Below are 72089 nucleotides of genomic sequence, written 5' to 3'. Positions count from 1 at the left end.
GAGCTGGTATTGGCATTTGCCTGCTCCACTATATTGGGACTCAGGATCTCCTGCTGGTTTGCTGAGGTGGGGCTTGCTTCTTATACTGGATTACATTCACTTTTTACCCAAGTGAGACTGGCCTTTCTTGCCAATCTTTCAAATTTCTTGGACTTAAAGATTGCTTCCCCCTGTCTTTTTGCTGGGTTTGCTGTTTCAGGATTTGCTTTACGGTGCTGTTTTATGGTTGGCTGGAGGCAAATATGGGAGAGTTTTGGCGATTTACTGCTTACTGTGCCATCTTGGCTCTGCAAGTCTCAGAATTTTGGTTATTTTAGAGCTTACCTAAAAAGTGCCATCACTGCCAGAGCTGCTGGAATGCTGCCTTGGCTTTCTTATGCTGCTGATGCTCAGGTTCCTTCTCTGGGCTTTGGTTTTCTGATTCTCAGTCTGACAGATTTATGATCTCATTCGTGGGTCTACTCTCTCTTCTGATTTAAATCAAAACCCTCCCTTCCTGTATAATTTGTGTCAATGTCCTCCCTGCCTCCCACCAATCTACGTGCTGCCTCCTTCTAAATTGTATACAGGGAAGGGGTTTGTTATTTAATTGGTAGGTGTATATATATATATATATATATATATATATATATATAGGAATAGGTAGTAGTATACTATAGGTAGTATAACCAAGAATACTGGCATATTTATTTACTGGTTTTTTTTGCTTCTTTGCTTTTGGAAGCAAAGGAAGGGTCGTGTAGAACAATAGATTTGTTTTGCCCATTTGGCAACTTAGAGGAGTTGGTCATCTGTTAGTTCTACTATGGCTGTATACCTTATGACCTGTGGTGGGCCTGGATTCAGATTCTGACTCTGACACTTAGTAAATGCATGACAATAGTAAAATTACATGAATTCTCTGAGCTTTCATTTCTTCATCTATAAAACTGGAATAATTAATATCTGCATGATTTCTCTCAAGATTGTCATGAGGCTCAAATGTAGCAATAGCATGTTGAATGCGTAGTAACCATGAAGTCCTATATAAAGGTCAACTATTTTTTATTATTGCTAATCTTTGTGACATCTCCAAATTATCTCTTTACAACTGTTTCATACCCACAACTTAATTCAAGTAACCTTGTCTTCTAGAAAGTAGAGAAGTAGAGAGGTAGAGGAGAAAGCTATTTGCAGACGTAAAAGTTGAACAAGATGAATTTTTTTCTAATTTTTAGTGAGAACTTTTTCATTAATCTTGATAGTTGATATTTACTAAGGGATGCTTTTCAGCCTCTAAGAACTTGGCCTATAAGGGGAAGCTATTGAAAGCTACCTCCAATCTATCTCTCTTGGAGAGGGGCAATGAAAATCTAGACTCTAAAGCATTTTGATATTCTCAAAGAAAAATACCATCATTTCAGCAGGTGGCATTGATTCCAAATCCTGCTCTGCTGTGAATCAAAGCTCCAAATGAATTAGAGCAAAAAGGAACTTAAAAGGCATTGAGTTCGTTGCCCTAGTGAAAGAACTAAGGCGAAGGGAGACGTATGATTTTGGCCAAGGTCACACAGGGAGTAAGTGACAAAGGCAGAATTGACCTCAGGCCCTGATTCCAAAGTGGATATTCATTCCACTTCAATACACTGTCTCTCATACAAATCTTTTGGCCTCATACAAGTCCTTAAACCTCTCCATGCTTTAGATTTCTTAGACAGAAAATGAGAATAATATCTGTTTTCTCTACCTGACAAGAACTGTAAGGGTAGAAGGAGATAGGAGATGAAGAGAAAATGTCAAAAAAGTAAGAAAGGTAACTTAATTAGTGGGATGATTAATTTGGAAACAGGGTCTAGTTTAGAGTTATTTGTTTGAACTCAACCCTGAGCCTTCAGAACTGTACACTGGAGAGATTTCTTCTAAACCTTCTAAAGTTCTTTTTTTACAGGGGGGCTTTTTTAATTTTAAAAGCATAATTAGTAAGGGCAGATAGGAACTCAGCCAGGAGAGGCAGCTCAGAAGCAGCTATAAGATCGCTCACCTTTATTCTGTAAACAACTCACCCACTTCAGGCTACAGGATGAGGAAGACATATTTAAGGCAACACTCCAGACCCCTTGTGTGCTTCAACGTGCCTTTTCTCACAGTGAAACCTTCTCTATTCTCCCTCATTGTGGTGTTCTGGTTACCTAGGCCCTGTTTGCTCAGGCTTATTTAATTCGTTGATTTTTTTTCCTGGTTGACTTTTTAAACACGCAGACTTTCCTGTTTCAAATTAATCCCCCCAAATGTTGCTTTATCAACCCATTTGTTGTTGCAGTCGCTGGCTGATTACAGATGTACATCAATTTTTCAGTCTTTTTAAAGGGCCAATCACTATGGTAACCATATTACAGAAAATTGCTTTGTCTCCTTAAAATACCCTTCAGAAAAAGGTCATTTGGCATTAACATTTTCTGACTAGAGCCAGAAATGTAAGCAGCATCAAGAATATTGTCACCACACGCTGTATTCCCGTGTGGCTTTTTAAACCATGTACATTTCAAGAAACTATCAAAACAGGCCACAATATTAAGACTAGAAAGGGTTTTACTATTATAACATGTATGTGGATATGTATTTGAAAATAGAGAGGTTGATTCAGGTTCCTGTGGTTCGACTATCGATGAGAGGCTGCGTTGACTCTATTACTATATTAGTCCATTTTCCTTTCCCCATGGGATTTGAGTCAGAGGGGAGTAACACAGTTGCTAATGGTATTATTGTCTTGCTCTGTACCACTGAGCCCCATCCAGTGGAGGAATCATGGGTGGGTACGTGAATTCTCAACTGGAATGGTCAAGAGCCGGCACTTGAGGTGTTTGAAGTAAGGAGGTACATACTGGGTCAACCAAATCTCAGTTCAAAGGGTACATCCAGGTAAGAAAGGGAGAAGCCAGTCAAGCCTATAGATGGTCCTCTGGTCCGGGAGCCTAAGCAAGATAAGAAGCATGGAAAGGAACCTGAAGCAATTGTAAAGAGTCTATCACAATATATTATGCTCAGTTAGCTTTTTAAGGTAGGAGGCAAGGAACCAGAACCATCTCAGCAATCTTCTTGATGAGCCTCCAGCCATCAGTGACTGGTCAGCCTGCCTCTTTGCTCTCCCAAAGGTAAGGATAGCTGTCTTAGATGGATAGGCCAATAGATAAAACATTTATTAAGCCTTTCATTTATACCAGTGCTATGCTTAGCATTGTTAGCACCATAAAATAGGTCATTTGAAAAATGATTCTGGCAAATAGAATCATAAAATTTTAGATCTGGTAAAAGACCTTGGAAGTCATATGACTTTTCCAGTATTTCATAGTTAGTAGCAGATCCAGGATTAAAATCCAGGTCCCTAGATGCTTATTCCAATTCTCTTTCTACTATACCACACTATATACCATCAGATATAGGATGGTCCTGTATTTTCTGAGCCAAAAACTGGGACACATTTTTTGAGCAATAATTTATTTTTTTCTGATTGGGACATTTTTACAGATTTTTAATTACTACTCCAAGTAATATTTTGTAGACTTTTTAAACTAAAACTTTCCTAACCCTTCATCAGAGCACATTAAAAAAAATATGTGGAACAAGCATCACTAAATGTGCCTTTAATTCAAATGTAGGGTGGAGACCTTGGGATACCGAGAGGCTGCTGCTGGGGAAACTCTCATTGGCAGGAAGGAAGGAGGGTGAGCTTGGACTAGGAAGAAGTATTTTTAAAATGCTGCTATGGGAGAAGGAAGCTGCAGTTTCTGGCACAATGGATGGTGTTCTGGGCTTTGGGTCAGGAATATTTGTTCATATCCAGCCTCAGATACTTACTAGCTAGGTAAGTCACTTAGCCGCAGATTCCTCAACTGTAAAATGGGAATCGTAATTATGCCTGCCTCTCAGGGTTATTGTGAGGATCAAGAGATGACATTGGCTAAAAACATCCCCACACACAGGTCAGTGCCTGGTACATGGTAGGTGCTACGTACACTTATTCTCTTTCTTTCCCCCTTCTCCTTCTCCGCACCAAGTTGTTTGCTACTTGAACTGATCATTCTGACTAACTGGGTGCTAAACTCAGTTGTTTCTGTGCTGCTGAAGGAGTGGACATGTTGTCAGTGTCTTTTTGGTGCCCTGAGGCAAAGTCCCAGTGGTTCCTCCCTGGTTGTGATTTTTGGTAGTCATTGCTTTTGCCATGTCTTCCGCAGGGAAACACCTTGTTGCATACGTCAGATGCCTTGCAGCTTTCTTGTGTATGATACAGGTTAGTATAAGCAACATAAAATCATATGATATAGAAGTAGAAGAGACCTGAATAATCATCTAGCCCAAGTCTCCTTATTATAAAGAGATGAGGAAACAGAGACCCAGAGATCTCTTTAGCTGGTGAGGTTTCATTGTTTTGTTTTTTTATAAAAATTTTAATTTAATTTTTAATTTATGGAATAAAACAAGCATTTCAAAACATAGTATAATAAAAAAGATGATTGCCCATGAAACTGCAAATCTATCACTTAGAACTTGCTATTGTAAATACTTAATAAAGTTATCATGTAAATTTCTTTTTTCCTTCATTTTCTTCCCCCCTGCTCTAGACATGGCTATCATTAGACACAAATATATATATATATGTATATATGCATATTATATATGTATTTTTGTATATATGTAAAATTATTTATTTATCAGTTCTTTCTCTGGATGCAGATAGTATCTTCCTTCATATGTCCTTTGTAGTTAGTGTGGGTATTTATAATAATCAAGATGCCTTAATAATTGATCTTTTGTGACATTTTGTTTTAATGTTTATTGATCTGATGTATTATCTGAAATGATGGAATTTTTAGGATAATTTCCATGGCATATATAGACTATAGGACAGAGCACTTGAAATGGGGACAATCCTGGAGATCCAGAATGTAGACACTGCCATAACTGTGGCTTACTTAAGATACTACATTCTCTTCTGTTGAATCCAAAGGGTGTGGGGTAGAGAGGGGAAAACAAACCAACTAGCCTGCTCTAGGAGAAACATGAGAATCTAGTATTAGGGATGGACATACATACCACCCCTCTCCCCTATTTTTGATCCAGGATGTTGCTATATTATTTGATTTATTGTTGTCAGCTCAATTCTGTCCAACTTAACAGACATTTATTGAGCACCTACTATATACAAAGCACTGTATTAGGTGCTGTAAGGTATGAAATTATTTTCCAGTCATGGAGACAGGCAGCATGGAGCCACATTCGCTGCTCTTGCCAAATAGACTGTTTGCACCCTTGCCATAATCCACAAATGATTCTCAGATTCTACCTAAAAGTGGCACTCAGAAGAAAGACTTGTATTTTTGAAAGGTTAAAAGAGGGCATGGTTGAAGCAATTACTGATGACTGCAATCCTATAAAACAGCTCAATTATGTTAGCAGGTGTACAGTCTTGATCCGATGAGACAAGGTATGAATTAGGATCACAGAAAAATAGATTTGGAGTTGGAAGGAATCTCAGAAATTACCTAGTCAGCCTCATCATTTTACAGATCAGGAAACCGAGGGCAAACGAGGTTATCTAACTTGCCCAAGGTCACAAAGTTTATAAGTAGCAGTCAGAATTTGAGCTCAGATCCAAATCTTTTCCAGTATAGTACAATGCCACTGAATCAAATCCCTTCTTTAATTCTTAGTTCTTAACTGCGTTCACTCAAGGCACTTGAACTGCTTCTGTGAATTCCATGAGCAGAAGGACCACAGTGCTGCTTATTGCTTAATAACTAGGTCCCTGCACTCATACTGGAACCTTGTAGTTATGCTGCGTTAGGTACCTTGACCTTAAATGGGTTCTTCACTGTTTTCTCTTGGAAAAGATTTGGATGCAAAGTGAAATGAGCAGAGTCAGGAAAACACTCTATACAGTATCAGCAATATTGTGTGGTGATCAGCTATGAGTAACTCAACTTTTCTCAGTAACACAAAGGGAAATGCTATCCATATCCAGATAAAGAACTGATGGACTTTGGGTGCAGATCGAAGTATATTTTTTCACTTACTTTATTGTTTCTCATGTTTTTTTTCCTTTTGATCTATTTTTTCTTCCACAACTGTGATGAATATGGAAATATGTTTTACATGATAGCATGTGTAGAAACTATATCAAACTGTCTACTGTTTTCCGAAGAGACGAGGGAGAAAAATTTGGAACTCAAAATCTTGTCAAAATGAATGTTGAAATTTTTCTTGATATGTAATTGTGGGAAAAAATAAAATACGATTTAAAGGGGGAAAAAAGAAAGATTTGGAGTGAGAGCTTTGAAGGTAAGGAACCATTCCTGAAAAGGAGGTGGCACACATGTAAATATTTTCAGCATACAAAGTAATATGGAAAGAGGACGGGGTTGAGGAGCAGGGGGAAGCACTAGCAGCTGAGGGAATAAGGAAAGTCAACAAGCATTTAGTATTATATGATATAGGCAGTCCATTGATGTGCTGGGGATACAAATAGAAGCAAAACAAAGATAGTCCCTGACCTGAGGTATCTTACATTCAAAGAGGAAGCTGAAAAGATGGTTGGAGATAACCATGGGGAAATATGGTGGAGAAACAAGAAAAGTAGAGGAGGAGTGAACATGGCTGACTATCTTTAAAATAGAGGCTACCAGAGGAAACGACTAATCAGAAGAAAGGGCCATAGGAGCAGAGGGATCTACCTATGGGAGAAGACTGAAGAGGAAGAGGGACCTTCTAAGATGAGGAGACTTTTGTACCATGTTGGAAAAGGCAGTTTCTGGGGGTAGAATGATGCTGAGATATAGTGGAGAAAGTATGGAAAGTCAGGCTCATAGCCCCAAGATGAATGAAGGAGTGGAGAAGAGGGCAAGTGATTTGAACTCTGAAGGATATTAGAGATTCTAAGAAGTAGAGAGAGCAGGGTGTATGTTCTCGGTCTAGGGGACAGGTTGAGCAAAGGCACAGAGATGGTAGATGGTATGTCCTTGGTGAAGAACCGTAAATCAGTTTGACTGGAATGCTGAGTGAGTGGAAGGAAGAGAGGTGAAATTCTAATGAGAACTTGGGAGTTTTTCCTCTTCCTCTCCCCTGTGGGTCTCACAACTGCTCCTAAATGTACTATTTCTTAAATCCCTGCTTTTCTAAACTGTATGTCTAGGTCAGAGGTTTCCAAATTTATTTCGCCTACCACCCTCTTTAAAAAAAATTACTTTTAATCCTTTAACAATTATTTTGAAGTTTGTGTCATTTCAAAAAATATATAAAATATTTTTTAAAATGATGCATCTTAAATTTAACAATTTATTTAAGTTTGTGGGGTTTTTCTTGCATTGAAATTTTGATGATAATATATTGTGTCATATAACTGTATAGCATTATATTATAAAAAACTTATTACATGCACATATTACTGCTGATGCATGTGGGTCTTCCTGACAATGCATGATGTGCTTGCCTGCCAACACTTGCTTGTTAAAACCGGTCAGCAGACCTGACCACTGATGGGTTATAATTTGCATTTTGTGTGTTCATTTGGAAAATAATGTAATCATGATGACTTGAAGGCTGTTACACAACAGATAAAACATGTATGAACAGTTTTTAGAAATTCTCCTTTTTCTTCTTTCCTTATGCTTTCATTGTCCCCTTATTTTTATTCAATGCTTCCCCCTCCCCAGCTGCACCCAAGTCTACCACCACCCTCCTGGATCATTCCAGCACCCCTCAGGGGGGGCAGTATTTCTGACTCTAGGAGTCTATGGTAGGTTGCCATCTCCTGCCCAGGGTTGTGCTGGAATCAGCTAGAATTGGCTCATGAGAGCAAATTTTAAAATTTTCAATGTGAACATTTTCTCTCCAGAAACCAGCAAATGCTACAAATTAGGGCTTGATTTTTTTTTTTTTGCTTGTCTAGGTTTAACAATGTGATGAAAAAAACATTAATAATTTAAATTAAACTTAAAAGTGTGTCAGGTGTATATCTTTTCTCCAGGAAAACTGGTTGTTGCATTTTCCCCAGCACACTGCTTCCTTGCTTGCCCCATCAGCACTAGCTGGACTCTTAATCCCATCATTCAGTCTTGCCTTACTCCCAGACCAACCCACCCTATGCCTGCTCCTCTATTGTTATTGTGGTCCAGACTTTCTGTGACCCCATTTGAGGTTTTCTTGGCAAAGACACTGGAAAGGTTTGCCATTTCCTTCTCCAGCTCATTGTACAGATGAGAAAACTGAGGCAAACAGGGTTAAGTGACTTGCTCAGGGTTACACAGTTGGTAAGTGTCCAAAGCCACATTTGAACTCATGAAGATGAGGCTTCCTGACTCCAGACCTGACATTCTATCCTAACTGCCACCCCTCTACTGGTAGAGACTTTTGTTCTTTTTTAAATAATTTCATCAGTTTCTACTTTTTGCCACTTAATTGCTTCATTTTATACTATCCTCATTACTGCTTTTAAACTTCTTCTCTCCTCAAGCCCTTAGCTCTGTCTTTCCCCTCAGCTCTTAGCAGATGAGCTGATCCCTTATTTTTTTTGTGAGAATATTCAGGATTATTCAATGGAACTCCTTCCTTGATTCAAAACTCCTCTATCTTTGCAGGTGGTGAGGGGGTGCAATGGGTGGAGTCCTGGGGTCTGGAGTCAGAGAGATCTTTGTTGAAATGGGTAAGTTACTAAACCTCAGTTTCTTCAACTGTAAAATGGGGATAATAATAGCACCTACCTCTCAGGTTTGTTGTGAGGATCAAATGAGATAGAAATTGTAAAGAGTTTAGCAGGAGGCCTGGCACATAATTAATGGTATATAAATGCTTGTCTCTCTCCACCCTAACCCCCACCTCATTCTTCCTTAACATTTTTTTGGAGAGGAAAAAGGAGTTCTACTGAAAAGAATAAATGAGAAAATATATCTCACTCATTTCTTTGCAGAGGTGGGGAACTCTGAGCTTTAAACATTGTTGCAGTGTTAGGCTCAGTTGATATGTTTGTTAGTTTTGCTGAGCTATTTTTTTTCTCTTTTTAATTTTTTTAACCACTGTTCCAAAGATTTTTATTTCAAAATCATTGGAAGAAATCAAATTTTATCATTATTTTTTCTCTTTTTAAATATTCTCTGTCCTAAAGAATGGTTCTAGGTAGGAGAAAAAGGGTACATCTTGAAGTAAAAGTTCTATAAAACAATATTAATGCTATTTTTAAAAGTAAAATTTAAAAGTGGATCTCCTTTGGGCAAACATTAATCTTTCCTTTATCTGCCTTGCCAGAAATTGTGCTCACATTCTCTTGTGTTCCATGACCACATGAGGTGTAAGAAAAAGCTTCTGGACCATTCACTCCACCTTGCTTAAATTCCTATTATCCTGAACTTTCCTGAATTGTTGCTATCCTGGCTTTAGGCCAAAACCTTTTCCTCTTCTGCCCAGTTCCTGTCCTTCGGGTTCCATTCATTCCTTAAGTGCTTAAATTCACCAGTATGTTACGCAGAATTATTTCTCAAAGGTCACTGATGACTTTAATTTATTAAATTTATATTTATACTAACTTTTGTTTTCCATCTCATCCTAATTTCTCAATATATCCCTCTCCCAGAAAGCTATACATAATAAAAAAGAATAAAAATTACAAAAAAATACAGCAAGCTTCAGCCAAGTTCAACATTATACCCAATGTTCCACACCTGAGGGAGGGCCATTATCCTTTCTCTTCTGTAGGACCAAACTTGTTTGTTATAATTTCCCAAGATTCACTTTTGATTTTGTGGTTCTTGTTCTTTTTGTTGACTTTGTTGGTGTCACCGTATATATTGTTTTCTCGCTTCTTCTTACTTCACTTTGTACCAGTTCGTAAGTCCCTCCATGCTTTTCTGTAGTTATCATTTCTTATAGTGTAGTATAGTAATGACCAGATCCAATCGTTCCCCTCTCAGTATCTTTGCTCTGCCAACCATTTTTGATACTAATCTACCCTTCTCTTTTGCCTCCTCTCTTGGCTTTTGTGACATTGTATTCTCCTGGTTTTCTCTATTCTCTCCTAATGGATCCTTCTAAAATCTCCTTACAGATGGGACCCTTTTCTTTCACCTGTGCCCTGAACATAGGGAATGCTAAAGTTTCTGTCTGCCTTCGATGTTTTTTTCTCTCTCTACATTCTGTCTCTCTCTTTATGATCTCATTTACTTCCAAAGCTCTGTCTTTAACTCTGAGTCCTCTCCTTACATTCTCAAATGTCCTATTGGACATTTCCATCTGAAGGTTCCACAGGGACCTCAAAACTCAACACATCTATTAAAATAGTGAATACTAGTATTATCTTCAGTCACTTAGTGAAGGAGCATTTTATTAAACTTAGTGTGTGGTAAGTACTAAGGAGATAATGAAAGACAAAGCAAAACAAAATGAAACAAAACTTCACTGTCTCACAAAACCTTAGAACCCAAACCCATGTGTAAAATGGTAAAAACTTAGGTCATTTTTGAAATCTTGTCAATTGCATCATTCTCTCAATATTACCTCCTTCCCATTCCTACTGCCATCCCTTTGTCCCAAACCCTTTACTTTCTGGCTGTACCATTATAATAATCTTTTGACAGATCTACCAGCCCTCAATCTCTTCTCTCTGTGATCTATCTATACTTACTGGCCAATTGTTATTCCTGATGTACGGTTTATCCCATTACTCAAAAATCTTAAATGGCTCCTCAGTGCCTTCTAAATAAATATTATACTTCCAAGTCTGTTATTTAAAACTCTCCTTTCAAGGCTTATCTCATGCTGCCCTATGTTCTAGCTGACTTGAATTATTTAAAATACAATTTTAAAAAAAGATTGCTTATAGGCAATCCTTAGCAAACCTTAGCAGTTCAACCTCTTATTTTTGCAGGTAAGAAAGCTACTACATCTCATAAAAGTTAAATACTTATAGAAGGCCATAAATGTACTAAATTGCAGAGATAAGATTTGAACCCAGGTCTTTTGACAATAAATCCAGTACCCTTTTCATTGTAATATGCAATTATCTGAACACATGATCCTAGGATGAACACCATCCTACCTCCAAACCTTTCCATGAGTTCCTCCTGTAATCTCCATTTGGAGGAAACTCCCAGGTCAGGCATGCTCATTACTTCTCCCCAGGTTCCACTCCTAACTCTCTGGACTATTAGGTATTTAATAAATGCATGTTGACTTGTTGATTTAACTTGTTGGTTTTACTTACTAGTGCATTGTTGCTAAAAGTGTGAACTGGTCCAAATTGGACCAAAGAGGAAAGCAAATTGCAACTGTGCCTAGAAAGTTCCTGTGCATACTCTTTTAACAAGCCATACCACTACTATGTCTATTTCCCCAGGAAGTCAAAGAAAGAGGAGAAGGATCTACATGTACAAAATACGTATAAAAGCCCTTTACATGGTTGCCAAAAATTGAAAACTAAGGTGTTCTCCTATTAGAGAAATAGCTAAGCAAATTATAGGATATGAATGTAATGGGATATTACTGTGCTACTAGCAATGAAGAAATGGATAATTATGGAGGAAATGGAAGATCTCTGTGAACTGATGCAGAGTGAAGTGAGCAGAACTAGGAGAACAATTTCTGTGATAAGATCATAGATAGGAGCAACCCTGAAAGGCTTTAGAATTCCTATCAACATAATGATAAGCCCCAAGACCAAAAGAGTGAAGATGTAACGTGACACTCATCTCCTGCCAGAGAGGTGATGTAAATTAAAGTGCTGAAAGAAAGATATATTTTTTTGCCATAGCTAAAATGTGAGAATTTGTTTTATCTCTAAAATTATAGAGATGTGCACGGAGGAATTTTTGTTTTGTTTTGTTTTCTTCAGCTTTGCTTATTGGTGGATGGATGTCAAAGAGGGAGGGACAGATATTTGTTATTTGAAAAATAAAAATAACAATTAAAAATTTCTATTTTAAAATTCTATTAAATCTATGTCTTTTAAAATCTATTTATATTTATTTTAAATTCTATTTAAAAATAGAAATATCCAACCCTTTACATTTCAGTAGTTTCTTAATAAGTATTTGTTGAACGAATGAATGAATGAAACTTTATCCCTTCCCCAAAGAAGTTTATAATACAGTAGGGGAACCCAATACTATGTCTTTTGATTCCTATCCAATCCTGATCTCCATTCTGTTTGGTCTCCTATGTGTTTTTCTCTTTCATTTTTGCCCTTTTTGCCCACCAAATAATCTTGCATTGGCACCTCCTACCACCATGATTTCTTTTTCATTATGGTGGCAGGGTGAGAGGAAAAGATTGTATATTGGGAAGGGTTTAGGTTCAGAAGGATACAGTTATTAGCAAGTTAGCAAGCTGAAGAAAAAGCCACACTTTCCATTCGGTGAAGTTAATTCACACTGATGTATGCATGCCACTGATAGCAAGCTATGCCTGTGACATTCTGACACTGTCTCTCAAGAAAGAGGAGCGGAGATGAGTGAAAGACTAAGAGGATGTTCATTTAATTGGAAAGCCAACTGAGATCTAAGGCAGCTGAGGCAGACCACGCTCCCTTTCTCTGTACAATGGCATTGGCTGAAGGTTGTATATAAGGTGGCCTTATTAAAGTGACAAGGCAATTTAATTCCTTTGTGCACAATGATTCTACTTCATTGATTTACAATGGGAAGGATATAATTTTGCTAGTGTTGGCAAAAAGCTCAAATGTCAGGCTTTTCAAATTGCCATACTCGCCTTGTTCAGGATGAATAATGAATAAGTCACCTTTTGTCTACAGTTAAATATTCTTGAATAAATACAAAGAACATAAAAGACATAAATGATTGCCTGATTTATATTTAAAATAAAGATCAACATTGTGATAAATGGTTGGAAATGCTTCGTGTGAAGCAATATGACTCTGCTGATAATTACATTATCAATTAGGGAACAGACCAGGTGTAGACTGTTAGAGAGTTTGTGACACAGAGAAACCTGTAGTGTAGAAGAACATGCACCAGCCTAGTTGTGGGGCAATAGAACCCCATCAGCCCTGGACCCTACTGAGTAAGATAAGGGCATTTCACATAGAAAAGAGCTGAAACTCATTGGCATGCATTGAGGTCTGTAAAACATTACCAGAGGAAACAAGGATTTATGTGCTCCAGGCATCACTGTCAGGAGACATATGGGTTCAGATCCTCTCTCTCAACCCTTGTTGCTTGCTGTGTGACTGCGGGTGAGTCATCTAACTTCTCAGTCTCAGTTTTCTAATCTGTAAAATTATAATAATATCTGTAGTGCCTACCTCACAGGGTAGTTGTGAGGATCAAATAGGTGACACATTTAAAATATTCTGAAAGCCTTTAAGTACTGTAGAAATAAATCAAAAGGAATAGGAACTCAGACCCTTAAAAGTAGGATCAGAGGGCCAAACCTGCTATTTAACCAGCTATGTGACTTTGGACAAATTACTTAGCTGTCCAGAGCTTCAGTTCCCTTTTCTGAAATATGAGGAGGTTTGGCTAGATCAGAGATTTTTAACCTTTTTATTTTTTTAGGTACAGATTGTGGAAGTCTGGTGAAGCCTTTGGACTCCTAATGTTTTTTTAAAAACATTCATGATTGAAGAAAATGATATGTTTTACTTAGAAGCTAATGAAAATAACCCACCTAAGTTCCCAGATCCTTTAAAATCTATCCGTAGACCCTTTCTGTGGTTTGCAGGTTTAGAACTCCTGGACTAGATGACTCTGAAAGTCTCTTCCATGATCCTAAGAAATGATAGGGTTTTATTAGGACCCCTCCCTTTTTTGGTTGTTGTAAGCTTTGGAAGGAAGAGGCCATGAAAGCAGTCAATCAAAACCCATTCTTTGAAACCCACCCAACTCTTATTACATCTAAGCTCAGTTCTTACAAAGATTCATTCAAAACATACACTTGACATTTCCTATGTCATCTATTAAGCAAAACCATTTGCATGCAATGTCATCCAACGGAGGCACTGATGCATAGAAGTTAAGCTCTCTCTCTCTCTTTCTCTCTTTCTCTCTCTCTTTCTTTCTCTCTCTTTCTCTCTCTCTCTTTGTCTCTCTCTCTCTGTCTCTCTCTCTTTCTTTCTCTCTCTCTCCCTCTCTCTCTCTCTCTCTGTCTCTCTCTGTCTCTCTGTCTCTCTGTTTCTCTCTCTCTCTCTCTCTCTCTCTCTCTCTCTCTCTCTCCATGTATGAATGTGGAGGGAGGGATTCATAGAAGGAGCACAAGACTAGATATCAGAGGGAAATTTTTTCTTAGAGAAGATTAGAAATGCCGAAGTCTTGTCCTACTTATGTCTGTGAACTTGGACCAGTCACTGAACCTCCAGGCTTCAATTTCCCCATCTACAAAGTGACCAGATCATCACGATATTCCAAAGGACTCTGGAGTCCTTTGCTATGTAATTTCAGAGAAAAAAAATCAAAGCTGGTGTTTCTCTTCTAAAATATCAAATATACAATTACATTGATTAATATCCTCATTCTGCAAAGCATTTTTTTCAGTATAAAAATAAACTCAGTTTTCTTTATCTTTCTCTAAAATATTCCCAGTCTCCACCATAACCCTTTTTTCCCCCAGGGCTACTTCATACATTAAAGTCACTCTGGATCATTGTGAACTCTGTCAGTATTATTCAAGTTCCAAAGTATTTTGTGGTCAAAATAATTTGGCAAATATGAACTGTATCTCTACAATTGCCACAGGGTCTAAGATTCTATGATTTGTGTTGATTTCTTCTTTATAATGCTAAACTGTTTGCTGGTAGCTTTATTTGGAGCATATAAATTTAGCCTTTCCATTATTCATGAGTGTTAAATCCAGTTCAACAATTTGTAGAAAGGGAATTGAAGGTAGCTAACATTTGCTTTTTTACCTGTATTTTGGACCACATGTCCTGTACCTGAGGACCTTAGGAGATATGCCGCTCTGTGCTGTATACCAGGCTCAAAGTTCTGATCCCTCTTTTATAAAGTCCTTCAGGTAGATACACTAATAGCAAGAATAGCAATGGCTAATACTTATGTGGCATATACTTTGTACCAGATACTGTGCTAAGCCCTTTTCACATATCATTTCATTTGATCCTCACAACAATACTGGGAAGTAATTGCTATTATTATCCCCATTTTACAGATGAGGATAACTGAGGCAAACAAAGGATGTGATTTGTCTGGGGCACATATCTAGTAAGGGTCTGAGATCAGATCTGAACTCAGGTCTTTCTGACTCTAGACATAGCTCTCTCTCCACTGTATCATCTAGCTGCCTAACATTAACCCACTAGTCCAGGGTTGTTTTATTTTAAATTTATTTATTTTTCCTAATTATATGTAAAGAAACACTTTAACATTCATTAAAATTTTTTTTGAGATCCAAATTTTCTTCCTCCCTCCCTTACCTTCTTCCCTCCTTAAGAAGGTAAGCCATTGCAATCATGTAAAACGTTTCCATATTAGTTATGTTAGTCCAGGGGTTTTTAACCTTTTTTTGTGGTATAGACCCCTTTGTCAGTCTGGTGAAGCCCAAGGATCCCCTTCAAAAAGTTGTTTTTAAATGGATAGAATAAAATACTAAAGATTACAAAGTAAATTAATTATACTGAAATACAATTATCAGAATAAGTTCAAACGATTAATTAAGCTAAGAACTCCATGCTAAAAAGTCTACACCAGAGGTTCTTAACCCTTGCTTTTCCCTTTTTTTTGCTGCTGTGGACCTACTCAATAGTCTGATTAAGCCTATGGACCTCTTCTCAGAATACAGTTTTTAAAAGATAATAACGTAAGGAAATGCTAACTTTTAGTTAGAAGTTAATAAAAATAAAGATTTGATTTCCTCCCTCCTGTTTAAGTTCACAGGCCCCCTGAAATTTATGTATCCTAGATTAATAATCCTTTATCCAGACTATCTTCTTTCAGTTGTCTGCTTCTGCTTATACTGCTGCTGGTCTAGACAAATTAGAAAAAAAAGTAATTGTAGATAATACCTTTCTCTAAACCTCATATTTCTATTTTCACTTTAAAACTTTAGCGGACTAAAGTGATCTAGAAAGAAGAGATAGTGAACCTGGTATCCTGTTCTACCATAACATTCAGAAATTCTCATTGAGATCCCTGAGATTCCAGGATCGTAGATTAAATGGAGGGAGAGGGGAAACTGAGTCTCTATTTTTATTAACTTCTAACTAAAAGTCCATTAAAACCTCAAAGGAGTCATCACTCACTTTGTGCTCTGATATAACCTGCTCAATTGGCAGTTATCAAAGAGAGCTGCCAGTCAAGTTTGATGTCTATAACCCTACAGCTGGAGCACATGATTGGTAGAAGAGAAACAGAAGGAATCGATCAATTAAATGTCAGGTGTGTATGTTGCCCAGGGAGGTTATTTGCCTCCATCTGGATTTGTCTAAATGTGACTTGAAGGAAGTGGATATCTCTAGAGGTTTTTTCCATTCCTCTGCAAGAAAGACTTTGATTTCTTCTTGGAGGAGAACAAAGGATCAGGGCCATGAGACTGGCTAACTATCCTCATCTCAGAGAGGGGATACTTGATTTAGAATGGTGCCTCTCTACTACTCTAAGTATTATTAGTATAGGAGAAATAATTTTTAAGTTCAAACTTTCTTGGTTACTATATTTTAATAGGAAATGAGTGTCCCAAGCTATATCTGGAGATTGATTCCCTTTCAATCAAATGTTAATTGCACAAAGACCATCACACACACTAAATAGTGAATAAACCCATTTTCAAAGCAGATAGCAAACAAAAATCAGAGAAATTGTACAGATTAGAATATACCAGAAAAATACACAGTCAAAGAGCTTTCCTACTGGGAGTGAGGTCAGCTCAACTGAGAAAGAGAGAGTCCCTGAAATCATCCAGTGGAAAATTCGTTGAAGTTTTTAGTGTGACAAGCTAGAATTAAAAACATGCTCAAGATGGCATCTCTTCTACTTGTCACTTTCTTCCTGGAGTCTTTTTTTCCCTCCAGGGATCTCTCCCTAAAAAGAGCCTGGAATCATGTGTTCTCTCTCCAAGCTGGAGGCCAGAATAACAAATCTCTCCTCTTCCAAGTCTTTCCCCACCAACCTCTCCCATCATATAGACATGAGCACTGAGTAATTGTTCCTCCCAAGGATGAAAAGAGTCTTTTGTAAATGCTCTTCTTGAGTCCAGGATTCAATAAATCAACAGATACTTATAGAGGATGTATTATGTGAAAGACATTAATGTAGACTCCAGGGATATAAAGAATTATAAAATGATTCCTTCATCTTCATAACTTAAAATCTTGTGTATTATTAGGTTCTCAGCCCAACCGCAGAATGAAACATATTGGAAATGTCCAAAATCTAGGAACTAGATAGACCCACCAAGTTAGGGCAGATCTTAGAAGTAGAAAATATGGGACAATCCAAATAATCAAGACATAGGAAGCAAGGAATTCTAGCTGGCAAATTAGTGTGTGTTTGTCCTTTGTTGCCAAAGAAGACCATGCCATCAGAGAAATAATGACATGACTTGCACTTTACTTTGTTTTGAGTGAAGGAGGGCTGTGCAGGTCACCAGCCTCATTTCTCCTCCAGAGCCATCTGAATCCAGTCAGTAGATATTCCTCAGGATGACTGGAGATGGCCCAGGATGAGGCAATGGGGGTTAAGTGACTTGCCCAAGGTCACACAGCTAGTGAGTGTCAAGTGCCTGAGGTGAGATTTGAACTCAGAGGTCCTCCAGACCTGCACTGGTGCTCTATTCACTGCACCACCTAACTGCCCCTGGCAAATTAGTGGGCAATAGGAAAAGGTCTAGATGGGTTAGTAATCAAGATCAGTAGGTTGGGCAGGAGGTAGGAGGGCCCCAGTTATAGGGATTCAGGTTTAGGGAAAGAAATTGAGTTGCTGAATAGACTGATTGATGCATTTGCTTAAAAGTTTGGGTACAGTGAGGCAGAACTAGACGAGGAACTGAGACAGGGACTCAAACATGGGGATTTAATAAATATGGACAGATGAATGAATAAATGAATGAATGAATGAATAAGGAGATAAGAACTAAGACCTAAAATGAGTACTTATCACAAAAAACAAGCCCAGTTCTTGGAACCAAGATGTATTAATATTACTAATATTAATAATGATGATGTTAATATTTATATAAAGCACTTAAAGATTTACAATTTATACATCTATATTTTAAATATTTACATAATCTATATTTACATACTTATCTCAAGACCAGAAAAGGACAAATACAAAACTGACAGAGATCCTCTCCCAAGCTATGGTGTTAGAATGGTTCCAGAATCTGTGATTGTACTAAGCATGCCAGTGGGAGGAAAGTAGATCCTGATGGCCATACTGGAAATAGAGATGTTCGGGAAGCAGCTCAAGAGAGCTGATTTTTAAATTTTTGGCATGAGCATTTATACTTTGGAAATTGGCAAATGCTACACATTGGGACTTGATTTATTATTTTAGTTTTTTCTAGGCTTAAGAAAGCAATGGAGTAAATGTTAATAATGCAGATTAAGCTTAAAAGTATGTTGTAGGTACATTTTTTTTCCTGGAGAGCTTATTGTTAATATTTATTTGCATACCTCTATCTGGGAGAATTTTGAGGTAGGAGAGCTAGCTTTTGTAGTAGATCTCAGAAATGAGGAAGTCAGGGCACAGGCAGCTAGGTGATGAAGTTGAATGTTGGGACTCAAGTGAGAAAGGCCTGAGTTCAAATTGGTTCTCTGACTCTTACTAGCTGTGTGTCTCTGGACCAGTCACTTAACCTTTCTTTGCCTCATTTTACTCATCTGAAAAATGGGGATAATAAGAGTACCTACCTCATAGAGTTGTTTTGAGGATCAAACAGGATAATTTTTGTAACGTGCTTAGCACAGTGCCTGGAACAAAGTAGGTGTTAGCTCTTATATATAAAAATATATAAAAACACTACTTGGTGGTAATGTTAAGTGGTAAACAAGTGGTACAGGTAGTATATGCCACAGAAGTTCCAGGGAAGAAGACTAACATTACGGAAAAAGAATTTAGTTTTGGAAGAATGGTAGGATTTTTATCAGCAGATAGAAAGAGGGAAGCCATTGAAGAAGGGGACAGGCATGGTATGCTTCAGGAAAAAACTAATAGTTTTTGTTGTGTGTATGCTAGGAACAGGTTGGAGGGGGGCATGTTGTAGGAGATCCGATGTGAAGGGCTTTGAATCTAAGCCAATGAATTTGAGTTGAACTTTCTTGGAAGTAGGGAGAATTGGGCAGGAGAGGGAAGAATGAATATTTTTGAGTAAGAGAATGTCTCAAAATGGTATTTTAGGATGACTGATTGCTCAGATTGTATGAGGGATGATAGAGGAAGGACAAAGGAGAGTTGGGAGATAATGAGACCAGTTCAGAAGTTTGTGGTAGGTTAGGTTCTTAACCCTCCCTGCCTGAATGAGGCTGACAGCAATGGGCACAGGAAGGAACACTTGTGAGACAAGATTATAAGGGACAGTTACTGAAAGGTGAGTTGAAGCAGTTAGGATAAAGAATTAAATTTCATCCTTTATTTGTCTTGTTCTGAAGACAAATTTCTTCTGTTTTACTAGGACTTCCTTGATGGAAGGACTAAGCAAAATACAATCATTCTAAAGGGGGAAATTGAATCACTTTTTCTTATCCAGATCACTCTACCTCAACTGAGTCTGGTAGATGTTCTTCACGTCCTGAAGGAGCATTGAGCCTGGATGACATTTCAAAGCAGAAGAACATATAAAAAGGAGAGGACTATTTGGGGAAAACATTTTCCTTGGTTTTCTTTCCACAATGAAGTTGTGGAGAGGATGTGTAACAGAGAAGGTATATAGAAATATGGTAGAATTACGGGCTGGGATAGATTTTTCAGGCATGTAACTGATCCCTAATTTGCTAAGGACCATGAAGGTTGCCCATTACCACTAGTCTTTGCTTTCCAATTTTTCTAGATGATATAACTACAGATTTCTAAATGCAAACATAATTTTGCACAACTTTTTTTTGCAGTCATATGATGTGTTCCATGGTAAGAAAACTCCTCCAACCAATCAAATGTGCATCTGCAGTCAAGCCTCAACAATCTCCAGTTTAATTTTCAGGATTTCAAGCATTTGTAATTTTATTAGTAATCTCATTTTCACTTTTTGCATTGGCAACCACATGGTGCCCTCCATGATGTGAAGTGGCTGGTAGCTCTCCAGATGTTCATTGAATATTTCCATTGTCTTTAATACTCAAGTTTTGTGTTTCAATTATGCCCCCAAAACATAGTGCAAGTCCTTTGAGTTCTAAGCCCAAGCTGTGGAAAGTCAGTAATGCTGCTTAGTGAGAAAATAAAGGTATTACATAAACTTTGGGCTAGAATGTCTGCAGCTGCTCTTGGCCATGAGTTTGCTGTTATTGAATTGATGATTCATTGTATCTGCAAAAAGGAGGAAAGTATTTATGGTACTGCAGATTTCACATGTAATGAAAAGTGAATATTGTCTGAGATCAATGCTTTTTAAAATTGAGATGTTAGCACCAAAGGTCACAGGATTCTAGAGAATCACTAGTGAGAAAAGAAGTTTTGTATTTTGTGTTCTGCATTTGATGGGTTATTTCTTAGTTACTGCATTAGAAAAAGGGCATATTATCAGAATCAATGTTTTGCTATAAAGAATTTTATGCAGAAAAGTGCATTTTCGGCGATCTCTAGTGAAAATTTCAAGTTTGTGGTGGTCTTGGGAACCTCTGCCCCTACTTTCCCATAGATTTGAGAGAAATGATTATTTTTTTCTATTAGCAATCAATTATTAAATTAGGACCAGGATTTTTTCAGAAACTTGTAGGTGTTCAACCTCTGAAGGACATTGTTGATGGATGAGGTCTCCCAAATCCCTGGGGTACATCCTTTTTGATCCTGTATGGGAGAACCCACCCAACTAGAAAACCAAAACCTTACAAAAATTTAATCTAAGGTGAATTCTGGCCCATTGCATCCACTCTGGCAAGCTTGGGCAGAGGCGTATGTCCTTTATTTAGATTGCCTGAGGCTGATCTGGTTGTGAGAGTGAGCCAAGTCACCTTCCCCAGGCCCTCATTAGAATAGGTACCCCTCTTCTCACTATTTGTTAACTGATCACAGCTGATTGCCACCCTCAGGAATACCCACTCTTCCAGGGCACATAGGCATTGAGTGGGTTTCATGAGGGGTCTTTGGCATTTGAGACCACCACTGACCCTTTATATTATCTAGTAGGATTAATAAAATGATTAATTATCCAGAAACTATGCCTCTTGAATGTTTATATGTCACAGTTTTAATGTATGAATATTAGTGTTTGTTTTTTACTTTTTGAGCTATTCTTAGGAACTTTAACCCTGTGAAAATTGAAGACTGACTGTATTTTGCGTGGTCGTAGAAGCAAACTGATAAACTAAGAGAAATCATTGAGGGTGTCTTGTTCAGGACCCCATAACCAGCATGTGTCAGAGGCGTCATGTGAGCCCAGCTCAGTTTTATTCCATACTACACTAGTTGTTAGAACATACACTCTTTTAAAATGCTGATACTTACATGAGGCGGTGGATAGAATGCCAGACTTGGAGTCAAGAAGACCTAATTTCAAATCCTGGCTCAGACCCTTAATAGCTATCTGACTGCGCTAGTCACTTAGCCTCTCTCAGACTCAGTTTCTTTATCTGTAAAATGGGGATAACAACATAAATTTCACAGGGTTATTATGAGAATCAAATGGCATAACTTATGTAAAGCACTTTACAAACCTTAAAACACTATGAAAAGTCTTATTATTATTATTTTTATTATTATAAACTACTACTATTTCTATTACTATTATTATTCAGGATGTTTCTAGAGTGGCATTTATATTTATTTCAAAATACTTGTTGGGCTCAAGGAAGATTTAAGCATTCGTGAACTAGCTTGAACCCAACTTGGGGGTCAGTTTTTCACAGAACCCCCCAAATTAGCCGTACACTTTAAAGACCAGTAACATCCAGCCTCTGTGAAGTGCTTGTAGATTTACAAAGCACATTACATATGTTGTCTTATTTGATCCTCACATCAGACTTGTGAGGTAGGTGATATTATTACCCCCATTTTAGAGATCAGAAAACCGAGTCTGAGAGAAGAGAAGTGACTTGCTCAGAGTCAGACAATTAATGAATGTCTAAAGGATGATTTGAACTCATCTCCTTCACCCCATGTCTAAAACTCTACTCATTGTGCCACCTACCTGCCTAGAAAGAAGAAATTCCAAGCTCAATCCAGGGAGACTGAATGACTGTCTCTCTGTGCTGGAGTTCCCACTTGTAAAGGGAAAAACTTACGGCTTGATAATTCTAGGGGCTTGCCTGGAATTTCCTGCCTGAATCTGCGGTGCCATAGGAGACCTGGTCTGTGCATGCTTTCTTCCCTGACCTGCCTCCTCCAGAATGTAATTCTTATTCAGCAGGCAAAACATGTTAAGAAAATAACACTTCAGATCTGTCATGAAAATATCTTTTAGGAAATAACCCCTCTAATGTGATATAATGACAGCCCTTCTGTTTTTAGCAGCCTATATTGAGTTCTCCTGTGGCGATGAAAGCCATGTGATTTCAAGGACTTCACAAGAACATGGAGGGTAATACACTGCTTTATTATTATTTTTCTTTCTGGGAAGAAGCAAGCTGGTACAATGCCTGCATATTCAGGGTTTCTCTGGATCTAAAGAGAACCTCCCTGGTTTTTGAATGGTGGCTACTGATGAAGAAAAATGACCAGCTCTCATACTATCAGGTGGCATAATGCCAACATTCGTTGGCATATTATCTCTAAGTATTAAACTTATCTGAATCACCAAAGTAGTGCATCAGACAATAGGAAATCCAATGCATCAGTTGGGACACAGAGGGAATTGGTTTTTGTTTTTAGTTTGCTTCTACTAAATTTATTGGATATCTTCTTATTGTCTTTTATAGATAAAGTGTATTCAAAAATTATGATCTTATCTCTTTAAGTTTTTAGACGTGGATGGAAAGGTACTTTCTACTAGCTGGAGATCATAAGGCAAGTCTCCGGCAAAACAGATCAGTCAATAAATGAACATTTATGAAGTGCCTACTCTGTGCCAGGCACTGTTCTAAGAGCTGAGGGATACAAAAAGAGACAAAAGACAGTTGCTACCCTCAAGGAGCTTTCAACGTCATGGTCGAAATAATTGAGGAAGAACCCTTGTCCAGGCATGAGTCTGTCCCCATGCTCAACTAAGAGCTAGGAGATAACATTTAAAAGTTGAAATTTAATCACTTTAAGCTTTCAAAAGCCAGGAGAAGCCTCTTTATTCAACCTGGAGATGAGAGTATTGCTTTTATTAATGGGAAACACATAGTAGACCAGCATTATTTTTGTTTGGCTGGAATAGAATCTAAGCCCAAATAATAGTAACAGCTAAAGATCTTTGCAATAGAACCTCAGGTTTTACAAATTACCTTCCTTACAGTCACCCTTTGAGATGGGTGGTTAGAGGTTTTTCTCCCCATTTTATTGATGTGAAAACTAAGGCTCAGAGAGCTTAGGGTAACTTTGCCCAGTGTCAGATATAAGCCTAGGCTGTCTGTCTGTCTGTCCCTAGAGCTAGAGCTCTTTCCATTAAGTGATGCTCTGAATCTTATAAACTCCACAAGTCTTTTGATCAATCTAAACCAAAACTCTTGACTTGATAATAATTCTGACTCTTCTTTGTGGGAGCAAAAAAGTCTCTGACTTCCCTGCTCCTCGTGAAAAGGCTTTCTCCCTCCTCTTAACTGGCATCCCTTTTTGTGCCTTTTTTATGTCCTGATTAGATTCTACTTGGCATTAAGGTTATTTGTGTAAGTTCCTGCATGCCTCCCTGGATTGTTAGTTCCTCAATGGTAGTGACTGTGTCTTGGAGACATATCCATAGAGAGAGAAAAAAAAATCAGGGAGATTTACCCATTGAAATATTTGCCAAATATGAATGTTAGTGACACACTTAATTTCCTTCTTTCTGTTTCATTTGATCACATAACTATACACAGAGGGTCATTCTGATAGGCAACATTTACATAGCACTTCTAAGGATACTCACAGCTCTGAGAGGTAGGTGTGATTGCTACTCCCATTTTATAGATGAGAAAACTGAGACCAAGAAATTAAGTGATTGACTAGGGTCAGATAGCTAATAAATGTTGGAGGCAGGAATCTCAAATCTAACACTCTATCCATTGTGCCAGCTATCAGTCAAATAACTATATTGGCTATCCTAAAATCCCACTTTTTTTTCCCATTGTCTAGGCATGGCATTTTTCCTGAAAAACATATGAAGCATGGTATGGTATTCATTCTTGTATTTATTTGTATTTATTTATTTTGGTCCAGAATTAAGATTTCATTGGCACAAAGAACTTCAGGTGCAGAAACTCTACCAATGCAGATCAGCATTTCTTCTATAATTTACAGAGAGCAATGAGAATGAAAGTGACTTACCTATGGTTGTATAGATCAGAGGTAATATTTGAACTTGAAACACACTGACTACAGGGTTGGTCTTCTATCCATTATGCCACATTGCCATGCTTGGTCCATAGAAATGAGGTCTGAATTAACCTAGATTCATTCATATTTTTTAGCTAAACTCACTGAATTTATTTAGCTTTCTATTTACTGATAATCTACTCATAAGAATAGATAGAGTGTAGGGTATGTTCAGAGAGAACCAGCACCTTTGGTGTGATGGCTGCCAAGCCCTTTTTGGGGCTCTTTGCACCTTTGGTGTCCACCTGTTCCACCCAACTTTCATCTGAGACTCCAAGAAACTGCAGCACGTGCAGTGGCCACACCATGGTAAACTGTTTCAGCAGATGAGTCAAACCAGGTTGAGGGTAACCAAGGGGTCTACAGAGCCTTTGTGTTGACATCATTGTTGTATGCCTGTGAAACATGGACAGTCTACCAGCACCATGCCAGGAAACTGAATAGTTTGCATTTGAACTGTTTTAGGAAGATCCTGAAGATCACCTGGCAGGATAAGGTACCAGACACTGAAGTCCTTGCTCGAGCTGAGCTGCCAAGCATTCAAACTATACTTCAGAGAGCGCAACTCTGATAGGCTGGCCATATTGTTAGATTGCAAAATATATGTTTGCCAAAAAGACTATTTTATGGAGAACTCACCTAGGGCTGGCGATCACATGATGGTCAGAAAACGCGATACAAGGACATTCCCAAGGTCTCTTTCAAGAACTTTGGATTTGACTATGCAACATGGGAGACACTGGTACAGGACCACTCAGCATGGTGTATCCACATCAGAAAAGATGCTGTGCTCTATGAGCAAAGCAGAATTGAGACAGCACAAAGGAAATGTAGGATGCACAAATTTGGAGTAACCACCCCAAATATTCACACGGACTATCCATGCCCAATCTGTGGTAGAGCACTCTGAGCTCATATTGGTCTGATCAGCCACAGTCGGACACACTGAAACTTCACTTTATCATGGTGATGTCATTTTGGTCCTCTTCAAGAAAGAAGGACAACAACCAACTTATAAGGACAAAGCTTAGTAGGAAGCACTGTGCTAAGCTTATATGAGCTGGATATCAAGCTTGAAGCATTTTATATGACTCTCAATTGATGAAGAGATTGAAGACTCAGTACTGTGTATGGATAGAGTTGGTGTGAGAACTTTGGAGAAGAGAAATATTTTTCATTTCTTCTTGGAGACACATACACGGTTCTAGATTGTCTTCTCTGGAGAAAGAAAAAAAGACTTCACGAATTGGCAGACAAGTTATGTCTCTGATGTCTACTTGATATGTGTATTCATCCTTTGTTGCCGAAGAAGGCCATGCCATCAGAGAAATGATGACATGCCTTCACTTGACTTTGTTTTGAGTGAGGGAGGGCTATGCAGGTCAACAATCTCACTTCTCCTCCAGAGCCATCTGAATCTGGTGATCAGATATTCATCAGGATGACTGGAGATGACCTAGGATGAGGCAATTGGGGTTAAGTGACTTGCCCAAGGTCACACAGCTAGTGAGTGTCAAGTGTCTGAGGTGAGATTTGAACTCAGGTCCTCCTGACTCCTGCACTGGTGTTCTATCCACTGCACCATCCAGCTGCCCCTCTCTGATATCTAGATTGCCTGTAAAGAAGGGGCAATTTCAGGAAGCACTTCGGGGTGTCCTCCCTGATGCTACCTTTTCAGTGAAATTGGGATTTCTCGAATCAGTTGAGATATCTCACTCCTGTTGGGAGAACTCATTTACTCTGTTTTTTTTGGTGTATTTTAATCTGTATAACTTCTCCATTTTTTTTTTCCTGTCTACTTGGATGGATGAATTTACTTTCTATTCTCTCTTTTACAAAATATTTATTATTAGTTTTCAACATTCAGTTTTATAAGATTTTTAATTCTAAATTTTCCTGCCTCCTGTCCCTCCCCACTTTCCAAGACAGCAAGCCATCTGAAATAGGCTATACATGTACAGTCACATTAAACATTGCACATTAGTTATGTTATGAAAGAAGAATCAGAACAAAAGAGAAAAACCCTGAGGGGAAAAAACCAAAAATCAAAAACCAACAAAAAAGGGAAAATAGTCTGCTTTGATTTGTATTCAGACTCCACAGTTCTTTCTCTGGATGTAGATCGCATTTTCCATAATGAATCTTTTGGAATTTTCTTAGACTCAATGGTCTAAGCAAAGCAATCATTGCTGAAAAGAATTAAGTCTATTAAGTTGGTCATCATATGATGTTATTGTTACTACGTATAGTGTTCTCTTGGTTCTGCTCACTTCACTCACTTCAGTTCATTTAAGTCTTTCCAGGTTTTTCTGAAGTCTGCCTCCTCCTCATTTCTTATGGAACAGTAGCATTCCATTACATTCATATACCATAACTTGTTCAGACATCCTCCTGTTGATGGGCATCCCCTCAATTTCCAATTCTTTGCCAGCACAAAAAAAGCTGCTATAAATATTTTGTCCATGTGGGTCCTTTTCCCTTTTTAATGATCTCTTTGGGATACAGATCTCAACTATTCTCTTTTTGTGATGTTCTTTCACATCCTACTATAAAACCAACAAGTCTGTGTGTGTAATCTTGGGATACTCTTCACCTGTTAAAAAATAACCGCCAGTAAAGTAGATTGAACCTAAAAATTGCACCCCTAAACCTAGGGGGCACTATTTAGAGCAATACTAGTTTGGTATTCCTTCACAAAGAACAGACTTGTGGCCCCTTTTCCTGCTTTCCTCCAGGTAGGAAACAAAGTCTTTCTTGGAGAGGGGTGGGCAAGATTACAGAGTTAAGTCTCTATGCCTTCTCATAATCCATATTTATACAACTATTCAGATACCCAGTTAGGGTGAGGCAATGCCTATTCAGTGAATAGGCCTGTTTAAGAGTAATCAGGGGATGGCCCCTTTGATGAGGCACAGAAAAATATCTGCATCAGGCTGGGAGGGAAACTGCAACAGTTACTACTGATAATCACTTTTAAGACAAGAGGGTCCAAGAAAACAACCTTTAAGTGGTTTGCATCCTGGGCCATCTCTAGTCATCCTGATGAATATTTGGTCACTGGATTCAGATGGCTCTGGAGGCCCCCACTCAAAACAGTCAAGTGCATCATGTCATCATTTCTCTGATGACATTGACATGGTCTTCTTTGGCAAAGAAGGATGAAGACAATAATCTGTGAGTAGACACAGCTGCCTGAGGGTAACTCAGCTCCTCTCCTTCTGTCTCCCCCTCCCCCTGCCTCACACTGCCTTCCCCTCCCCTCATCTCCCCTCCCTTTCCCTAAAACCTTAAACCTACTGCACTCAGAAGACCATAGATGGGAAAACACTAGGGCCCTGCCCAAACTCCATTTAAGGGCTGTTTTCTGGATCCTCCTGGCTTAAGAGAGATTAGCAATAGTAACTGTTGCTGTTTCCTTCCCAACTTTAGTTATTTTTCTTTGGCTCATTAAAAAGTCCATTCTCTGACTAGTTCTTAAATAGGCCTATTCACTGAATGGGGGTTACCTCACCCTAAGTGAGTACCTGAGTAGACCTTGGCCTAAAGGGGGCAAGTCCTCCCACTGCATCCTGAGTCCTCTCCAGTCATCCTGATGACTATCTGGTCACTGGATCCAAATGGCTCCAGAGGAGAAGTGAGGCTTGTGACCTACGCAGCCCTCCCTCACTCAAAACAAAGTCAAGTGCAAGTCATGTCATCACTTCTCTGATGGCATGGTCGTCTTCGGCAACGAAGGATGAACACAACATTTTAGACAACTTAGGAGGACATCCAGACATCTTACAAGAGGAATACACTCATATTCTTCTTCAGGCTAAAGGATTTGCTGTTCAGTTGCGTCTGACTCTTTGTAACCCATTTGGGGTTTTCTTTGGGGTTTCTATCTTTGCAAAGATAGAAGAATGGTTTGTCATTTTCTTCTCCAGCATTGCCTCATGAATACAGTGAGACAGAAACCATGGTATACTCAGAAACCATAGCAGACTTGTTTTAGCTTCAGGTCTTTTCTTTGTAAAATCTCTATAAAGACATTCAACCTCTCATTTGTAAGAAGGAGAAAAAATAAGGGCCAACCTAATTCCTAGGGGAGATTTAAGAGGTGATTAATAGGTTTTTATTCAAATATTTTAGTATTAGTAACTTAGCGCCTGGGGTACTATGGTGATAAGTGCTTTATAAATGTAAATGAACAATTCTAACTTACCTCTGAGGGTTGTTACAAGAAACAATGAGTTCAATTGACTTAGTAAGGTACAGATGACTACATCAGTGCTTAATAATAATGAAAGGCTGAGGGGAAGAAAAGGACTGTTCTAAGACTCTTCATCTTTTTTATTTGCTGACTGGCTTACTTTTGATGGGCTAGATAGCGTTAGGCCCACAGACCAAGCAGTAGCTTGACTCTTCTGTGGGATAAAAGGACTAGAAACGCAAGGTGCTTATTAAAGATTATGCAAACATTCTCGGAAAGATGTCTGTTTTATCAAATTCATGATGTTTCTCAAGGTAGTTAAATAGTTCCTTGTGCTTACTGTGATTCCATTTAGAAGAATGGGAGTGCTAAAAATCAAAGGCTTCTCTTCCCAGAGAAGAAAACAAAGACAGATATTTTGTGTCTGCCAGTTCTTTGTGAAATACTGATTTACATCCATGCAACCATCTTTACTGAAGAGGGAAATTTCAGAGGAAAGACATTTTCTACTGGAGAGAGGCTTTAAAAGAAGGAAAATTAAGAGATTGCCTTGTGATTTTCTGGTTATGTCTGAATTGGGCCTATGCTGTTTGTTTGATAGAATTTAGCTATGCTTGTTATAGACAACTGTGCCAGGCTATTTTCTTTATCCACATATCCCCATAGGCTTGGCTCCTTATGTCCATGTTATGGTAGGCTAAGTTGGGGTAGCAGAGAATGAAGAAGGCTCCACATCCTCCTGTAATTTCAAACAGTTATAGCAAGATCAGGAAATCACAGGGCAGTTGAATGAAAGCAGTATTGTTAGGACAGACAGGGATAACTGCAACTGTCATAATCAGGCACTAATGTTAAATGAATGAAAGAATGAATAAATTAAATGTTTGCTCTATAACATTTGTAGCCAGGCACTGTGCTAAGCATAATGCATACAAAAATAAGTATGACAGTCTTTTATTCCAAGGAGCTTTAATTTTAATAAAGGAGGAAAACACAAATGGGGAACCAAGTTTTGGACTTGCAACTAACTCAGAGGAAATATTGATTGGAACCACTCAGTGACTGATTAACACATACTTTCCAGGAAAAATCTTGTTGATTTGATTATGATTCTCAAACATAGAGTTTGGAAAGTGGAAGGGAAGACTGGGTAGAGGAGCTCAAATCCATCGAAGCAAGTTAGCCCTTCTGAGGATCTTTCTGACATCAGCATCTTCAAAGGGGTTGTCTATAAGTCTATGGGCAATGGTCATTATCGTAGGCAGTGATAGACTACTGTTTGTAATGGTAATTTAAATGGGAAGATCTTTCCCATCCATTAATAGGCCTGTGTGACCTGCCTGGTGTATCACATGGAGCCTATGGTAGGAGGAGTTTGCTGAACAGGTAGAGCAGGAAGTAAGTCAGAGCAGTCAGAGGTAGGAAAGAGAGAGCAGGCAGCATCTAGTGTGAGTGGAAGAGCTTGTTTGTGATATTGTTCAAGGGATTTGGTTTGTGGGAACCCTAACAGAGGGAAGGCTTGGGGATGGTTGTGTCCCCTGCATTGTTATTGTGTATAGATTTCTTTGTTACTATGATGGATTTGGTTTTCTGGTGTTGGGATTTGGCTTTCTGGTATTTGAATAAATGTTTTGCATCAGTCTTTCATGTGGAGAGTTCTATATTTCGCGATTCAGAATTGTTTTGGCATGTTCATAGTTGCCGTAGGTGCTGTGAATATCATGTTGGTGCTACACTGTTACAATGGGAAAAAAAGGTCCTTGCTATGAACCTAGATGAGATTGCCTAGTTCCAAGTCTTTTCCAGCACCATCAACCTTCTGCTTACAAATCTTGTCCTTCCTCCAAATTTCCCTAGTTCTGTTGAGGATATTACCATCCCTATTGTCATTCAGATTCACAACTTCAAAGTCTTTCTTGACTACCCCCACTTCCCTCTCCCCACCCCCTCCCTCTTTTCCCACTTTCCTCATATTCAATGAGTTGCTAAGTTGTTAATTCTGCAACACCACTTGCATTCATCCCCTTCTCTCTATTCAAGTTTCAGTTATGATTTCTTCTTGTCTGTTGCAAAGGCTTCCTGACTGATCTCTGTGCTTCCAGTATGGTCTTTCTGCAATCTGTTTTCCACTCAGTTACCTATTCCCTGATGTTATTTCTTGGACCCAGAAATTCTGTATTACCTGAAAGCAGCAATAGTTGACCATTTCCTACCAATCTCAGTGCTTAACTAAGGTGGTTCCTGTGAACTAACCTCTTAAGATTGCTATACATTGTAGCCTGACATCAAAACCTACCACAACAGGGAGCCTCTTCCTTTGATTTCAGAAACGATGGAAAATAACTAAGAGTAGTTTCAATAAATAACACCAGAAATTTAAGTGTTTCTGGCCATATAATGAAATCATATATGTAAAGAGTATCATAAACCTTAAAATGCTATATAAGTGCTACCTACTATTACTTGTCAGTGCTTCGTAGGATCATGAATCCAGGACTTGAAAGGAATTTAACTTGGGTGTAAGAGAAAAAAACAACATTTTTTGGCAATTAGAGCTGTAAAAAGTGGAATAAACTGCCTCAGGAGGTGTTAGATGTCTACCTTAGAGAATTGCAAGCAAAGATGAGAAGACTACTTGTTAGCCAGTTTGTATGGAAGAGTCTTGTTCAGGTATGTATACAATGACATGGATAGACTCTGTAGTTCTTTTTCAATTTCAAATTTCTCTGACCATTTTACAGATGAGGAAACTGAGGCTCACAGACAGGAAGTGATTTTCCTAAAGTCACATAGATGGTAAGCAGCTAGAATTTGAAACCTAGAAGGGCCTCTTGCTCCAAATTCAAGTCTCTGTTTGCTATGTAATACTTTCTATGGTATGCAAGATTTTCTTAAAAGAAAGAAGAAAACCTCTCCCTGAAGGAAAAAAACCAGCAACCCTATCTCATTCCATCAAATTAGAGAATAAATCATGTACTTAAAAATGGGAGTGCAATAGCATAGTTTAGATGGAAAAATGGAATGGACTGAATTTTAGTCTTAAGATAATAGAAACATAGATTTAGAACTGGAAGGGACATTAAGGACCCTCTCATTTTACGTAGGAGAAAGTCAAAGGTCAAGATTGCAAAGGTAGCCTTTGCCAATGAAAGCCTAGGGAGAAAAGAAAACTGAAATTTTTACCTAGTTTATGGATGGTGAAGTATGCTAATTAATATCTACATTTTTCATCTCAGTGATAGGTTTCTAATGACAATGATCTACCCTTAACAGGTGGCTAGATGGTATAGTGGGTACAGCACTGAGCCTGGAGTCAGTCCCAAATCTGTCCTCAAACACTTACTAGTTGTGTGACCCTGGTCTAGTTACTTCACCTTGTTTGCCTCAATTTCCTCCTCTGTAAAATGAGCTGTAGAATTAAATAGCAAAACACTTCAGTATCTTTGCCAAGAAAACCCCAAATGGGGTCATGAAGAGTTAGATGTGACTCAACAACAATTATACTTAAACATTTGGATTTAGGGCAATATAAGGAGACAGAGTACTTCTGAGATAAGTATTATTTTTATTGTTCTAATATTTAAAATTTTTAATCCTTTGGTTATTATAGTGTTCCTTGACATCTAGCATAAAACACTTACAGAACAATGATACTAAAAAGTGACCCTTTGTTTTTGAGAGCAATGAGAGCAATAGGGGAGCTTTGTAAACTCCTTTGTAAACTCCTCTTGTTTGACTTGGCTTAACTCATTGTCCATTTGTGCTATCTATTCTAATATATACACACACGTACAAACACACATGTGTGAGTGCACACACATGATCACTGACATGAAAAAGCATCTCACTGCATGTCATGAAACACTATAGCACCTAAAGAATTAAAAATGAGAATCACAGAAAAGAAAATGAAGGGGGTCTTTGTGGGTATAAGCTGGCTAGAACATATACCCAACAAAAAACTTCACAGAAGAATTAGAATAGTGAATATCATCAAAAAACAAGATGGGCCAGTCAGGTGGTGAGCATGAGGAATGACAAGTGGCCAACTCCAGGGTTTGTTGGTATCCTTATAGTGTCAGGAGAAAGTAAGGAAGGCCCAGCATAATGTGAGGGCATTGGGGACACCTATGGTGATTTTATGGAAGGGTATGGACAAGGACAAGGATATAACATGGGTTTGGAGGTCAATTGTAATGTGTATCACTATGAAATCACTACTCATTTGAGTATTTTTCTTTGTCCCTTGTTCTAGATGCAGTAAATATGAAAACTAACTAAAATGGATATGGAGCCAAAAGGAACTTTGTTGGACTCCTCAATTTACAGAGAAAGAATCTGAAACCTGGAGAAGTCAAAGGGACTTGCTTTGGATCATTCAAAGTGGCAGTCAGGATTTGAACTCAGGTCCTCCAACTCCAGATCTAGCTCTTTTTCCACCACTCCATTGTTCAGCCATTTTAGTTGTATCTGACGATTTGTGACTCTATTTGAGGTTTTCTTGGCAAAGATACTAGAGTGGTTTGCCATTTTCTCGTCCAGTTTATTTTACAGATGAAGAAAGTAAGATGAACAAGGTTAAATGATCTGTGCAGAGTCACACAGCTAGTAAGAATTGGAGGGTTGGATTTGAACTCGGGTCTTCCTGACTCCAGACTTGGCTCTCTATCCACCGTGACACCTCGTTGCCCTAGTTACCAAACCTGTGCATAGTCTAATGAATTTCTCTTAATTTATGATGATGAATGAATGAAGCGCTTATTAAGCACTTATTGTATATAAAGGCATGTGCTAAATGCTGGGAATACAAATAGAAAAGTAAGACAATCTCTGTTCTTGAACTCACATTCTACTGGAAGGTGAAACATAGATATATTTCAGCTGCGAGTCAGATGGAAAGGTCTCCTGGTCCTTAGAGGGAAGAGGTAAAGAAGATGGTAGTGCCTCTTCAATAGTATCATTTCCATGGATAAAATCGTATCAGTTTCTGATGTTGTCAAGGCATTTGGTGATAAGAGCTTTATTTTCTGGGACTTTCATGGATGTGGCTGTAGAACCTTCAGGCTGAATCTCCACAGGGATTATTTACCAGGATGGTGGCTACAGGGACTGAGCTGGAAACATGGTTACCCCCAAAACTTTGGGCTGTCTCCATCAGGGTGGAAGGGGAGATGTTGATCAAGGTGGTGATATTGGTTTGATTTTCCTGGCACATGGTACCTCTTGTCTTTCCCTCAGGGCACCTTGCTTCTGCTAGGCTCACATTCCTGCCCTATGAGTGGTAATTGGTGGGAATGTCTGGTCCCTTCTCCACAGTCATTGTTTTCCTGGATGATAGTTGTGAGGGCTGGGCTGGAAGCAGGGCCAGTAGACTGGGGGAGTGCTGCCTCCTCCAAGGCTCTTCTGCTTAGCCATTTGTAAGCATTATGGTCTAGTTCAGGGGTGGGGCACCTGAGACCTTGAGGCCACATGTGGCCCTCTAGGTCCTCAAGTGTGGCCCTTTAACTGAATCCAAAGTTTGGAAGTTGGATTTGGTCAAAGAGTCACACTTGAAGACTTAGAGGGCCATGTACGACCTTGTCTAGACCCTGGTCTAGTTATTGTGGTTAAGTATTTCTTCTGATTTTAAAGTTGCTCCTTGGATTCATGTTCTTTCTGTTCAACTACTCGTGAATCCTGCTGCTAATTTTAGTGTGTCAATTCTAGGACAAAAAGGTGCCTACTGATAAGGCTCCTATGGAATTTGGGTAGTAGCTTCTCATGATCTCATCAACACATTACTTTTTTTCATATTTATCTAATTATGATCATTCAGGCACTGGCATGAATTCCTAACTTTTGAAAGAAATGTTTGAGGAGGCAAATGACATGAAATTACTAATAGTATATCCTATGGCTACCTTAATATAGTGTTTGTTGTGGGCCAGGAGTAGATGGAGCTGTCACCGATACCTCCTTAGGGCTGTTTATTTCAAAACCAGATTTTTGCCAGATAGGCACACAAAAGAGGATTGAAGGAGTGGACATGTGATTCCTTTTTTAAATTTTTTATTATTTTTTTCTTTATTTATCTTCAGTGTTCCACAATCACTACAAGATTCCTAACAATGAAAATCTAGAACAGGGGTGTGGAACCTATGACCTCAGAGCCCTTGATCTAGAAACTGTTCCCAAAGAACGGTATCTAGAACAGAAGATCTGGCAGGAAATGGGATTCAGATAAAGGAACTGACAACAGCTGATTTTCAGTTAGTTAGTGCTTCTGATGTATTGCTTCCTTCACTTCTTATATGCCTACACTGCTTACGTTACATTGAACGTGTGGTACTGTCCCATATGTTGGAGATTCATTCATCGGTAAGTCACAGGGCCAGAGTTTTGGGGAGCTCTCTGATCTGGGTCCCACATCCAAGGGTAATAGGAACATGAGCTTTTAACATTTTGTTGTGGTTGACAAGCGATGGCTGCCAACTTTGCCTTTCTCCCTCTCTCTTTCTCTCTCCCTCCTTTCTCTCTCTCTCTCTCTCTCTCTCTCTCTCTCTCTCTGGATGGATTTGCCTCCTCTATGTCATGGTTCTGTGTCCTTCTCCTACTAAAGTGGAAGGAGTGTTGGTGCATGACTTTTTGTTTTCAGATGATTGTGCGCTCAATATAGCTTCTGAAGGTGAGATGTAACTAAGCTTGGATTGGTTCTCTGCTGCTTGTGCTAATTTGGGCCTAACAATTAACACCAAGAGAACACAGATGCTCTATCATCCAGCTCCACACCATCCATGTGTGGAACCATTGGTTACAGCAGATGGAGAAGCTTTGAATGCTGTGGATAAGTTTCTTTAGCTTGGCAGTATACTTTCCAGGGATGTGCACATCGATAATGAGGGTGACGCATGCATTCCCAGAGCTAGCTCAGTGTTTGTGAGTCTCTGAAGGAAAGTATGGGGAAAAAGAGGTATTAAACTGTAGTTTCCACATGAAGGAAAGGATCTCAGTCCCTGGGCAGCACTCAGGGTCAGGATTCTTGAAGCAAGGGGAAAGTTTTCTTGATTGTCTACCAAGTCAAGCATGGCTCCTTTTTCATTCCTGTATATAATAAGCTTGCTTTGTGGTCCATACTCTGGAAGTTTAGAGCTTGCATGGGAGCTGAGAGCCTTTTTGAGATAGCTAGAAATAAGCCAAATTTAGGTATTCTCAGGGGGAACCATGGTTGGAAGGCATGAACCAAAGAGGCAATTATTGAGAATTCTTTAAGACAGCCTGATTCACATAAGGCCAGTGCTTCAATAATGGGCACAAATTTTCCAGGCAACAACCTTGCATGTAGTCAGAAAATTTCTAGTGAAACACATTGAGCTGTCCAAAGATTATTAGATATGTGCCAGCTATTGCTTGATACCTTGGAGTTTCTTCTTTTACTTGAGATCTCCTGTCTTTGAAAACTGACATTTTCAATTTGGAGGCAGTACTTCTGGTCCTGGATTACATAATTTTGTTAATTTAGTGCCACTATTTTAGCCAGTATTTATTTTGCAGGATGCCTCAACCCCTTTTTCCTAGGATTTCCTGCAGATGAGAATTCATAGGATCATAAATTAAGAACTAAAAAGGACCTTAGGTTTGAGGTTTGGAAGTTCTTTCTTATCTTGAACCTAAACCTATCATTCTACAACATCTACTCATTGTTCCTTGTTCTGCTTTCTGGGCCCCAAAAGAATAAGCCTCCCCCATAAGTACTTGAAGTCAATTATCAAGCTTCTTGACCCTTAAGTCCCCTCTTTACCCAAATTAAACATCCTCAGTTCTTCCACTTGCATTTGGGTAGGACATAGTTTCCAGTGTTCTTTCCATCTTGGTCATCCTCTGCACAAGGACAGTAAGGGGACCAAGACATAGTTCCAGGAAAATCATCAGATGGGACTAGAAATCATGATTCAAAGCCTTCAGGGCTTGGCAACAAATAAATGGGAAAAGAGGAAAGAATCCACCAAGGCTAACTTGTAGCAGTTGCTCACTTGCTGACCAACTAGCTATAAGCTCTCTCTTCATATACTTATTTTCTACCCATACTTGTTGGTACCTCTGACACTGCTCCACAGTTGTGTCAACAATGATGGGAACATCAGGGGGATTCAGAATTCCTGTTAGTATGTTTTGGAGAAAGTAACTCTGATAAAGGGAGAAGGGAATAAGCCTTTATATGATGCCAAGTATATGCCAGGCTCTATGCTAAGCACTTCCTCTTTTATTTCTTTATGCTCATTTGATTCCCACAACAACTCTATAAGGTAGGTTTTGTACGTTAAGGTTTTATATGATAAGACAATGGTATGGGTTAATCTGTGTCCCAGGATTTGAATTACATTATTAGGGAGATGGGTTTAATAATAACTTAATGATAATAAAAGTCCTAATACTCTTTAGGTCTCCTGTAACATGACTTAAGTCTATATAAGAAATAGAATTACAGAGAGAGAGAGAGAGAGAGAGAGAGAGAGAGAGAGAGAGAGAGACAGAGAGAGACAGAGAGAGAAAAAGAGAAGCATTTATTAAGCACCTACTGTATGCCATTCATTGTGCTGTGCACTGAAGATACAAAGACAAAGTCCCTGCCCTCAAAGACCTCACATTCTGATGGGGGAACACCACATATAAGGGGAGCTAGAAAGAATAGGAAAAGGAAGAACCATGTGTACCATGGCATGATGTGACAATGCTTGGGGAATTGCAGGCCTGTTTCTGGGCAAGACAAGGCAATGGTTCAACTTCCAGAATCTGATATCCCAAAAGTAGGGTCTAAGGTTCCAGTGGTTCCATCCAGAATGATGGCAGGAGAGTAGGAAGCATGGTTTAGAGAGGCCCTAAAAGTAGAAAAATTCTGAAATGCGATTTTGTCCAATCTTTTCATTTTACTAGACTATGAGACTCAGGCTTAGGTAGTTAGATGACTTGACTGTGATCACACAGGTTGCAAATGTCAGAGGCAGAATTTAAATCCAAGTTCTCTGATGCCAGAACTGATGCTTTTAACCCTGTATCATGTTGCTTCCAAAATAATATGTGCCGTCTTTCAACTTTGACTTTTAAATTTTGGTTTTGACCTTTGAATTAAATCTGATACACCTATTGAGAAGGCATTTTGTCATTTCACATGTTTTCCTAGGATGGTGTCAAATTATCAGAAACACATTTTACTCATGTCAAAGAGACCTTGTAAGATTTCAGAGAAAGATTTGGCAATTCACCACTTGTTCTATGAATTTCATTTCATTTCAACAAACATCCAGAAATGATGTTGTTCATATGGGTGTTTTATTCTGTTTTTCAACAGAGCTTATTTTTTAAACTTGCTTATGGTTTTTATGATAAAGGGAGGAGATGATGTTGAGGACAATGTGAACTTTGAACTGATTTATCAATAGTGTGATTATAGGCTATAATTATAATAAATGAATTAAATTGTTTTTATGTTTTACTTTACATTTTGCCATAACATTCTGCAGGTATTTCTATATGGTAGTGATCCATGGATTATAATAATATTCAAAGGATTGAAAATAAACATCAGAGTATAATCAAGAGGTGCAAGGTGGATATGAGCAGGCTGGAACATAGAACCAATGAAGAACTTTGAAGGGAATAGGAATAAAAAATGTCATCAAGGAAATAAATGTATGATGAGAAGATGGATGGGTCATTTGGTAAGGATGATGAATAGCCAGAGAACTCCAATAGTACCATTGCAAAGATAGGAGGGAGTAAAGAAGGTTTGCAGTACACTGAGTGGTCTACCTGTGGCAACCTTTTGGAAGAACACAGATAATTTTTGCACAGCATGGGCAGCCATGGATGGGTGGTAATCTGTATCCTTGGCAGTAACAACAAAATTGATAAGATCACACATCTTTTTGAATGAAGTCAGTGTAAACACAAGTTAAAATCTGAATCCGTTCTCTTAAAGTCAGTAAGGATAGACACTACAGGGCTCTGTGAATATTCTGGTTGTGGTGACCAGTTTGTGGCAAAGGTCAATAGAAGCTCCCAAAGTATGTGGTCTAAAGAAGATAACTGAACAGGAAAGTCTAAACTAAAGAATTGTTCAATATTACTGCAGAGGAAGAAGACATTCCTTCAAGTCCTCATTGCGTACCATGTCCCTTCCAGCTCTCGGTCTATGATCCCATGATTTTATGACCTGCTTTTTTTACCGTACAATGATATTCTTAATAGCATCTACACACGTGTCATCCTTAGAAATATGCCACCCTCTTTCTCTCTATTGCCCTTTGGATCAACAGCCACTTTGATTACTTGGAGATGATGTTGCTACAGGCTTAATAAACATGAATATTCCCTGGAAAGTATTGTGTATAAAAGCTGGGGTTTTGTACCAGGGATCAGTTGGTGAATGTTATAAACATTGCACATTTTCCCCAGTGCAATTTAGGTTGGGCTCATTTAGTCTGGGTTCAGTTCAATGTCTGTTTGCTGCATCTGCCTTAGATATGTGTGCTGATGAACTTACCCAGTAGTTTTCCTATCCGACTTGATGCCACAGTCTGGAACACAACAATTATTTGAGATATTCTGGTGTGTCATTCAGTCCCCAAAATGTCACCCACAAACTTTACTATCTATCTGGAATCTATATGGGATCCCTCTTCCTTTCATATCCATATTATATCTCCCAAGGTAACGGCAAACACCTTTTGGGGAAATGTATGTCCCTGTTTTATGATTTGCTTAATAGCAATAATGGGATATTGCTGAGGAGATTTTTCTCTGCGGTTGCATTTATCAAGAATTGTGTGTGATTTTAGCATATACATGAAGGGAGTTCTTTGGAAGTGAGATGTATTTGGCACTCTTGGAAGCTGCCTGAGGTCAGGGACTGATTTTCATGTTATCTTTGAATCCCCAGAACCTCCACTGTGTCTTGCATGTTGTAGACATTTAATGCTTTTTGTATGGGATTGGAATTAGGGGATTGTAAACCTATAGTCTGCTGTAGAAAATCACTTTCAAAAGCCTGTCTGTTTGTTTTTCATACTTACAATAAGGATACCCTTGATTTTTGTGTAGAGCATTCTCATGAAGAGATTATAGGGATAGAGACTGGACTCAGGGTTTCATTGATTTGGGGAGTTTAGGATTTCTATTGAGGCAACTCAACACCTTCTTTGTGATTTATGATGTTAAATGGCTGCCTAGAGTGCTAAGAGGTTCAGTGACTTACCCAAGGTCAAAAACCCAATATGTATTAGAGATGGGACTTGAACCCAGCTGTGCTCTATCCGCTATACCATGGTGCCTCTCTTAAGTAAGCATATGGATTAGTAGTTTTTGATGTCACCAAAAAACTTAATTTAAGTTGTTCTCAATGAACAAAAATTGCTTTTTCTCTCTCCTACATTTTCCTGCCAGTTGAGGGAGAAACCCAAAATCTTTGTTATAAGCATGTATAGTAAAAAATATTTTTTTGCATTGACCATTAAAAAAAGTCTCATCTTGTTGCTCGAGTCCTTTATTGCTCTATCAGGAGATGGGTAACATGTTTCATCATCAAGAACCATGGTTAGTCATTATAGTGATCAGACTTTCTAAAGTTTTCAAAATTATCTAGTTTTACAAAAATGGTAATGTTTAAATTGTTTACCTGGTTCTTTTCACTTTACTCTGCATCAGTTCATGCATGTCTTCCCTGTTCCACTGAAACCATCTACTTCATTCTTTCTTAAAGCACAATAATATTATATCACATTTATGTACAATAGTTTATTCAGCCATTCCCTAGTTGATAGGCACCCCCTTAGTTTACAGCATTTGTCACCAGGAAAAGAGCTGTAGAGTTTTGTATCATTTAAAAAATTATTTTTGCTTAGGACTAATTCCTCCCTTAATTTATCATTCCCTCTAGTTTCCCCCTCTCTTTCCCTCCTGTTTCCCTGTTGAGTGAATTGTATTTCTGTACCCAACTCTATTTTTGTGTATGTGTGTATATGTGTGTGTGTAGTTTTTCCTCCTTTGACAGCTCAGATGATTGAGGTACAAGTGTCAGCCACTTTCCCCACCCCTTTCTCCTTTTTTCAGTTTGTGTACCCCAATTATGTGAGACAGTTTACCCTAACCTTTCTCTCCCTTCATCCAGTACTAATGTACTCTTCCCCTCCCTTCCCATTTCTTTAAGATTATCAAGATATAACAGAATCACTCCCTGACATTCTAATTGTACTCCTTGACTCATGATAATAATAGGACTCAGAAATGATTCATGTATCATCTCTCCATATTAGAATGTAGGCAGTTTATCTCTGTTTAATCCCTTGTAATTGTTTGTTCATGTTTACCTTTTTATGTTTCTCCTGAAGTTTGCACTTCAAAGTTTCTACGTAGCTGTGGTCTTTTCATTGGGAACACTTGGAAGTCTTCTATTTCATTAAAGGTTCATTCCCCTCCCTGGGGGACTGCACTGAATTTTGATGGGTAACTTATTCTTGGTTATAAGACTGTATCCACTGCCTTCTGGAATATTGTATTCCAAACTCTTCACTCCTTTGTAGTGGTGGCTGGTAAATCAAGTGTGATTCCGACTGTGGTTCTTTAGTACTTGAATTCTTTATATCTAGCTGTTTACAATCAATATTTTTTTTTTTTTTTGGATTTTGGCTGCAATTTTCCTTAGAGTTTTCATTTTGGAGTTTCTTTCAAGAAGTGACTGGTAGATTCTTTTCTGTTTTCACTTTGTACTCTGCTTCTAAGAGATCTGGGCAATTTTCTTTTATGATTTCTTGAAATATGATGTCTAGGTTTTTTTTTTTGGTCATGGCTTTGAGGTAGTACAGTGATTCTTAAATTTTTCCTCCACAATACATTTTGCAGGTCCACTGTTTTTGTTGTGATATGACTTAACATTTTCACATATATACGTAAGTGTATATATATATATAATATATATGCATATATATTCAGTTTTGGATTTGTTTTAATATTTGTGTTTGGGTCTGGACAGTTGAAAAGCTCTATTGGTTTAGACTAGCAAAGTGTTGACTTCCCTTTGGCATAGGATTCCTACTTTGGTTATTCCTCTGCAGGTTTCAGTTTGGGCTGGAATATGGAACAGAGACTCTCCACTCCCCTTCCCCCCTTCCCCTACTCTCCTAGGATCTGAGCCAAGCAGCTGGGCTTGCTCCTGAACTTTCCCCTTACTTGGTGTACAACGTGTGACCATTCCTCCCCTTAGAGCCCCATACCTAGGCTTAGGTCCATTTTTCCATCTTCCCTGGATTTATGACCTAGAACTTGGTAGTGTAAAAGTGGCCAGTTAGCACTAGTTACTTCACCACACAAATTTAGGCCCATTTAGGCTGGATTTTAGACCTTATCTTACTTCTGTGTTCAACCTTTTTCTATACTTTAATGCTCCCCGTCGGGCACTTTTGGCTCTTTCTCAGTGTCCATATTCCTCTCTGTCTCCCTTTGCTAATATGGACTGGAAAAATGACTTGATGTTATTATTTCTTTGGATTTCTCCATCAGATCTAGTGTGTTTTCTTTATTTGTTTAGAGGAGCGATGGGGAAGTTGGGCAGACAAGACTCCTTGTACTTCCTGCCACTCTGCCATCTTGTTGTTTCTCTTGATGTCCTTTCAATTGATTTTTTGACTCATTTTAAAAATGCTTATTCTTTTTTCCCTCCCTGAGAGCTTATTAAATATTTCCTCCTCTTTTCAAGAACATGTTCCTTAATGGAAAGACTTAGATGAATTGATGCAAACCAAATAGAACCAAAAAAACAATAGACACAATCGCTACAACAGTATCTGTGGAAAGAGTGATAACCACAAAACAAATAAAAAGGGATGCTGCAAAACTGCAAAGAACAAGTCTGGATACAAAGAGGAGGGATGAGAAGACGCCTCCCCAACTCCTTTGCAGATGCCAAATATCGTATCTATTGTCAGTTCAAAAAAAAATCCATTGATTGCTTTGGCTTAATTTTTTTCCCTTTGAATTAAAACACAGATAAAAGTTTAAACTGAAGGGTCTGTTTGATTCCCACAGGAGAAAAGGAGTTCAGAAGACAGATTTTGAAATGCTTAAGAGTTTCTCTATCCAGGAGGCTGAAGAGTGCACCATGAAGTAGCTCAATACAGTCCATTAAGGCGTCACTTACATATGTATATACACATCCATGCTTTAAAAACAAAGTGTTTCAGAAGTTCAGTTTATTCTAAAATTCTTCTTTGCGTGTTGAAGTGTTCATGTTTGCTGATTTAAGTTCAATAAAAGAAAATTTTAAATAAAGAATTACAGAATTCCATTTATAAGGATGTTAGAGTGATAGGACCTTAGAGATAGAAAGGACCATTGAAGCTCAGCGTAGAAAAGGATCTCCTAGGTTATTTGGCCCAGCCCTTCCCTGGGCAGTAATCTCTTCCCCTGATTCTTCCCATCCCCAACCTCAGAATACCCGAAAAGTGATCACACAGCTTCTGCCTGAAGACCTCCAGGGACAAGAGCTCACATGGGCATTTGATATTGAATAATCATGCTTTGCATCAAGAAGAATATTTTATACAAATATACCAGGCTAGAATCATGGGTAACATTAGAAAAAAATTTCATGTGTAGGAATAAAAATAAAAAATTTCAAGAGGTATAATGAAAAAAGAGTAGGAAAGAAGGGGACCTAGCAGTACCAGATCTCAAGCTATACTAAAAAGCAATAATCATTAAACGAATTTGGTAGTGGTTAGAAAAGCCCCAGTTACTGCTCACTCAAGGGATAGCCTATTGATGAGGGCTGAAAAGGGTATGAAGGTATGAGATCCCCACAAAAACTAGGGTACCAGGGGCGGGTCGTCTGGAGAAGAATTCACAGACTCAAGTGTTGTTGAAGTCAAGGTAAAGATTTATTACACTTTTCAATGGGCAAGAGTTCTTAGGGAACCTGCAACCTTAGAGGGGTACAGGGAAAGTTTATACAGGATATTCTACAGTATCACTTGTGCCAAATATGCTAACTAGGTGTTTTGGGGTGGGATTAGGGAGTGGTTAAGCAGTGGTCAGTTCTTAAAGGAACATGCGCTTTTGATATCTATGGCATAGGTATTGGCTACTATAGCAGGAAGGGAGATAACTGTTGTTGCTAGGGCAGCCTGTGTCCTTGAGGGAGAAACTGCCTTAGATGACATTTTTCGGCTAGGGAGAAGTGTGATTTTAGAATTGGGGCCCAAGCACATGCACCCAAGAACCCCATCACTATTTGACAAAAGCTGCTTAAGAAAATTGGACAGCAATCTGGCAAAAACTAGTCATAGAACAACATTTTATGTGATATACCAAGAAAAACTCCTAATAGATACATGACTGAGACATGAAAGGTGACAATATAAGCAAATTAGAGGCTCAAGGAAGAAATTACCTTTCAGATCTATGATTAGAGGAAGAGCTCACGATCATTTGACTCATTAATGACATATTAGAGATTTGTACCTGAAATCAATCAGTATGAAGCACCTACTATGTGCCAAAGAGGAAACTACATGATTCAGCAGATAAAGTGCTAGGCCTGGAGTCAAGAAGACCTGAGTTCAAATCCAACCTCAGCCATTTGACCCTGGGCAAGTCCCCTCTCTTTGTCTTAATTCATCAGAGAAAAAAATAGCAAATCACTCTAGTATCTTTGCCAAGAAAACCTCATGGACAGTATTAGTGTCCTGTGATCCACAGGGCACTGGATAATACTGAACTACTGAACAAACCCTGTGCTAGATGCCAGAGACACAAAGATAGAAATGAATTAGTCTCGGCCCTCAAAGTGTCTATGCTCTATCAGAGTAGACAGCACACATAAAATAATTGTGGAAGCAGGGAGAGAAAGGGAGGTAAAGACACAAATGACTGAAGAAGATAAGGAAGGTAGAATATAGTGCTTGAGTTGGTCTTTGAAGAAAACAGGACTCCAAGAGGCAGACATTTGGAGGTTAAATGCCTTGCCCAAAGTCACCCAGGTATTAAGAGGTAGAGCTGAGATTTTGACTCAGGTCCTCTGCTTTGAAATCCAGCTTTTTCCTCTCTGTTTTCTGCCACTGTTTATTTTAAGACCTATAACTTTCAGACCACATTAATCATTTGGCAAATGGCCTTATCTCATGCATTGTAGTCATCTAAAAGAGTGAATGACTTTTTAGAAGGTAAACAATTTGTTTTATTGCTACTGACAGGATCAAGTCCCCCCAAATAATGAAAATAATTACAATAACACATATTTTTGAATAACAATAGTATGCCAGGCTCTTTGCCAAGACAGAATTAGATATTGTCCTTTCTTAGTGAATAAACAGTCGAAGATAATGAGAACAGAAAGCTTACTGAGGAAAAATAAGATAACTAAATAAGAAATGAGATAACTGAGGGCAAAAGTGAGAGATCAATGTGATGGTCAAACACAGCTAAGTTATATATTTATATGACATAGGAATGCTCAACAGAGAGAATATTAATAAATGGGTGGATGGTTATCTTTAATATGGTTAAAGTCAACATTAAACCTTAACGATGGTGTGAATAGTGGCAAATCTTTTTAAGTTTGAAGATGTTTACCACAATATTACAAAAAAAGGAAGGCAGATTGATATATTGGATAGAAATTTCTCTTTGGAATCAGGAAGACCTACTTTTAAGGTCTAGCTCCAACGTATATTGGCTATATGAACCTGAATAAATCAATTAACCTCTTACTTCTCCTTGCTACTTGCTAAATTTATAAGTTTCCAAGTAGATATTGATTGGGGCCTCAGACATTTAGTAGTTGTGTGACCCTGGGCAAGTCACTTAACCCTGTTTACCTCAGTTTTCTCGTCTGTAAAATGAACTAGAGAAGGAAAGGGAAAACTGCTCCAGTATTTTTTTTATCTGGTTAATAAATTTTTATTTTTAATGATTCAAGTTTTCTTTTTTTTATTTTTAATTTTTAATTAATTTTATTTATTTTTAGTTTCTACAATCACTACCATATAACTTAGATTTTTTTCCCTTCCCTTCTCCCTCCTTCCCTGAAATGGCATACAATGTTATATAGGTTCTACACATACATTCTTATTAAATACATTTTCACTATAGTCATGCTGTGTAGAAGAATTAAAATGAATGGGAGAAATCATATAACAAACCAAAATATAATACACACACACACACACACACACACACACACACACACACACACACAAATGATCTGCTGCATTCTGCAATTGAATTCCATAGTTCTTTCTCTGGGTATAGAAGGCATTTTGCCTTAAAAGACCATTGGGAATTTTTTAAGTCCTTGCATTGCAATGAAGTTCCAAGTCTATCAGAAAAAACTCTCACATACTGTGGTTGTTGCTGTGCACAAAGCTCCTGGTTCTGCTCTTTTCACTCAGCATCAGTTCCTATAAGTTCTTCCAGGCCTCTCTGAAGTCTTCCTGTTCATCATTTCTTGCACCACAATAGTGTTCCATTACATTCATATACCATAATCTATTCAGCCATTCCCCAGTTGTTGGGTATCCCCTTGATTTCCAGTTCTTGGCCACCACAAAGAGAGCTGCTATAAATATTTTTGTACATGTGGGACTCTTTCCCATTTTTATGATCTCTTGGGGATACAGTCCTAGAAGCAGTACTGCTGGGTCAAAGGGTGTGCACATTTCTGTAGCCCTTTACTGCTCTAGTACCTTTGGTAAGAAAACCCTAGATGGGGTCATGCAGAGTTGGACCTGAATGAAAACAACTCAGCAACAACAACAAAGGTATTGATCTGCATTTCTAGAAGGAGTTTCCTCATTGGATAGTCCCAATACTAATGAAATCATAGGTGCCATCCAAAATTATTATCAAATTAGAACTATTAAATATCAGAAGTTTTAAAATTTCAATTGTTTAGTTAACATTTCACTAGGCTTAGATAATAGCAAACCATTTCTATTTATTTTTTGTAATCTCTAACATTACTCAGATCTTTAGGGCAAATAGCAAAGTGACCTAGATATTGTGGATTCTAGAGATAAAGCTTTAATTATAGTCATATCATATAAATGTATGTGTGTGTATGTTACAAGTTACCTGCAGATGGTGTGATACACACTTTGAGTAGCTTTTCCACAGTGGTGGTGGATGCATGCTATTCTGTTTATGCACACTTAATCTTAATGTCCTTTCTGATCAATGGCATATATATTTATGAGAATGGCTGCCAGGATTAGGAGAGTAGTCTATGATCAAAGAACAGAAGACATTTCAAAACAGATATTTTTTGCAAACGTGAGTCTAGAATTGAGTCACTGATATCCTGCATGGTGAGACCAAAGCAAAAAATATATATATATACTTCTCATTGCTAATGAAAGTTACATAGATTGGGGGAAAAGTCCAACCCGAGTAGAGGTAAATAACAAATATCTTCTGTTTCTGTGGACACTTTCATTCCCAAATGTCAAGCATGATTTCATCCTGGCACCATCTCTATAAGGACAGGTATTTGGCAGGAAATGCCATTCTCTTCCCAGATGGAGAATCTAGGGCAAAAAAAGTTAGGATTTTCTCCTGGAGTCTTTGTTTGAGAACCAGTACTGGAAACGAGGCAGCCTGAGGCTTTGAGGACATTATCTGTAGTAAGTGTTGTGCTTTTGGAGGGGAACTGAATAGGATGTAGGATGACTCATGGAGAAGCAAAGAAATACAGATAGAGAAGAGTCTTGTCATAATATGCTGTCCTCTTGAATTTACTTCCTGATAAATAGGTAGGATGGAAAGGCTAGCAGCACGTACATTAAACTCTTTATTTTCTTTTTGCATGTAAATTTAATACCTAGTTGGGTGAGAAGAGTGATGAATGAATGAATGAAAAAAAACATGTAAGCACTTTGCTAAGTGCTAGAGATACAAATAGAAATGTGAACAGTCCCTGCTCTCAAGTTGTTCACTTGCTGATTGAGTGAGATAATACAAACAGAAGAATTTAGCTGGAGGGAAGATGGCAAGACCCAGAGGTCTTTAGGATTCATTGTCAAATTAAGTGGTGATGTCTGGGGGACCTAGAGGACAGAGTGGCAGAGAAGATAGTAGTTCCAATTAATCTTCTAGTTTACCTGTTAGTTCCCTGCTTATGCAAGCACTGTGAACAGTGATGTACCCTCTGGGGAAGGGACACTGGAGGGGCCAGGTCCACCATCAGTGGGGAGGGAGAAGCAGGTCAGAAGATTGGAATAAAGAGGGAACCCTGGTAACCTCCAGTAGGGAAGGAGATGTGGGTGAGTTTCCTTTTTTCACACATGTTAAAGAAAGTGGAAGGGCTCATTGGAAAGTAGGTTGGGAGTGGAAGGTCTCCTTCATGGTCCTCCAGAAGGGATCTGGGATTGGTATCAGACTAAGGCAGACAGGTTAAGGGGGAGAGAAAAACCTGTGAGGCAAGTACTAAACTCCTTGAGAAAGAAGAGCCCCAAAGGATGGTAGTATACTGCAATAAGGATCTGGACAGATAATATAAGTGGATGTACTGAATTCCGAAGGAGAAGTTGCTGAAAAACAGTGGCATAGGAAGGTCTATGGTGACAGTAAAGATGGAGTAATGAGGGTGCTGACTCTTGATGGTCCACATAGTAGCTACATAATAAATATTTGTTGCATGAATTCCATACCAACAGTTTTCTATCCCACAGTGACTATTTTCTTTGGAGAAAAAGAAATCTATAAAATCTAAAGAGACTTTCCTATATCTGACATTCTTAGAATTTTAGAGCTGGAAACTATCTTAGAGTCCATTTTTTCCAGTTCTCTCATGTTTCCAAAAGCTAAATTCTAGAAGAAGCTGAATTCCAAAGAGTGAAAGGTCTTGCTTCGCATACACAACTTAATTCATATAATTAGTTAATGGCATTGTCAGAACCAGAATTGAGGTTAGAGGACTTTAGATAATAGAGCTGGAAGAGATTTCAGAGAGCACCTAGTTCAACTCTGTAATTTAAAAATTTTTAAAGTTTATTTATTTTTAATTTTCAACATTTACTTTTGTAAGATTATGAATTCTTAATTTTTCCTTTTCTATCCCCTCCCCCCCTCAAGATGGCATGCAGTCTGATATAAGCTATTTACAGGTGATCATATTAAACATATTTCCACATTAGTCATGTTGTGAAAAAAGAATCAGAACAAAAGGGAAAAACCATGAGAGAGAAAAAACAAACAAATAAAAAAAGAGAAAATAGTATGCTTTCATTCACATTCAGATTCTGTAGTTCCTTCTCTGGATGTGGATAGCATTTTCTATCATGAGTCTTTTGGAATTATCTTAGATTATTGCATTACTGAGAACTAAGCTGGTGTTCTCACAGTACCGCTGTTACTGTGTATAATGTTCTGATCCTGCTCACGTCAATCAGCATTGGTTAATGTTAAGTCTTTCCAGGTTTTCCTGAAGTCTACCTACTCATCATTTCTTTTCTTAATTAATTAATTTATTTTTACTTTTCAACATTCATTTCCACAAGATTTTGAGTTCCAAAATTTCTTCCCATCTCTCTCCTCCCCAAGACACTATGCATATGCATTCTGATTACCCCTTCCCCCAACTTCCCCTCCCTTCTATCATACCGCTTCCTTCCCTTATCCCCATCATCTCTCTTTTCTTGTAGGGCAAGAGAGATTTCTATACCCCATTACCTGTATTTCTGATTTTCCAGTTGTATGCAAAAACAATTCTCAACATTCATTCCTAAAACTTTGAGTTCCAATTTCTCTCCCTTCCTCCCTCCTCACCTGTCCCTATTGTGAAGGCTAGCAGTTCATATAAGCTACATATATGTAGTTTTGCAAATGACTTCCATAATAATCATGTTGTGAAAGACTAAATATGTTTCCCTCCATCCTATCCTGCCCCCCATTTATTATGTTCTCTCTTTTGATCTTGTCCCTCCCCCAAAGTGTTTACTTCTAATTACTCTCTCCTCCCATTTGCCCTCTCTTCTATCATCCTCCCACACACCCACTTGTTCCCTTCTCCCCTACTTTCCGGTAGTGGAAGATAGATTTTCAAACCAAATTGAATGTGCATGTTATTCCCTCCTTAAGCCAAATGTGATGGGAGTAAGCTTCACTTTTTCCCTCTCACCTCCCTCTTGCCCCTCCCTTGAAAAAACTTTTTCTTGCCTCTTTTATGAGAGATAATTTTCCCCATTCCATTTCTCCCTTTCTCCTCCCAATGTATTCCTCACCCCTTAATTTTATTTTTTTAGATATCATTCCTTCCTATTCAACTTACCCTATGCCCTCTGTCTATATATATAGAGAGAGTTGGAGGGATTATAACTCCCCAAATACTGAGAAAAGTTTCAAGAGTTACAAATATTATCTTTCCACGTAGGAATGTAAACCGTTCAACTTTAGTAATTCCCTTATGAGTTCTCTTTCCTGTTTACCTTTAAATGCTTCTCTTGATTATTGTGTATGAAAGTCAAATTTTCTTTTCAGCTCTGGTCTTTTCATCAAGAATGCTTGAAAGTCTTCTATTTCACTGAAAGACCATTTTTTCTTCTGAAGTGTTATTCTGGGTATAATACTTGCTGGGTTGGTGATTCTTGGTTTTAATCCTAGCTCCTTTGACTTCTGAAATATCGTATTCCGATTCCTTCAATCCCTTAATGTAGAAGCTGCTAGATCTTGTGTTATCCTGATTGTATTTCCACAGTACTCAAATTGTTTCTTTTTGGTTGCTTGCAATATTTTCTTCTTGAACTGGGAACTCTGGAATTTGGCTACAATATTCCTAGGAGTTTTTTAGGGAGGGATCTCTTTCAGGAGATGATTGGTGGATTCTTTCAATATTTATCTTACCCTTTGGTTCTAGAATATCAGGGTAGTTTTTCTTGATAATTCCTTGAAAGATGATGTCTAGGCTCTTTTTTGATCATGACTTTCAGGTGGACCAATAGTTTTTAAGTCATCCTTCCCGCATCTGTTTTCCAGGTCACTTGTTTTTCCAAGGAGATATTTCACATTGTCTTCTATTTTTTCATTCTTTTCATTTTGTTTTTTAATTTCTTGATTTCTCATAAAGTCATTAGCTTCCAACTGCTCTATTGTAATTTTTAAAGAACTATTTTGTTCAATGAGCTTTTGAATCTCCTTTTCTGTTTGGCTAATTCTGCTTTGTAAAGCATTCTCCTCATTGGCTTTTTGGACCTCTTTTGCCAATTTAGTCTATTTTTAAAGTTGTTATTTTCTTCATCATTTTTTGGGTCTCCTTTAGCAAGTTGTTGACTTGCTTTTCATGATTTTCTTGCATTGCTCTCATTTCTCTTCCCAATTTTTCCTCCACCTCTCTTACTTGATTTTCAAAATCCTTTTTGAGCTCTTCCATTGTCTGAGACCATTGCATATTTGTTTTAGAAGTTTTGAATTCAAAAGCCTTGACTTTTATGTCTTCCTCTAATGGTAAGCATTATTCTTCCTCATCTGAAAGGATGGAAGAAAATACCTGTTCACCAAGAAAGTAACCCTCTATAGTCATTTTCCCCCCTTTTTTGGGCATTTTCTTAGCCTGTCACTTGACTTTTGAGTCTTTTGTCAAGTAGAGGCTATACTTTAGGGACTTGTAAGTTCTTAGTTCCTCTGAAGTGGCACAATCAGGGGAAAGGAGTTTATTCTTCTTCAGTCCTGTGCTCTGGTCTGGAAGAAACCACAAACTTTTCTGCCCAGAATCTGTGAGTAGGATTCCCTCTCCAGAGTCTCCATCAGCTCCACCACACCAGTTCTCTTCCTCACTCCAGGACTGCCACTCAGGCCTGAGACTCAGATCAGCTGCTCAATTCCCCCATGGTCTTCAGGCCAAGGGCTCCAAAAATGGATGAGGTCTTCAAAAATAGATGCTGTACCACTTCCACCACCCTGAGACCAGGTCCAGGGCCAGACCCTGTTCCCTTTTCATCCAAGTGAAAGAACTTTCCCATTGACCTTTGAAGCTGTCTTTGGTGTTTGTGGATTGAGAAATCTGGAAACTGCAATTACTACTCGTGATTCTGTACGCTGCAACCTGCTCCAGTCCTGTCCCTGCTGTGCTGGGTGGCCAAAGCTGGGCTGCACTCTGCTCCATGCCTGGTGTGATAGACCTTTCATGTTGGCCTTCCAGGCTGCCTTGGTCTGGGAATCTGTTTCATTCCTTCATCTTGTGGCTTCTGCTGCTCTAGAATTTGTTTGAAGTCATTTTTTACAGGTATTTTGTGGGCTATGGGGGGAGAGCTACAGCAAGTCTGTCTTTGTACTCTGCCATCTTGGTCCCTCCTCCTCATCATTTCTTATGGAACAATAGTATTCCATTATATCCACATACCACAACTTGTTCAACCATTCACCAATTGAAGGTTATCCCCTCAATTTCCATTGACACTCTAACTTTACAGATGAGGAAACAGAGGCCCAGGTCAATTAAATGACTTCCCTAACCATACCATGCCATATGTCTTTCCACTATAACATGCTCTCTTCTCAATTTGTGATCTTTCTACCACATACATAATAAGAATGTTTTAGGAAAGGAACATTGCAAATCATTAAGGTTAGAATTAAGTTGTTATGAGTATAATAGTTCCCATCTCACATTTGTAAAATATACCTCATCTCCACTCCCTCCACTAAGGTCTATGTAGGTTCTCCTTTGGGGCATGGAGGTGAGCCTGTATTTTTTTTTTTTGGTTTTGAGTCTTTTTTATTTTTAAGTTTATTTATTTAACTTTTAACATTCATTTTCACAAAATTTTGGGTTCCAAATTTTCTCCCCATTTCAGTATCTGGGTAGTTGGTGGGATTATACACACCCACCCACACCCACCCACCCACACACGCACACACACACAGAGACGGAGAGCACAGGGTGAATTGAATAGGATGGGATCATATCTTTAAAAAATGAAATTAAGGGGTGAGAGAGGAATATATTGGGAGGAGAAAGGGAGAAATGGAATGGGGCAAATTATCTCTCATAAAAGAGGCAAGTAGACTTTTCAGTGGAGGGAAAAAGAGGGAAGAAAAAACATGAAGCTCACTCTCATCACATTTGACTAAAGGAAGGAATAAAATGCACACTCATTTTGGTATGAAAACCCATCTTACAGTACAGGAAAGTGGGGGAGAAGTGGATAAGCAGAGTGGGGGGGATGATAGAAGGGAGGGCAGTGGGAGGAGGGAGCAATTAGAAGTCAACATTCTTGGGGAGGGACAGGATCAAAAGAGAGAATAGAAGAAATGGGGGGCAGGATAAGATGGAGGGAAATATAGTTAGTCTTACACAACATGACTATTATGTAAGTCATTTGCAAAACTACACAGATATGGCCTATATTGAATTGCTTGCCTTCCCAATGGGGATGGGTGGGGAGGGAGGGAGGAAGAGAAGTTGGAACTCAAAGTTTTAGGAACAACTGTTGAGGATTGTTCTTGCATACAACTAGGAAATAAGAAATACAGGTAATGGGGTATAAAAAGTTATCTTGCCCTACGGGACAACAGAGAAGATGGGGATAAGGGAAGGGAGGGATGTTAGAAGGGAGGGCAGATTGGTGATAGGGGTAATTAGAATGCTTGGTGTTTTGGGGTGAGGGGAGGGGAGAAATGGGGAGAAAATTTGAAACTCAAAATTTTGTGGAAATGAATGTTGAAAACTTAAATAAATAAATTTAAATATATATAAAAAAAGAAAAAGTAAGTACTTGCTGAGAAAAAGACAGGCAAAAGGAGAAGGGAGGCCTCCTCCAAGCAAAGGAGTGTGAAGTCACAAGAAAATCAAAATTGTCCTTTGCAAAACAGTGAAGAGTAGCAGCCAAGGATGGAGTAAAGGAAAAAAGCCACGTCTACTTTTCAGTATATAAGACATGTAGTCATTGTCATTCCACACTTTCTCATGGTGTGGATGTTTATCCATATGTTTGTCTCAGTCTGTAGGGTCTTGTAGGCATTTACTTCTCTGTGTCAATGAGCAGAAAGCTGAACAAAGGTTCATTTCAGGGCACTGAGGTATCTCATTCAAGGAACATCTTCATCTATTGCAAAAGGTATCCAGAACTGGGGAGAAGGGAGCAATCTCAGGCACCTGGTGCAGATTGTAGTCTTCCAAATTTGATTCTGGGAATTACTGATTGATTTTACGTCATTTTTCTAGGCCTAGTGTTTCTGAATAATCTCTTAATCCTCTAAAATTTCTGATCCGTTCAGTATATCTTCATATACTAACCAAAAGTTATGATAGCCTGGGCTTATTTAGGTTGGGATTGGAGGGCAAGGGTAAGATTGTACCCTTTAAAGCAGGGAAAACAATGGAATCTTCAGGAAAGTCTAGCCATTACTGTCCTGTGTCCTTTCCTCCAATGCTCCCCATTGTTCCTTTGCATATTCACCTGGGACAGATTTAGTATTTATATAGGGCACATAGAACCATTATCAGGGCTACATCTTATTTTTTATGTGCATTCCAAAAGCAGTCTCATAAGAATAGCACTTCAAAGAAATGTTTCCACAAAAATCTATGACTCAGGTGGGGTAGATGTGATCAACCCATTTCACAGATGAGGAGTCTGGGGTTCAGAAATCGTATGCTATTCAGCTGAGGTTACACTTCCATCCACTGGCAGAACTGGAATTAGAAACTAGGCCTCCTACTCCAATATTCTTTCCACCACATGACTCTCATGAGAACTATTTTGTTTAAAACTAACTGTAAAATGATTCTGCGTGTAGAGCAAGCAAACCTGGGACAAGGCACCTGTGCGTCCAAGACGGTCTTTGCAAATTGTGCCCATTAGAATATCATGTTGCCAGGGGGAGCTCGGTGGTACAATGGATAAAGCACTGGTCTTATAGTCAGAAGGACCTGAGTTCAAATCCAACCTCAGACACTTAGTAGGTATGTGACCCTGGGCAAGTCACTTAACCTCAATTGCCTCCAAGAAAGAAGGAAGGAAAGGATGCTTTCTGTTGCTATTTGTTATTATCATTGGCCACTTCAAACCTTTACTTTAACAATATTAATTTATTATTATAAAATAAATACATGTCATAGGGAGAAGAGTTCAAAAATTCAGCTCAATATTCATTAAGCACCTGATCAAAAATTTACTAAATGGGCAGTTTATTATTTGAATTTATAAATTTGTTATATACAGGGCACTATACTAAGAGCTAGAGATACAAAGAAAGACTAAAAGTTGTTCCTGTACTTAAGGAGCTTATGCATTTTTGGTGTAAAAATATATTCAGTTTTTAAAAAATGTAACACTAAAGTATTCCCTGTCATACCCATCTGTAAGGGGCTGTTTGCCTCATCTAGCCCTAATCTCATCCTGGCTCTAATGGTACAGTCCATACATCTTAAAACACACCACTGAAGGTTGTGAGATAGTTGATAAAGATTATCAAAAGTCGTTTTGACCTGCATATGTAGAATATCATTGGTGTGACATCCTGGGACTTTGCACTTACACCATATTTCCCTGGGCTTGGATTTTCCACATTTCAAAACCTTCGAATCAAGGCTTGTTAGAATGTTAATGGGGCGTTAGATTCTAGCAACACCAGTGGAGATAGGAAGTGCCCTCTCATTTCTTTATAAGAGAAATAAATCTCTTCGCTTTTTTCATCACAGTATTTTTTAACTGTCTGAATCATTCAAATGAAATGTAAAAGGAAATCAATAGCAGAATTATATTTAAAACAGCTCTGCCCATTCTTAAAAGTTTCTTTTTGAATAATGTTTGACCTAAAAAACAATGAATTCCCTTATTTTGTCATAATGTATTTAATGTGCCATCCATACTTTGGTTTACCTGGGAGTTTCTTCTAGCCTTTGCTGCTAGCTTCCTTTCTGATATTTTAGTCTCCTAGTTCTTTTTTTAATAGAATAAAAAACTGGTACAATAAATAGAAGCTCAATGTAGGAGAACCTGAGTTCGAATCCATTTTTGTCATTTAGAACTTCGGCAAATCACTTCATCTGGGCCTCAGTGTCTTCCTTTATAAAAGGAGGAGTTTAGACTAGATGCCTTCAGCGGTCCATTCAAGCTCTATATTTATGATCCCATAACAAAAAAGAAAAGTCTCCCAGAAACTGAAGCTACATGAAATATAAACATACTCAACTTCAATTATCATCTTTGTCACCACCCCAAACTACATGGGATGAATCAAGCATGAACTTTGCAAGGATTACTTACTGACAAAGAATTAGAAGAATTTTAGGAGAAAATTTGACCTGAATTTTGCTCAACTCATAGAAAAGTGAAAGAAATATACTAAAAACAGCTCAAATTAAAATCCTCCACTCAAGGTGGGAAGTTATATGTTGGATCCTTCAGCATAAAAAGAAGAGCCTCAGCTTTTGTATATTACAAATTAAATAGTTATTTTTCCTTCCCTAGGCTTCTTAGAAAATCAGGAATTGCTTTCCCAACATTTATACATCTTTCCATACATTTATATGGCTCTGTACCTTCTAGAATACTTGGCATTGCCATCTGCCCTTCACCCTAAGGATCGCTGGGCTTTTTCATCCATCATCTGAAGTTCTAAATTAAACTCTCTTACATGTGTTTTCTCCCTTGGTTAGAATTTGAGCTCCTCGAGAGCAGAATTTTCTTTTGATATCTCCACTTCTTAGCACAATATTGGGCACGTAATAATCCCTTTAAGAAAGTCTTTTTTTTTTATTCATTCATCCATCCATTTATCCATCCATCCATTTGCTCAAGACTAGAGGCTAGCTGCCTAAGATTATGAACGAATAGACCTAAGCAACCTCCATCCATCATGCTAGGTGAATTTCAGCCTCAAGATTGAGTTTCTGAAAGCAGTATGCCATTTTCATTTGTCTTCCAACTTCCCTTAATTTTCTACATCCCTAGGTTACTCTCCAACTCTTCCTTTCTTTCCATAAAGTAGAAAAAAAAAGTGTAGACTACCCCACACTGGATATTATGCCTGATTTAGTCAGTGACCTCCTTAATGGTCAGTTGTTGTTCAGTCATTTTCAGTCCTGTCTGGCTCTTTGTGACTTCATTTGGGGTTGTCTTGACAGAGATACTGGAGTGATTGACCATTTCTTTCTCCAGCTCATTTGACAGATGAGGAACTGAGGTAAGCAGGGTTAAGTGATTTGCCCAGTTAGTTAGTAAGTGTCTGAGGCCAGATTTGAGCTCAGGAAGATGAGTCTTCCTGATTCCCGACCTGGTGCTTTATCCATTGCACCATCTACCTGCCCTAGCCTTTATGGAAAATCTTTAGCATGATTATCAAGGTGGTTGTGACAGTCTGTGAAGGTGCCTTATTTGGTAGTTACAGTTTAATGGCAAACTACTCTAGTACCTTTGCCAAGAAAAACCCCAAATGGGTCACAAACAGACACTACTGAAAAACAACTAAACAACGAATACTTTAACAAGTCTAATTGCTATGAATCATTTGACTTTCATTCAGTTGCCATCAAGACCTCAATTGTTCTGGTCCCAGTCACTTACCATATTTTTCCAGGCCTGCTCCCAAAGTAGAATGTAGTGTTCTGTTTCCTTAGTTTTTTTTTCAATCAATCAAAAAAGCATTTATTAAGAGCCTACTATATACCAGGCACTGTTCTTGGTGCCACGGATACAAAGCCTTAAGGCCCTTTCTTAGAAACCTAATCTTTTTTCTGTTCTTCTTGCAGACACTTTCCACAATACACATCTGCTTTAAGCAATCATTTACCATAGCCTTCTTTTGAACCAACCTTTTCCTTTCTATGTTGCTTTAGAATATTCCTCCCACTGACAGCTCGTCTTTCTTTACATTGTGAAGGGACTTTGTGCTGCTGCCATTTAACTCACACTAAAGGTTCCCGTTCCCATTTTAAAACCTTCAGCAATATTTATTTCCTCGCTTTGATTTGGATGCACAGAAGCAATTCTGGTACTTTCTGCTTCTGAAGTAAGTATGTGTGTGCGGAGGGGGGGAGGGAGAGAGATAGAGAGATGAAGAGAGAGAGACAGAGAAAGACAGAGAGAAAGAGAGAAAGAGATGGAGAGAGAGGGAAGAGTGGGAGAGAGAAAAAAGAAGTAGGGAGGGAGGAAGGGAGACAGACAAAGACAGACAGACAGAAAGAGATGAAGAGAAAGGGAGGAGTAGAAGAGCAAAAGAAAGGGAGAGAAGGAGAGAGGGAGGGAGGGAATAGCGAGGGGGAGAGAGAGAGAGAGAGAGAGAGAGAGAGAGAGAGAGAGAGAGAGAGAGAGAGAGAGAGAGAGAAAGAGAGAAAGAGAGAGAGAGAGAGAGATGGAGGGGGAGGGAGAGAGAAAGAGGGGGGAGGGAGAGAGACGGAGGGGGAGGGAGAGAGACAGAGAGATAGAGCCAGAGTCAGAGACAGAGAAAGACAGAGAGAAAGAGAGAAAGAGATGGAGAGAGGGAAGAGTGGGAAAGAGAAAGAAAGAAGTAGGGAGGGAGGAAGGGAGACAGAGAGAGAGAGAGACAGAGAGACAGAGAGAGAAAGAGAGAAATGCATCCTGGAGATACTGTCAGCATCACCCCAATATTTCAAACTACTTATGATCTGTCCAAATATGATTTCTGGAATCAATTCCTTTATATTTCAATGATGATTTGTTATTGTTTCATCTAGATGAATATTTTGTTCTGTGGCGGAGGCAGGTAGTTTTCATTTTGTTTATTTTATTCTCTTTTTTTGTCTTGCTTTTTCTTGGGCATTCACATAGTCATACACACACATTTGTATAGCTCTCAGTAAAGGTGCCTATAGGGGATAATGTAACATAGTGGATAGAAAGCTGGCCTCAGAGCCAGGAAAATGTTATTTCAAATCTTGCCTTAGACACATACCAATTAATTGTGTGATCTTTGTGTGATACCTTAACCTTTCAATGCTATGGTCAGTTGTCTAAGACTATAAATTGCTGAGCAGTTGCTTATCTGCATTGGGAGTAGGTGTCTTCCCCCCAGGAAATAACCACCTTAATGCATCAAAGGTCTGGTTATTAAAAAAACAGAAGGCATCTGTTTGTATCTCCAGTCTTTGCTTCTGCTTCCATCACTCTTTTTCCCACTATATTCATTTCTCTCTCCCTTTTGTCCTTCCTATCTTTCTTCATTTTAATTTTTCCATCCTCTTTAAGTTCTCCCTTTCATTTCCCTTTTATATTCTCTGCTTCTTTCACTATATCAGTATCTTGTCTTCTCTTCATCTTTACTCCCCATTCACCATTTTTTTAGAGGCAATGTTGTGTAGTAGCAAGAGAATTGGATTTGGTAGTAGCAAGAGAATTGGATTTGGATTCTCTAAATTTGTGGTTGAATCTCACCTCTGTTATATACTATGTGACCATAGGCAAATAGCAAGAGGATAGAGTGAAAGAATATACATTTTACCGATATTTGTGAATAGTGTTGTTTAGTTGTTTCAGTTGTGTCCAGCTCTTCATAATCCCATTTAGAATATTCTTGGCAAAGATATTGGAGTGAGTTACCATTTCCTTCTCCAGTTCATTTTACAGATGAGAAAACTGAGGCAAACAAGGTTAATTGACTTGCCCAAGGTCACATAGCTAGTAAGTATTGGAGGCTGGATTTGAAGTCAGGAAATGAATCTTCCTGACTTCAGGCCCAGTAGTCTTTCCATTGTGCCACTTTACTGCTGATATATTTCGTTGTCATATTACCTACATTTCCCAGTATATCCTTCTTTTTTCCCTTTCCCAAAGAGCAATCTTTGCAACAAATAAGAAAAAAGATTCAATTAATCAAATTAACCAACACATCCAAAAAAAAGTCTGACATTACATGCAATGTTCCAAACCCATTGTAAACAACTTCGGCAAACTTCCTCTATCTACTCTTTGGGACCAAGTCTGGTCATTGTAATGTCACAGTGTTCAGTTTTATTTATTTTGTTGTTGATTTTCTTTTTTTACATCATCGTGGTCTTTGTGTAAACTTTATTTCTGATTATTTTATTTCATTTTATATTGATTCATGTCTTCCCATGCTTCTCTCTATTCATATTTATCATTTCTTTTAGTACAGTAATATTCCATTATATCATGGACCATAATTTATTTCATCATTCCCTAGTCATTCCCAATTTTGCTCCCAGTTCTTTGTTACTTCAAAAATTACTGACATAAATATGTTCATGTTTATGGGCACTTTATTTTTATCCCTGACCTCCTTTGAGGTATATGCTTAGAAATATGATCTCTGAGTCAAAGGCCTGGCCCAGAGTTACCTTCTTAAAATAATTCCAAATTGCTTTCCAGAATGGTTAGACCAATTCACTGTGTCTGTCTTTCTACAATCCCTCCAATATTGACTATTTCATTTTGGAGAGAGGTGTTCAGCTCTCTGGGAGTGAAAAGAAAGTTTAGAGGTTTTTAATTTTCATTTCTCTTATTAGTGATTTGGAACCATTTTTATATGATCATTAATAGTTGGTAAAATCACCTTTTGAGAACTGTTTGTCAGTATTATTTGACCACTAATCCAAAAAGGAATGGCTTCCTTTTTTATTTATTTGTGTTAATTCCCAGCTCTTATCAGAAATATGTAATATAAAGATTTGTTCCCAGTTGATTAATTCCATTTTATCTAATCTAATTAAAATTATTATATACTTATACTAATTTTACTAATGAAAAAGATTTTTAATTTCATACTAGTGAAATTACCACTTTGTCACTTTTATACTTTGCTTAAGAATTTACAGCCCCCTACTTCCCTGCCCCCACCAAATAGCTGTGAAAAATACCTTATTTGTTTAATGACATGACTTTTAAATACTTAAGTCATAGATCATTTTTGTTTTATTTTGGTATATAGTGTAAGATGTTGATCTGACTCCTATTTCTGCCAGATTGCTTTTTAGTTTATTTCTTGTAAAATATGAAGTTCTTTTCCAGTTAATTTGTTAACCTTAATTTCTTGTCTTAGTATATTTCATTGTTTGACTTTTCTGTTTTCTTATAGATTTAAGAATTATTGCTTTGCAATATTGCAGTTGCAAATTGCTTTACAATTCTCATTGAGAAAGTAGGCCATACAGGTGTAGCCATGCAAAACATTTCCATAACTGTCATGTTGTGAAAGACTAACGTTTCCCTCTATCCTGTCCTGCCCTCCATTTATTCCATTCTCTCTCTTGATCTGTCCTCTCCACAATAATGTTTGCTTCTGATTACCCCTTTCCCCAATCTGCCCTCCCTTCTCCTATTGCCTTCCCCTGTGCCTTTCTGCAGGATAAGATAGATTTCCATACCCAATTGGATTACAATTGCAATATTGAGGTCTAAAAGGGCAACTTTCCCTTGATTCTTACTTTTTGAATTGTTGAATTATAGGCCTTTTGTCAGTCAGTCAGTCAGTCAATCAATCAATTAACATTTATTAAGCACCTACTATGTGCCAGGAACTTTGTTAAGTGCTGGAGGTCATTTAGTATACATGGAAAAGAGAGTCACTGTCCTTAATCTAATATTGAGCTCACAGTCTAATATTTTGTTCCTTCAGATGAATTTTGCTGCTATTGTACCTAGTTCTATGAATTACTACCCCTTTTGGTATTTAGATTAGCAGAGGACTAAATTTGCAAAATAAGTTGGGTACTATTGTCATTTTTTAAAGTATAATTTATTTTCAGTTTTCAACATTCACTTCCACAAGGTTTTGAAATCCAAATATTCTCCCCATCTCTCCCTTCCCCCCACCCCAGGACAGCATGCATCCCAACCACCTCTTTCCCCAGTGTAGCCTCCCTTCTATCAACCCTCCCTTCTCTCATGCTCCTCCCCTCTATTTTCTTGTAGTGCAAGATAAATTTCTATACCCCATTACCTGTACAACTTATTTCCCAGTTGCATGCAAAAACAATTTTTAACATTCATTTTTAAAGCTTTGAGTTCCATATTCTTTCACTTCCTTTCTCCTCACCCACCCTCACTGAGAAAGTAAGCAATTTGAAATAGGTCATACATATGTAGCTATGCAAAACACTTCCATACCAGTCATGTGTGTGAAAGACTAACCACATTTCTCTCTATCCTTTCCTGTCCTCCATTTATTCCATTCTCTCTTTTGACCTCTGTTTCTCTGTCTCTGTCTCTCTGTCTCTCTCTCTCTCTCTAGAAAGAGATGCATACATACACATACACACACACTATATATATGTGTGTATATATATATATATATATATATATATATATATATATATATATATATATATATATATATACACACACACACACATATCGACACATATATAATATACACACATATATTCCCTCAAACTACCTTAATACTGAGAAAGGTCTCATGAGTTACAAATATCATTTTTCCATGTGGGAATGTAAACGTTCAAGTTTAATGAGTCCCTTATGGGTTCTTTTTCCTGTTTACCTTTTCATGTTTCTCTTGGTTCTTGTATTTGAAAGTCAAATTTTCTATTCAGCTATGGTCTTTTCAACAAGAATGCTTGGAAGTCTTCTATTTCATTGAAATTCTATTTTTTCCCTTGAAGTATTATACTCAGTTTTGCTGGGTAGGTGATTCTTGGTTGTAATCCTAGCTTTAATCCTACCTCTGGAATATCATATTCCAAGCCCTTTGATCCCTTAGTGAAGAAGCTGCTAAATCCTGTGTTATCCTGATTGTGTTTCCACAACACTTAAATTGTTTCTTTCTGACTGTTTGTAATATTTTTTCCTTGACGTAGGAACTCTGGAATTTGGCTACAATATTCCTTGGAGTTTTCCTTTGGGGATCTCTTTCAGGAGATGATGAGTGGATACTTTCTATTTCCATTTTATCCTCTGGTTCTACAATATAAAGCTATTTTCCTTGATAATTTCTTGAAACATGATGTCTAGGCTCTTTTTTGATCTTGATGTTCAGGTAGACCAATAATTTTTAAATCATCTCTCCAGGATCTATTTTCCAGATCAGTTGTTTTTCCAATGAGATATTTCACATTGTCTCTTATTTTTTCATTCTTTTGGTTTTGTTTTATAATTTCTTGATTTCTCATAAAGTGATTAACTTGCATTTGCTCCATTCCAATTTTAAAGGAATTATTTACTTCACTGAGCTTTTGGACCCAGTTCTGCTTTTTAAGACATTCTTCTCCTCATTGGCTTTTTGAACTTCTTTTGCCATTTGGGTTAGTCTATTTTTAAAGGTATCATTTCCTTCAGCATTTTTTGGCTCTCCTATAGCAAGCTGCTGACTCATTTTTTATAGTTTTCTTACATTGTTCTCATTTCTCTTCCCACTTTTCCCTCTACTTCTTTTACTTGATTTTAAAAAATCCTTTGTGAGTTCCTCCATGACCTGAGACCATTTCATTTTTGTTTTGGAGGTTTTGGATGTAGGAACCTTGACCTTGCTTTCTTCCTCCAGTTGTATGCTTTGATATTCCTCTGGTTGTATGCTTTGATCTTCCTCATGCTAGGAAAATAGCTTTTCACCAAGAAAGTAATCTTCTATAGTCTTATTTTTCCCCTTTTTTGTTGTTTTCCCAATCAATTATTTGAGTTTTGAGCTCTTTTTAGGAGAATGGCATACTGTCCCAAGTTTCAGGGGTTTTGTGCAGCTGTTTTCAGAGATATCTCTAGGGACCTATAAATTCTCAGTTCCTCCAATGTAGCATAGTCAAGGGAGAGGAGTTTATTCCTCTCCTGGCCTGCACTCTTTTTTGCCCTGGAACTGTAAGTAGGATTCCCTCTCCATGTACACCATTAGCTCTACCATGCCAGTGCTCTTCCTCACCCCAGGACCACCACCCAGGTCTGCGATCCAGATCAGTTGCTAAATTTCCCCACCTTCTGTAGGCTGAGATCTCCAGAATCAGCCACTGCTGTGGCAGTAGCTGCTGCTATCCTGGGGCTGGGGCCAGACCATGTTCCTCTCTAACCCAGGTAAGAGAGCTTTCCCACTGACCATGGAAGTTGTCTTTGGCATTTGTGGGTTGAGACATCTGAAAACTGCTACAACTTTCAGTGATTCAGCATCCTGAGGCCTGTTCTAGTCCCATCTGTGTCATTGCAGCCTATATTGCATTGCACTCCTGTCCTAGCCTGGTGCAATAGACCCTTCCTGTCAGTCTTCCAGATGGTCTTGGGCTGAAAATCTGTTTCACTCTGTCATTTTGTGGCTTCTCCTGCTCTAGAATTTGTTTGGAGTCATACAGGTATTTTGAGGGGTTTTGGGGGAGTGCTTAGGCAGGTCTCTGCTTTTACTTTGCCATCTTGGCTCCACCCCCTAGTCTAGCACTTTCTATTGTCATTTTTATTATAATGGCATAGTCCAGTCATGAATAGTGAATACTATTCCAGTTGTTTAGGTAATTCTTTATTTCTCCAAGGGACATTTTAAGTTGTGTTAATACATGTCTTTATTGTGCTGTAGTAGATTAACCCCCTAGTTATATTTTGCATATTACGGTTATTTTGAATGGGATTTTGTTTTTCTTATTCTTTCTAGGATTATATCATTGCTATATAAAAATTCTGTTTTAGGACTTATTTTATGTTTCTCTTTCACTTAAGCTATTAATTATCATAGCTTTTTGTTGGTTTTCTATATACATTGTCATCATCAAGAAATAGGTCTAATATTGTTCCTTTTTTAATAAACCCTTGCCTCCTATTTATGATTCTTCTCTTTCTTTTATTATTGCTATTGCCTTCATTTCTAACAGTAAAAAATAACTGAAAGGATAGGAGACATCATTGTCTTACTCTTGTATTTAGTGGGAAAACGTCTAGTATTTTCTTGATTCATACAATGTTAATTTTTTGTTTTAGAGTGGCACCTTTTATAATATTAAAAAATACCTATATGCTTTTTAGGATTGTGTCTGTGTATATTTTAAAACAAAAGACTATCATACTTTGTCAATGACTTTTTATTCTTCTGATTAGATAAATATGCTTTTTATTTATTTCTAATACAGGCCTTACATTTTCAATCTTAATTTATATCATCCATGCATTTATGGTCATTCATATTTTTAGAAAATGAACTGAATATATAAAATCTGTCAATAGAGGAGAGAAGTGAAAGGAAGAAAAAGTAAGAGTGATATAAAGACACAAAGAATTTGAATTGACATTCATTTGATTAATTCAGAGTTTCTTAATCTGTGTTGGATTCCAAAGAGTAATTCAAAGCATTCCAGGAAGAAAAAAGTTGCAGTGGAGAGCAAGTAGATAATTGGTTGAGCATTAATATACTTCTAAGTGTCTGATGTGCAGTTATACAATTTTTATTTTCTCTTGGCATTCTGACTGTAAAATAATCAACATCCATTTTTATTTACAGTTTAAAAAATTAAAATTTTTTTGTACTAGTGCTCATCATGGTTAATTGGGTAAAGCTGAAGAACCTAAATAGACAAAAAAAGAAACATGTTAATAATCAGGACATTGACAGTTAAATAAATATTCACCATATTGCCAAATATCAAATACAGAAGACTCATAAATATGACCATAATAATCTCCAATTTGCATAGATTTTGTGATACTAAATGAAGTGTTTGTTATTTTACCACATTAAAAAACTTTCCCCAATTCTAGCAAAATGACAATGGCATTTTAAAACAAAATACAGTACATAGATCAGTCACTGTGAAGTGACACAGATTGGGGTGTCAAAATTTTAAAGTAAAAAACGTGGCAAATTCATAGTAAAAGGAGAAATGGAAGATTATTGTCAGAAGGGTTAGGTTATATCGTGTTATTCATCAGATATCATAACTCTTTTAGAAAGACCAGTCAGTGAGGAGGACAAAGAAGCTTTGAGAGAGCAGTTTCAAGGAAGTGATGGGAATGGGATTGAAACTCTAAGAGGATAAGTGTTGACTAAGTAGAGGCCTTTTGTGTAAAGAAGTTTATGAGTGAGAAGAGACAGATGGGATGGCACGCACGTGATCTATTGGGATTAAGACAGTACTTTTGAGATTGGGGAGACTCAAGCATATTTATAGACAGAAAGGAGTCTGGAGAGAGAGAGAAATTGCTAGTTTATGTATGAGAAAGGAGAGAGAGACACACAGAGAGAGATACAGAGAGAGAGAGAGAGAGAGAGAAGAGAGAGAGAGAGAGAGAGAGAGAGAGAGAGAGAGAGAGAGAGAGAGAGAGAGAGAGAGAGAGAGAGAGAGAGAATCTGCTGTGCATAGGTAAAGATAATTCAGGGCCAATAGTGAGTTGTTTTTTTCTTTTTTTTACAGGACTTAATTGTTCGACCTAATTTGATCACATTAACTGGATAATTGCATAATTATTTCCTATTTGGCTACTGAATAAGGTTCAATCTGGGGCTGATGTGAAAATCAAATGAGATGTTGTGTCTCAAATGCTTTGTAATCATAAAACCATATAAACACAAACTATTTCACATTTTGGTCCCTACTTTCTTTTCCATGCTTATTCCCCACTCCTTGAAGAAACTATGTGATAAAATGGATAGAATTTTGGCCTTGGAGGGAAGATGCTGGACAAGCATCTAGTGAGGCAGGATTGAAAATGAAATGGGAATAGTTAAATGGTTCATTGATCCTGGGTTCATTGATCCCAGAGAAGTCACTTACCTACTCTGAGCCTTAGTTTCCTCATCTGTAAAATGTGGCTAATAATAGCATCTGCCTCTCAGGGTTGTTGTGATGAGCAGAGATAATGTGTGCAAACCTTGAAGTGCTATATAAATGTTTTTATGATTTTATTTCCCAACTCCAATAAAACAGGTTTTCATTCTCTCCCTTGTGCTTTCTTGACTGTAATATGTCTTAAGGCTCATCAGGTTCCTGTTCCTTTCATTTCCATTTGGAATTCTCTTTCTCTCCTTTTCTTCCTGTTGAAGCCCTTCCCATAATGGACTTCATGAAATGCCTTGTACCTAGTAGATATTCAACAAACTTTTATTGAATGAATAGATAAAAGATCAGGTTCATTCAGATGCCACCCTATCTCAGAAGCATCTCTTACTACCCCAGTCACAAGTGAATATTCCCTGTCCAATAGATTCCTTTATTTATAGGGAAAGCTAGGTGGTGCAGTGGATAGAGTGATGGGTCTGGAGTTGGGAAGACTCATCTTCCTGAGTTCAAATCTGACCTTGGACACTTAGCAGCTTTGTGAGCCTGGGCAAGTCACTGAACCCTGTTTACCTCAGTTTCCTCATCTGTAAAATGAGATGGAGAAGGAAATGACAAACCACTCAAGTATATTAGCAGAGAAAACCCCAAATGGGGTCACAGAGAGTCAGATGACTGAAAATGGCAACAAATGGATTCATAGAGCACTTAGCGATGATCAATTTGGTTCTGATCACTGACAGCCTTATGGTGCTTGCTACCATTTCCTGCACATATCTTAGCCTGTCTTTAAGCTCTCTGAGAGAAAGTGAATTTTACTTCTTTGGATGCCTTTTAACATGGAAGCATTGCATAGGAGTTAGAATACTGGTATTTGAGTCAGGACATTTGTGTTTCAATGCCACCTTCGATGTTTACTTCAATGTCTGTGTGATGACGAGCAAGTCCCACATCACTACGGACCTTAGTTTCATCATAATGAGGCTTATTCTGCTAATTTCACAGGATTTTTAGGAGGAAAGAACTTTGCAAACTTTGAAGAGTTTTATGAATTTAGTGTTATTATTATAGGGTCCTGCAGAAATAAGTAGTCCAATGAAGGTTCTAATTATGTCATACCTCTCACTGGGTCTGCTTCTGACTCAGTCACCCAGAGTTATATAGACTTGGACAAATGAAAAATTGTTAAACATATTATTAAAATATCCATCTCACTTTCTGTCCTATAAACACAGCAAGTTGTATGAAAGAAGCCACAGACCTGAAAAAGTCTGCATTATGAAATGATAGAGACTGGGTGTACACAATGCTGAGCATCCAAATGAAAAGAAAAAAAATGTAGCTAATTAGCCAGCTCCTTTGTCAACACAATGCTAACTGTTCAGATCTGGAGGGTCGTCTACATTTTCTATTTTCATGCCACCTACACATAGATTTAGTCATTTGTGATGTGGAAGGGTAGTGGACCAGTGACCTTTCTATAACAATGAATATTGCCAGATAGCAGAAGGGATAAGGTAATTCCTCATAACAGGAAACCATTCCTGCTTCCTACTGAAGCAGTTGCAAGTGGTAACTTCAAGTAGATTAGAGAATGGTACTCAGATCAATCATTCGTTCATTTATTCATAACTTACTAGTTGGCTACTGGGTGTAATGTGCTGTCCTAGGCACTGGGTGATATATAAAAGCAGAAAAGCATAGAAAGTCTTGCATGAAACAATGAAGAATGAAATGGACAGAACCAAGAAAAACGTTGTATACAGTAACAGCAATATTGTTTTAAGAATGACTTTGAATAAGTTATTCTGTTGATTATAATACCCAAATTAACTGTAAAGGACATATGAAGAAAGACACTATTTGCATCAAGAAACAACTGATAAATAGAAGTATGTATAAAATAATCATATATATGTATATACATACTTACATATATATATGTACACATGCACAAACATATATATGCCTATTTGTGTCTAATGGAGCCATCTCTAGGGTGGGGGTGGGGCATAGGGAAGAAAATAAAAAATTACCTGATAATTTTGTTGTATCTTTGAAAGGAATAGTAAGTTGTACATAGTAGATTTTCAGTTTCATGTACAATCATCTTTTTTTTATTGTACTGTGTTACAGAAATGCTTGTTTTATTACATAAATAAAAATAAAATTAAAAAATTCCTAATAAAAATCGCAGTTAAGACATACTTTTATATCCTCATGGAGCAGATGCTGTAGCATTTACAAAAGCATGCTATGGCTATATAACAACTATATTATTGGGCTACCAGGTGGATAGAGTGCTGGGCTTAGAGTCAGGAAGACTCATCTTCCTGAGTTCAAATCTGGCCTCAGATACTTACCAGCTGTGTGGCCCTGGGTCAGTTACTTTACTTTGTTTGCCATGACCCTAATGGGGTCATGAAGAGTCAGACATGACTGAAAAACGACTACATAAAAGCTATATTGTGAGAAGCAGCAATGTGAAATCCATAAAGAGCCAACTTGGCAACCACGACGAACTACTTGGACTTTATTTAAGTTGTGGTTCTTACAAATACTAGAACATGGTAGATCACTCTTTTGGGGCCCAAAGCAACTCCAGACACGTTGAACTTGTGTTCTGAGACCTGAACTAGGTTCAGTTGGTAGAAATGACAGAGACACATTTAAGGGAAAAATTTCTAATAATTAGAGCTTTCCAAAAATGGAATTCATTGCTTCTGGGGATAATGGCTTCCCCATTACTGAGTGGAGGGAATGGGTCTTTGAGTGCTGGTCAAATAACTATAATTGGGGATATTGAAGGCCATCTTGCTGTACATGTTGTGGATTGAACTAGATGGCTTCTTCCAACCCTGAGATTTTATGATTCTGTGGGAAATCAGTGTGTCTGGGTCAATAAGATCATCACTACAACTGGAAAAACAAATCAAAGAATGTGGTGGATGACGAGCTTGGTCTCTTTGGAGCGAGAACATAGAATAATAAGGTAACTCATTTGAATGAGACTTTGAAAAGAATGTTCTTGTCACCAAAGCCCTTGGCACCGTCAAATGGTTGTACATCATAAATAGAAATGGTTTTATTAAAGGATGACATTAAAGAAGATGCATTATTATTTGCTTTGCCCCTGAACCCTAAGGACCGTGGGACCTTTCCATCTGACTTGAACCTGAAAGCTACTTCCTCAGTTAGAATGTGAGCTCCTTAAGACCAAATTCTGCTTTGCTTTTTAAACAATGCTTAGGAGGTTGCTTTGCACGTGTTAAAACCTTATTAAATACTTTTTCATTCACTCACTCATTGATTTAGGTTAGGGTTAGAATCAGAGGGCATTTAGGGTTAGAATAAGTCTGATTCTGTCACTGAGAGACAATAACCAACTCATTACATCATAGATTTAGAGCTGGAAGTAGTTTATTTGTAAAAGAAATTAGAAAATTCTAAACTCAGAATATTTTTTGTCTCACATTCAAGTTCACCAACTAATTCTGGAAAATTTCAAGAGCAGTTTAGGAAGCTAAATCTTTTATTTTTCTTTAAAAATAATGTAAATGTTGATTCTTAAATACAAAATGGAAAAAGAAGAGGCTAACACATTATTTATAAACTTTAATTGAACCATGTAAATAGGTAATCAGAAGAATTGCTTGTTAGTTAATAAATGGGCATGATACCTTCTTTTTGGTAGTGGTTGGTTGATTTGGTCTGCTCTTATGAGCCATCCTAGTTAGTAGGCCATTCACTATCTTGACTTTTAATACCAAATCTATAAATATGGATCCCATCTGCAGAATCTCATAGGTTATTGATAGGATCCAATATTGTCTATTACTTGTAAGTTCAATGGCAAAAAAAGTGGTGCGCACAAAGTCAAATCCACTTCATGACCCATATCATTTTACCATTTCCTGCAAGCCTTTCACATGATAATCTGATTCCTTATAAAGTGAATATTTTCATAGGAACTAAATAAAAATAAGATCCAAAGAAGGTAGGCTGAGGGTTGTTCATTTGGGAAAAACGAGTGCTAAGGACTAGTCTACTCATCCATTGTTTGTGGTTACATGTTCTTTCACTTTGAAACTATATGGATTTGAAAGAAATAAATTTTTGTACAAGAGGAACACATATTTTCCTTCCAATGAGACCATGAACACTAAGTTTCATCTGGGAGAACATTTTAACAGCTGAGTTAAAACCCCCTATAATGGAAACCCTGACAGACTCTTAAGTATGGTAGTGTGAAAAGTGCTGCTATAATGCCTAGGTGAACTTTGTCCCTGGATGTGTGTTTTTGGAGTGTGCCGGGGTGACATTCAGCCTCTACATTCATTTTTATGATAATTCCTAGTAAATTGTGGTGCAATAAACTCTTCAAGCCTGTCTTTCTTGTGAAAGCCATGAATCAATCAGCTGCAGGCTTTTTTGGGGGCTTTTCAATGTATAGTGATCATTTAGATTTGACATGCATTGTGAGACCTTAGCTTGGCTCCTCTCTATGGTCTGTCATTAATTCCAGCCTTTACTATTCTAAAGTACAGTGAAGGATGACTGAGAAATCATTGGCCCTCTTCAGCTCTGTTATTGCACAAAATAGCAGCGCAATAATTTTTTGTCAATGTTTTACTCTAAAAGCTTTCTACGTCAGTTTTGAAAAGGAAGCAATAAAGCCCATTCAATGGTATGAATAAAAATCCTTTGAGGTTTAGGCATAGGGCTTCTTTTCTTCAGCTGGTAATCAAATTGGAGCTAAAATGAAATTGAGTTTTCTTATGAAAATAGCCTTTGTTGCTGGGAAGGCTTGTAATTCATAAACAATAACCTGCTCTTTTGTGTGGATAATAATATATTCATGTTCTTTCAATAGGGTAAAAGCCAGACCTAGTGCATTATGGTACAGTAAAAATAGCAGAAAGAGCTGGCTGGAATAATCTTTGAAGAAGGCGAAATGTAGCATTGGGTGACTTCAGTTTCTAGGCTTTCCATTTGAAATTGTACTTTGGTTTTTTTTTTATTTGTGAGCCGGTTTCAGTTGTTGATTTGTTGCTGCCTTACAATATTTGGTTAATTGTGGATGATCTCAAGCTGTGCTCATCACTGGGGCCGCGAGGGCTGCTGCCAGCTGCTGGAAACAGAGCCTGCTGCTCCAGGATGCACATTATTCACAGGAGCAGCCTCTCAGCGCTGATTATCACTGAAGAGTTCTCTGCTCTCCATCCCTGCGCTCCCTCTATGCGACTGGACTGCAGAACACATGGAGAAGGTAGGCTGGATCTTTGGGGAAGGGAAGGGAAAAGGTGTTCAGGGCATCAGATGGGGAGGGAAGGAAAGTGCTGGGAACCAACTTGCTGGGCATTTTTAGCCAACTGCTAGGGAAGGGGGCTGGGAATTAGCCTTTGAGAAATTTAGGAGAAAACTGTGTGTTTTTCTGGACTCTAGTTACTTTTAACATGAACTGAACATGCTTTCCTTGTGGCAATGTCAACCCAGAGCCTGAGCCTGAGCTGGGAAGCTCTTTAGTGAATGGGATGGTCACCTATCAGTCTGATGCCTTCTTTGAAGTATCTCTGGTCTTGTGGCAAGTGCTCCCTGTTTTGGGAGATGAGGTGGGTAGGGAGCAGTTGGTATTATGCACTGGATTGTTTGTAGAGAAGACAAGATTTTTGGGGAAATGTGTTTTTCCTGA

Source organism: Notamacropus eugenii, chromosome 6, assembly GCF_028372415.1.
Source record: "Notamacropus eugenii isolate mMacEug1 chromosome 6, mMacEug1.pri_v2, whole genome shotgun sequence".
Taxonomy (NCBI): Eukaryota; Metazoa; Chordata; class Mammalia; order Diprotodontia; family Macropodidae; genus Notamacropus; species Notamacropus eugenii.
Note: the sequence above shows the minus strand (reverse complement) of the source record.